General features: G+C 36.6%; 1 long non-coding RNA gene across 1 annotated transcript; it reads left to right on the forward strand.

The window, feature by feature from the left end:
- The first annotated feature begins 3,089 nt into the window (after positions 1-3,089).
- LOC138826789 (uncharacterized) lies at positions 3,090-27,855 on the forward strand. Its single transcript, XR_011371850.1, has 4 exons — positions 3,090-3,230; positions 4,174-4,278; positions 26,808-26,912; positions 27,681-27,855. It is a non-coding gene; the product is annotated as an uncharacterized lncRNA (long non-coding RNA).
- Positions 27,856-59,771: the final 31,916 nt, after the last annotated feature.

Here is a 59,771-nt window from a genome sequence, read left to right on the forward strand (position 1 = left end):
TGAGTTATGTGATCCTGCCAACCATACATCCATCCTGAATGACTTCTGAGTGGTATTTTAAAATATGTATTATTTCCAAAGTAAAAAAAGAACCTAATTGAAAGTCTTGTCTTTTCAATGGGACTCAACCTTCCCTAAGAGTTGAAAATACCCTGTTAACAGTAAATATAAACCAAAAAAGTGCATATTATGCTTCCTTTGCATGCACATGTAACAAATAAAGATATCAAATGAGCTGACATTTGTGCACTCCAGTTTAAAATAACATCCTGAAAGACTTCTATATGCTGTGCTGTTAGCTCCATTTCACATTTTCTAAACACTGGCTTTGCTTTCAAAGAATAATGTTCCAGTTCCTGTACCAATGTGGGGAGACTAGTTCTGAAGTTGGGGGGGGTGGGGGGAGTTAAGAATGTGTGGCTTTGGGCTTCAGAATTCGCCATGCTTTGGTGATCGGCTGCATTTAACTGTTTCTTATTAATAGATCATGTAACTACTCACCATGAACCCCTCTCTTCTCCCACACAGATCTGACACATTTTCATAATAAATAGCAAATGTTCATTCTGAACGTTTCCGTTATTTTGTTTTCTCCTGCCCACCCTGACTTTCACTGTGACAAAATGAAGGCATCGGAATTTAGTGTTTGGAGCAGGGCAGAGAAAATAAGCCATTGTGTCCTGAAAGTCAAGTTGATACTTTTGACATTGAGGACGTTTATGAGGTTACTCACCTCTCCAAAGAGAAGGAAGATTTATCCTGTATAAACAGAAAAAGGAATATGGAAGGTCGTGTAGATAGAGAAATTCTCATAACACGTCTGAACTTTTTCCTCTTAAAGGTTATTTTTCATTTTGGATAAAAAAAAACTCTTATAGAGTTTGCTTTAAAAATAAAAGCTATTTTTTAAAAAAAGTTTTCTAAAATTTATTTTTTCCGTTTTAGACATCCTAAATTGTAACAGATCTGCCCACTTCTATCAAACTCATTTAGTACTATAGCATTGATCATGGTCCAGTACAAACATGCAATGCATTAGCCTACAGCCAAGCATATACACTTTTTCCATTTCTCATCTTCTTAAGTGCTTTGTTTCACTTATAATATTGGCTCTTCTCTCAGTGGACGGAAGACGAACCCACTTGGTCCTTCTTTGGTTTCGCTGTCTCAATCCTGGCTCTCCTGTTTATATAGATTCTTACCAAAATCTCTCATGAATGGACGTTACCTCAGATTTTTAAACCGCAAATAAACTGTAATTAAAAGCTTTATATGATACTTCCTTCCTTTCTGAACTTCCATTGACTTATGTGCACATAAGTCAAATTGTACTTTTATCATCATTTTAATAAGTATCTTGTGTTCCTCCCCTAACTGTATTGTTCCTTTGGTCTCATGGTGTGTGATTGCCTTGAGTCCTATATCATTTATCATGTCCTGGTGTATTTTAGATCTAGCTTTTGCATATGAGAGAAAACATACACCATTTGTCTCTTTAGCTTGGCTTACATCACTTCTAAACCAACTTTTAAGCCCTGTAATGATGTTGGTCTTTTAAGTTCTCTCTCATGTTTTTTTCACCCCTTTTCTTAATACAGCTCAAGAGAAGGAGATAATATAAAGAAGAGAAAATAAACATAATGAGGGTAGAAGGCCTCACATATTTTTAAAGTGAAAAATCATTTCCCGCACATTGTTATTAACATTAATTAGTTGCACAAGGGGTATTCATTTTGACAAGTCCATGTATCTGTACAAGTTACCATGATCAGACCTCTCCTCCCTCCACTTCTCTCCCTCATCACCCCTCCCTAATTCTCATCACTCATTTTGTTAGTGTATACTAATTGTTCTAAGTATTTCACACCATGCATAAATGATACTTAACCAAATTAACTCCCTCACTTGCTTCCTCTTACTTTCTCTATTCCCCAATCCATTATTCAATAGCATTTAATGAGAAAGAATACTAGAGGGTTAGCAAGACCCTAACACTCTGCATCTGGGACTGTAGAAGATTTTGGAGATCATGATTCATTTTCTGAATGAAGAAGTACAGAGGCATTGCATGATTTAATAACTGTTCATTGCACACATATTGCACATCAGGTGCTGTGCTAAAGCTGATTACAATGTGATGTTTGCCTTCAAAACATTTAAGAAAGTAGAAGATATCAGTATATAAAAACCATTGCAATTCTATACAACCATACAATTCTGCATGTGAAATAAAAGTACAAGACACGTTATCTTATAAAGAAGAATGTATGAGGAGTGAAGAATAAAGCCCACATATATATGTGTGGGTGTTATTGATATTTAACTGTACTTCTTTGTGTCAGAAAAATATTACCATTACAATATTTTAAAATATTTTTCAGATACTTGTTTTATTGTTCAAGATGAGTATAGTTTTAAAAATACATATATGTAGATAAAATGAATATTCATTAGTTATTGAGTATAGGAATTATATAGGTAGCTAATCAAACTTTTTATATACTATTGAAATAATTTACATTTTCTCTTTTTTCTCTTTCCATTCTCAGTTACTCTGGAAGATTTCTTAACTTTTTCCCTACTATGAAAAGTGGTATTGTCAATAACTCCTGATAATTCTACTGAGCTTTTAACATATTCAATCTCTGTTATTGGGTATGGATAAATTTAAAGTTCTTAATAGCTTTCTAGTAAAGAATCATCTATCTTCTTTATCTCTAATTTTTGTTTAAATGTCTATTATTTATTGTTCAGCCCAAAAACCACAGCCCAAACATGAAATCTCTTTTCTCTCACACCTCATATTTGATCCATTAGCTAATCCTTCAAATTCCACTTCAAATTATATCCAGAATTTTTCTCCCCTCTAGCTCTACCACTACCAGTAAGCATGAAGTTGTTTCTTTCATGTGATCTATTTTTACCTTCTATCTTTTAGTTCTAAGCTTTTGACATTCTGAGGGGTCAAAATTCTGTTCTTTATGACATCTGCTATTTGGTAATAAATTGAATTCTTGTGTTCATTACAATTTTAGATTGTGACCTCATGTTGTACTAGCCTTTATCTATGAAGCCCCATCTGGGTCGAGGGTCTAGGCCTCTGGGGAAGTTTTGTTTTTACTTCACCCAGGTGCTCTAAATGTGCAAGTAGCATGGGACCATTTTTTTATGTTAATCCTGAAATCACACAGGAAATTGAAACACCTAGGACACTTGTTGATGAATTGTAGGTAAGTACTGTCAAAAGAAAAGCTTGGATTATTTTTTAGTTCCCAAGTATGGCCTATAAGGGTCAACTTTTCTTGTGATCTACCTCCACAAGTAAGATGCTTTGTCCTATGCCATCCTTATCCTGACTGGTGCTGGCTTTCCATCCCCAGCCATGTCGATCATCTTATCTGCTTCCCTGAATGATGGCTTCACAGTGCTTGGCAGGCAAAATCAGCAGCATATTTCCAGCTCCCCTTTCCTGAGAACCCAGCCCTCAACATCCCTTTTTACTGCCCCCTCTCTGCTTCAGTTCACACTTGGTTTTAGAAATTTATGTGTAAATAAGGATTTGTATATGTCATTGAATGAGTCCAAATGTGTGTGTGGTAGAGGATTCCTGAGAGTACTAGAGCAGGCAGCTGTAACTAGAGAAGCGTTGATATTTTAAAATAGTTCTAACTAAAATTATTTAAATATACATACATACATATGTATACATACATATCCTACACACTCAAACACACAGACATATATGCATATGTCCAAACAATTTCTTCTGACAAGTTCAGCTATTTAACAAAGCATCAAGTACCACAGACTTGCCGTATCTCGCCATCTCTTAGATGCATCAGTCACAATTGCTAAGGGCATATGGTACCTTCTGGAGTTTAATGCATGTTGTGGAGAACAAGAGAGAAAAGGGACAAAGGACCACCACAACTGAACTGATTTATGTTTTGTTGTGGTTTGGTGCCAGTTCAGAGGCTTTAACTCAGGGCCTGGGAACCATCTCTTAGCTTTTTCACTCAAGGCTGGTCCTTATCATTTGAGTTACAGTTTGACTTTTCAAAATATTTTAATGAAGGACATCAAGGACGACCACTGGGGACTGTGGTCATTCCAGGTGTGGGTGTAATTGTGATGCAGTCTCTGCCTAACACTACCTCTTCCATTCCCGTCCAGCAGCTCACCCGGGAATGACAGCACACTCAAGGATTCTGTGCATTGCTTTGAGGAAGATGCTCTGCCTTTCATTATAAAATGTGAGGTTTGAGCACATGAATGAAAGTAAGTATTCTGGTGATTCTTTTCTCTACCCTGACAGCAGTTAATTTCCTATAGGAGTGCATGTATTCTGAGCTAACTTTCACCAAACCCACATTTCTCACTCCTTCCACAGAAGAAAACAAATACAAGCACAAATGTGTGCTGAGGTTAAAGCACTTTTTTGTGTATAGGGGAAATAGAACAGAGGAAATTTCCATCAGACATTCAGCCTCTCATCCCTGATGCTTAGTGGACATGGGTAAGTGCAGGTTCTTAGCATACCTGAGTTACACATTCCAAAAGAAGCAGTAATGTTTCAGCACACAGACTGGGAGTATTTTCTTTCAGCTCTTATTTGTGAGTTCTACTGTGGTTGATATTTGATTTAAATCCTGAGACTTTTACTATTGGCTTTTGATCAGCCCCAAAATATTGCAAGCAGGTTTCTTTTAGGCATACTTTAAATTTAATATTCAGTGAGAAATATAGACTCATCAGCAAAAAGAAAAATGTTCGAAACATATATAAATTTTGGTTGTGTCCATGACTAAGAGAACACATTGAAAAGTTTCTTAAATGCTCCAAGTTTTATTATTTGATTAAAAAATTAATGTAACAGAAAGGTACTACGTTCATAGTTTAAGATAAGGTCAGTCCTTGTTCTAGATATTATCATGATTTCAGTTGATATTGTTTATATACTACAACTGCTTTTTTACCCAGGCACTCAGTGAACTCTCAATTACTGCTAATATGGTTAAACATTCCCAAGACGGTGGCTTCTGTGTAAACTATCCTCCTGTTTTTCACATAGACACACAGACACACACACATACACTTATATACAATCTTCTGGGACTCTTTATCTTTATGCCTCACGTGTGTGTGTGTGTGTGTGTGTGTGTGTGTGTGTGTGTGTGTGTGTGTGTGTGTGTGTAAAATAGAACTAGAAAATTTGAGGGAATGGGTTGGGTTGAAAGAGATGGAGGAGAATGATAACAGGGATGACAGTGATCGAGATACAATATACTCATACACTGACGAGTTGAATTGAAACCCCTTCAGACAACTACTCAAGGATAAATTTTTTTTAAACCTCCTGGTTTATAATTCACTACCATTTAAAATTATTTTGTTGTCCAAATTACCCCAGCCTTGGTCAGCTTGGGTGTTTGCTTTCAGCTCTTAACTTCGAATTCTGCTGCTGTAGATATCATCTTTCTAGCCTCTAGGCTTTCCTCCATGTGGTTTCCTCTGGAACACTGCTCACCTCTTTTCCTGTCTGCATCCTACTCATCTTTAAGGTCTCAATTCACATACCACTTCCTTCCGGATGCCTTTAAATAGCTCTCCCACGTGAGGTACTGCTTCTTTGTTTTCTCATCTCCCCCCTCCCCCAGCTTTTCACCTCTATTTGCACTTAGGACATCATTACAACTGCTTGCTCAATTATGTAACATTTATTCCCTATTGCCTTAGCTGTCCTTGCATTCCCAAATCAAATCTATAGGATAAAACTAAGGTCTGTTTTATGTGATGAAGGAAAGAGAACATTGTACTTTCCTAATAGAACAGTTGACCAAATAAAGTCTCTGTCCCCATAAGAATCATAAGCTAGAGAATTAGTTGGACAGTATGCATAAACTGTCATGAGACACAAGACAAAAATTAATCATATAACATGGAGTTGGAATTTGGGGTTGCTTGTTGTATCAGTTGCGTGGGTTCACCCTGTGTAGGAATGGAATAAAACAAAGACTTGAGCTTTGTCAGGTATATTCGCTGTCACTGCCCTTATGTCACTGGGAGTAGTAGGATTGGTGGTGAAGTTTTAAACAGTGATGGTCAGCCCAGCAGTGCTGAGGACACATCTAATGTGGAGAGGTGCTATTGGTATGGATGAAATTGTTAGGATGGCAATGATGGTGAAAATAACCAGGGTCACTATTGCAGAGGATGAGAGCAAGGAGGAGGAGATGGAGGAGTCAGAGGAGGAGGAGGAAGAGGTGGGGGTGGTGGGGGTGGTTGTCACCAAGGATGCTGCAGCCATTGACTGAAAGGATGATAATAAAAATATTGGCAGACCTTATGTATTAGATTTTATTTGTCCATAAATTGTCTGTCATCAAGGAAGTTATCTCAACTTTCTGACCAGAAAGTATGGATAATGCTCATTACTCTGAAGTGGAAGTGAAAAATTAAATGAGATGATTTTTACTACTTCACTAGGCATCTATTAAATGGCTTTAGGGAGATTTCCTTTTACTCTTGATTCTTATCAAACCTCTCCTATCTCTGACTGTTTAAATTCTTTACCTAGTTTAAATTTGTCTTGAGCCAACTATTATACATTTATCTTTAATATTCAATGCTATCTTTAAAAAAACCTTTCGCACATGTATTCTATATCAGGCAAGAAGCAGTATATACTCCTTTTTCTTTTTATTCATTATTCATAAGAATTATATTGCATGGAACACGTATGGAAAAAGGCATAGTTAACCAGCTAAAATGACATCCTACAGAATGAGAATGTTTGCCAGCTCTAAATCATACAATTGCCTAATATCCAGAGTACATAACAAACTCAAGAAATTAAACCCTGAAAGAAGTCACAACTAAATTCATGGGCTAAATAGAGACTGCTCAGAAGAAGTAAAAATGGACAACAGATACATGAAGAAATGCTCAACATATATGCCCCCAAAGGAAATGCAAGTCAAAACTGAGATTCTACATCACCTCAGTTAGAATGACCATCCTTAAGAATACAAACAACAGATGCTGGCACAGATGTGGTGGAAGATAAACCCTAATGCACTTTTGATGAGAATGTAAATGTGTACAACCACTCTGGAAAGCAGAATAGTGATTCTTCAAAAAAAACTAAACATACAACTACCCTATGATCCAGCAATACAACTCTTAGGCATTTATCCAAAAGATTATAAGTTAGGACAGTAAAGCCACTTATACAACTATGCTGTACTATTCATTATAGTCAAGGTATGGAAACAGCCTAAATGCCCTTTAATGGACCAGTGGATCAAGAAAATATGGTGTATATACACAATTACAAAGAAGGATATACATCATTTAAAGAAAAATGGATGGACCTGAATGAATCTATGTTAAGTGAAGTAAGTTCGGCCTACAGAGAGAAAGGTGGCTTGCTTTCATATATAGAAGTTAGATATAGCCAGGCGCTGGTGGCTCACGCCTGTAATCCTAGCTACACAGGAGGCTGAGATCTGAGGATCGCGGTTCAAAGCCAGCCCAGGCAGGAAAGTCCTTGAGACTCTTATCTCCAATGAACCACTCAAAAACCAGAAGTGGCACTGTGGCTCAAGTTAGATATAATTTAAACATATATATGTAAACATATATAGAATCATATAAATATATATATATATATATATATAGATATATATATATATAGAGAGAGAGAGAGAGAGAGAGAGAGAGAGAGAATGCAAACATTAAGAATGGCATATGCAGGGGAGAATTCCAATTCCTTTGAACAACTAACTTCCAGTCTAATAAATACCAGGAAGCTGGTAGTTGAGGTACTTGATGGGAGGTGGGGGGAAGGGATGAGGTAGACAAATGAATAGAAAAAGGGAAGAGAATGCAGTTACAATGTCCAATGTATATCCTAAGAAACTAGGAAACTTGAGGGCATGGATGGAATTTGGAGGGATGGGGAAAACAATAAAAGAGGTGATATTGATTAAGGAGTGTTGTACTCATAAACTGACAAATCTCTGCACAACTACTGAAAAGATAATAAAATATAATTTTAAAAACTTTACTTGAAGCTCTTTGGATCATAAGCATCAAGAGTTTGATTTATTCAGCAAAATGCACAAATGTTCCTACACACATACACACACACACACACACACACACACACACACACACACACACACACACACACATTATTTCTCTTCTTAACTAGACAGTCAAGAAGCAAGATAACTGCACTGAAGAGTTTAAATGTACTTAGCGATTCCATTGTCAAATTACAGGAAGATTTCATATAGTAGAAAAGATAGCCTCCCTGAAAAAATAGAGTCCAACAAAACACAGTATGTCTCTTTAAATGTCTGCTCTCTGTAACAATAGATTTTTTTACTTTGGCATTTGGTTATCTAAATAATGACTACTTTCTCAAACTTCTTTTGTAATTAAGTGTGTCCACTTGAGTAAGCTGTGTCCAGTAGAATTTGAGCAATAGAACCATCTACATCTATGTGTGTCTTTGAAGGGGTGAAGAATGTCCTAGCACACCCAGGGTGGAAGCTAGAAAAATTGACCATAGGGCATGAGACAGAAGCGCTATAGCATTACGGGATAGCTAGATAGAATGAACTGGAACCTTTAATCACATAGTTGGATGGTTATCACAGATTTAGAAATTTTACATGACAGGCTAGTAATATCCTATCATGGTTTCATGAAGGCTAACAAGGTCTTTATTATATCATTTGAATTACAGTCTAATGAATGATGATTAACCTCCAAAATGAAGACCTGCGGAGTATAACAGTGACTTTAGATCACTTACGTAACCCATGAGTCAATGAATATTAGCAAGATAATTTTCTTTAAAAAGACCTACATCCCAAGATAATTTAAAAGAAAGACTTTATGGATGCAGTGCTACAATGGATAGTCCACAGAGTCATACTGGATGAGAACTCAGCCATTACTGAGGAGATAGTGCTAAAGAGCCAAAAGTAAGAGATGTTTGTGTAGAAATCCAAAAGGAGTGGCATTCATCAAGGTATATCGTATCCTAAGGTGCTTTGTTAAATGGCAACTTCTTTGTACAACTACTTAAAGATAATAAAATTACAAGTGATAAACTTCACTAGCCCAGTTCATGTATTTGAAACCACTGATGAAGAAATTACTTTTTAAATAAGTTTTTTATTGTGAAAATACTTTACAGAGGGGTTACAATTACATGAACAAGGTAATGAGTACATTTCTTATCAAGCATTGTTGCCTCTTCCTTTGTTTTTCCCCTACCATCCCTTCCCTCCCATCACCACAACTACACTCCCGCCCCGCCCCCACTAAATTGTAAAGTTCATTTTCCGACATAGAGACTTGTATTTGGTAAACCTGTATCCCTATTTAAACAATTTGTTTTTTACTTTCCCCTCCCCAAATTATACCAACATCAAATAGAGTGAAAACAGGGGTTATACCATGGGGGAGGCACATACAAAGCAACAAAAAAATCATGTGACACCTTATAAATAATTTAGAAATGATAGCAAGAAAGAAAAAAAACCACTTGTGTCCTTATCTTGGCATTCATTTCACTTAACATCATCTAATCTGACCTTTTCTGCTTGTCTCACAGTTATATTAGTTATTGCAAATAAGGGAACCTATAGGACCTATGTTGCTTTGGGCCTGGCTTACTTCACTTAAGATAATTTTTTCCAAGTCTTTCCATTTCCTAACAAATGGAACAATGTCATTCTTTCTGATGGAGGCATAGAATTCCATTGGTATATATACCACATTTTCTTGATCCATTCATCTACTGAAGGGCATCTGGCTTGGTTCCATATCTTAGCTATGGTAAATAATGCTGCAATATACATAGTTATGCTGGTAGCTTTAGTATGGTCTTGTTTGTGATCATTCAGGTAAATTCCCCAAAGTGGGATTGCCGGGTCATAGGGGAGCTCTATGTGGCGTCTTTTTGAAGAACCTCCATACTCATTTCCAAAGTGGTTGAACAAGTTTACACTCCCACCAACAATGCAGTAGGTTTCCCTTTTGGCCACATCCCCTCCAGCATCTGTTGTTGTTAGAGTTCTTGATTATAGTCATTCTAACTGGGGTGAGGTGCAATCTCAATGTTGTCTTGATTTGAATTTCTTTTATGTCCAGAGAAGTTGAGCATTTCGTCATGTGTCTATTGGCCATTCTTATTTCCTCTTCAAAGAAGTCTCTCTTTAAGTCTTTAGCCCACTCATTAATCGGGCATTGTTTCTTTGAGGATTTGTTCTTGGGGGATTTAATCTTTTGAGTTCTAAGTATATTTTATATATGAGATCCTTGTCCATTGTATGGCTAGTGAAGATCTTCTCCCAATCCATGGGCTTTCTATTGACCTTGCTAGCTATGTCCTTTGCCATGCAGAAGCTCTGCAGTTTCATGCAGTCCCACTTGTCCAACCTTTCTTTGATTTGCTGTGTTTCTGGGTCTTTATTAAAAAAATTTTGACCTGAGCCAAGGAGACCTAGAGTTTCTCCTATTCCTTCCTGTAATGTTTTCAGGGTGTCTGCTTTGACTCTGAGGTCTTTCATCCATTTGGAGTTGATTCTGGTGCAGGGTGATATGTATGGATCTAGCTTTAGTTTTCTATAAGTGTTTAATCAATTTTGCCAGCACCATTTACTGAAGAGGCTGTCTTTCTTCCATTCTATTCTTTTAGCTCCCTTATCAAAGATTAGGTGGCTATAGATCTGTGGGTTCATTTCTAGGTTCTCAGTTCTATTCTATTGGCCCTTAGGTCTGTTCTTGTGCCAATGCCAAGCTGTATTGATTACTATGGCTTTGTAGTAGAGTTTGAAATTTGGAATTGCTATTCCTCCAGTGCTGTTCTTTCTGCTAAGGACTGTTTTTGCTATTCAGGGTCTTTTATTGTTCTATATGCATTTTTTGATTGCTTCTTCTATTTCATTGAAGAATGAGGGTAGTCCCACAAAAAAAATAAAATACTTAGGAGTTAACTAAAGAGGTGAAAGACCTATAACAAAAGCTTTAAAAACCTGAAAAAGGAAATTAAAGCAAAACTAAGCAAGTGGAAAAACCTCCCATGCTCCTGGATTGGAAGGACTAACATTGTGAAAATGGCAACATTGCCAAAAGCTATCTACAAATTCAATGTGATACCTATCAATATCCCAACCTCATTCTGCTCTTCCTTCTAAGAAGAAGACTGGTATTCTGATACCCAGGAGATGATAAATATATAAAGGTACCCAACAAAAACTTTCAGACCATTAACTACAAAGCGCAACACGAGAAAATATCATATTTTCTTGAAAAATCAAGGAAGAGCAATTAGCACATGCTCTAGAAGTTGCTCTTCTTCCTAAAGGCCTACTCCAGCCTAGCTGCTAGTTCTAGGCAGAAACAGGCAACATATTCGCCCATCGAAGAGATGAACTTCCTTGCAACAGAACACAAAATATCCAGCCCTGTACTACCACTCAATACACATAATAAAAGAGCAATTGAGCTCAGCCCTCTGCTTTCCTTTGCTGCCTATTGAGTCATTCAAGCAAACAAAATAAGTCAGTCTTCTCCCTTCAAGGAGTAATAGTTTAATACAACAGTTCTTGTAAACCACACACTGCCATTCAGGAACAATTTTTCCTCTGAGGCTTCACAGTCCCATTACTGTAACAGTAATTCTTTACAGGCATCTTCTGAGCACTGAGCAGACCCCAGCCTGTCTGGCCAGGTGGCCCATCCTATCACTGGGTGTTGCAATAACATGAAAAGAAGCCATGCTTTGTGTTAGCGGATTTGAGAATGGATGTCTGCTATGGCGATAAATATAGAAACGTTATCAGGTTACTAATCTGCCATTGAACGGAGACCTCAAAGTAAAGTCATAATCGTGCTTGTCATAGCTGTCTTCAAAGGCTGTCACAAATATAGCTAATGAATTATAAAAGCACCTGCCTCCACCTTTATCGGCTTCCCTTTATCTATCTCTTTGTCTTTTGAAAGTGATATCTGTGCATTTCATCATAATTCAATAATGATCATGAGTAAAGCAGTGCTTTCTGATCTGTCTTATCACCATTGACTTTGTATCAGTGTTTTTTTTAATAATGCTAAAACTTTATGACAAACATAATTTTGTGTGTATCTACTGTAAATTAAAATTTTTCTTAAAGGAGCAAATAGTTTCTGGATTCAATAAGCTATGCAAAGATGTATAAAACTATATTTTCATCTTCTATATATTTTTCAATAACTAATCTATTTCAGATTATTTTCAAAATCATTTTTCTTGTCTACTTAAAGACTGAAAATAGGAAATTATCATGTGCTGCCTAAGATTATTTAATGCTATTTAGAAATTATTATACTTTGACTTCAAACTTATTTCTTTTATCTTAACTTCTCTATATGCATTGGGTATGGTTTATTGCTTGTAATTATTAAATATGATTGCAATTTTATAGAATTTATTAACAGTCTTGAACTTTTTAAAAAGACAAACTCTTCCTCTGAGTTTGTAAATTATCCACACTTCAATGTATATGATATTTAAATTTTAAACCCATGTATAGATTAAAAGCATATGAAAAATTGTGAATAGAAAGTGTAAATGTGAATTTATATAAATATTGAGAATACATGAAGTAGGTATTTGACTTATAGCATTATATGCATTTAAGAAAATGATAGTTCCTATAATTATAAAGTGTATTCTCAGCTGGGCGCCGGTGGCTCACACCTGTAATCCTAGCTACTCAGGAGGCTGAGATCTGAGGATCACGGTTCAAAGCCAGCCCGGGCAGGAAATTCCATGGGACTCTTATCTCCAATAAACCATTAGAAAACCAAGTGGTGCTGTGGCTCAAGCAGTAGAGTGCTTGCCTTGAGCTGAAGAGCACAGGGACAGTGCCCAAGCCCAGAGTTCAAGCCAAAAAAAAAAAAAAAAAGTGCATTCTCACTAAAAGGCCCTGCTACCTTCATTCCCTTTTCAGTCATGTGATCCACTACTAGTTTTTTTCATAAAACAAAATTTATTATATGGAACAGTTTTAATATTTTTTTCCAAAATCATGGTAAGATAGCGAGGAAATTTCTGGTCCAGCTCTGGAGCCAGTTTGCCCTACTATTGACATCATATTTAGCATGATTTGGTGAATTTAATGAACCACTATATGTACATTCTTTTAAGTAAAGTCTATCTTTTATTGAAAGTTCCTTATGGTATTTGAGGGAGACAGAGGGAGTTGTACACGTACGCACATGCTTGTGCTGGGCTTGAATCCAGTGCTGTGCATTGTTCCTGAGTTTTTGTTTTTGCTGAAGGCTAGCACTCTACCAACTGAGCATCCATTTAATTTCCAGCTTTTGGATGGTTAATTGGAGATAAGACTCAGAATTTCCTTGCCCAAGATGGTTTTGAACCATGATCCTCAAATCTCAACCTCCTGAGTAAATAGGAATACAGGCATGAGCCTTGTATATCTAGCTTTTTACACTCTCTCTCTCTCTCTCTCTCTCTCTCTCTCTCTCTCTCTCTCTCTCTCTCTCTCTCTCTCTCTCTCTCTCTCTCTCTCTCTCTGTAGGGCTTGGAGTCATGGCCTCATGTTCTTGCTTAGCTTTTTTCACTCAAAACTCTTGAGAAGCTTAACTACAGGATTGATAAACTTCTTAGTCATCAAATATCTCTGACAAATAACATTTGTAATATATACCAGGGGGTAGTGGAGAGGTTGAATAGGAAATCAGAAGCCAAATGAATTTTATATGATGTACTTGACTCGATATTATTTATACCACCTCTTATACTCTATGTAAAGGTGGTGATACAATGAGCTATGGTCATTGAAGACAGCACAGTAGATGGGGAGGGGGTGTTCTTACAGGAGTAGTTTGCTAAGTTTTTGGAACTAATGTGAACTTCAAGAGGCTTAACTATTTGTAGACCATGACAGAACCCCCAAAAAACAAACTAAGGCCTTTCATATGAACATCTGGATGAAATGATTTCTTTGAGCCTAGATATCAAAAAAAGGGAGCAAATGCACATACATAAAGAAAATAGGCTTCTTGGGAAGAAACAGAGATGTAAGATGTCGAACCAAAGCTAAGTGCACAAATAAAGTATAAGAAAAATACTCATTTTATGCCAAATTTAGTGTGTGATATTCATTGAATGTAGTTTATAAAAGATCACATAAAAGTCATGATAACTCTTAGAATCTTTAGTGCATGCTGGGCACAAATCTTTTTTTTTTGGTGTGTAAGGTGCTTACACTCATAATCATCAAGAGGATAAAACTTAGTAGTGGAGAAAAAGGATTTAGAACCTTCATCTCCAATTCAAAGACCATGATCTTTAAATCCCCTGCTAAAGCTGGACTAGCTGTTTGGAAAAGAATCAAAGTCAAAGAACACATTGATAAACCACTGATTAGAAGTCTTGCCATATGGTTACCAAATTCCCTGGATGAAATGCACAATTTCAGAGGAGAAAGCATCAATGAGTGATATCTTGAGATGTTCTGTATTTTAAGACTTATTTTATTCTTAGATATGATGACATTATTTGGTTGATAGAAAGACATTTAAAAAAATCATTTTTTGCAGACCAAAGGAAGATGGCAAAGGAGAAACTGGAGGCTAAACAAGCTCTCACATAGAAACCAGTTTTAGTGCTCCAGTGAACAGTCCTAGGCTAGAGAATTACACCTTGTGCCATCACAGTACAGTTTGGCCAGAGAGGGAAAATCCAGGCAGCTTGGTCAAGGAGACAGATCTGAGCACTTGCCGGTAGCCACAGCTGTGGTAGCGGCCACAGCCGCCATACCAACAGAGAAAATCCGGGACAAAGGCACCAGACTTGGCTTGCCAAGTGGATTCTACTCACCACCAGCAAGAACTGACAAGGAGCAGAAATTTTCATCCTGCTGATCACAGACCAGGAACGGCCCAGGAACCAAGAGTCTGGTGTGAGGAGAACCCTAACCTCCTCACTCCTTCTCAGGGAACTGAGGTGGGAAGGCAGCTCCTTCCCCACCACCAGAGAAGATCTCCATCTTTGATACTGACAAAGGCCCGGCTGAGCAGCTAGCTCCAACCCAGGCCTTGGAAGAAAACAATTCGAGCCATTAGTAGGTCACAGGAACCTGACCTGACCTGCCAGGCTCAGCTCCACCCAGGGAAAGTCACCCCACCCAGGCAAAGGAAACTCCTCCCCCAGAGGAGTGACTTTATTCACTGGATAAATAGAGCCAGAGGCTGCCCCTCCCCACTGCAGCCTAGACAAAAAATTGAAACTCAGTAAACATAAACCCTGAGAATGGCTCCAGGCTGGGCTCTGTGAATGTCTCAGGAGCTAGCCTTTCAAGGAAAAGCTACTGATTGCTGATAGGCCTCTACCCTATCCAGAACCTAGCCTCATCACAGCAACTCCAAACTAGAGGAAACAGCCATCTCCCTCTTTTGTGATACTCAAAGCAGATCTCCCTCCCACTGAACTAGCCTGGGAGGAGGATCACAAAGTCTTGGGTAAGGCAGAGCTGTCTGTCTGCTCAAAACAAACTGACTTAAGAAACCAATCAAGCCACAGGAAAACCAAACACCACAAGCAGACCAGAGACTCCACCGAGAGACTGGTTATGGACACAGGGGAGATACAAGATATTCCCCCCTCCAAAAAATTTCAAAGAACTCTTTTTTCTACATATTTTTTATTATTTTTTAAAACATGTTCTCTATTTTTTTTCTTTTTTCCTTTCATAATTTTTATTTTAGGAGTATATGTCTGTGCGTGCTTTCTTTTTTTTAATCTCTTTTGACCTTTTGGTCCTTTTTCTTTTCTTTCTTTTTTGTGTGACTTAATTGCTGTTCTGCTCATCCCCTGATACATACCCATTGTTGATTACTAGACCTTATCCCTCATTGTGTACATACTTAATCCAGAACTTATTACTCAATTCACAACCTATTAAACTTCTTTAATAACAGTATTATTTCTTTATGCCTATATAATTTTCAAGTATACCAATTTTAAGAATTTTTATTTTTTTTTCATTTTCCCTTTTCATCTTCCCCTACTCTCATCCTATCCTTTTCTTCTCTCAATATCATTTCTTTATACTTACATAATTTTAAGTGTTTCATTTTTTTTAATTTAAATTTTTGTTTTTCCAATTTTTCTTGTTTTTTATCTCTCTTCTATCATTCTGTCCTATCCATTTCCCTCTCTGAGATTAGGACTTGGTTAAATTCACTCTCAATTTACCTCTGCACATCACTCTAATCCTATTTTTTCCCACAATTCTCCTTAAACCTAATAATTTCTGGTTTGCCGAATCCCTCTTTGATGTTCTTAGCCCTTAATCCCTAGGTGTTTGATGTTGAATAGATTGTATTTGTTGAACTAGATTTTATCTGCAACCTTTTTGACTGTGCAACTACAGGACTCTGGTTGATGCTTGCCTTAATATAGTGTTCTAGCACAAAATTGGTATTACTTTCATACCAAATGGGCAGAACAAGCCAGAAAACACAAGAAAAATGGCAAGCCCAGGTATCTCAGCTCCCACTCAGGATAATCAGGTAATAGAACAGTTAATGAATAATCCAGAGGAGAGTTCCCAAAAAACTCTACAAACACTACTGGTAAACATGGTGAATGAAAAGATTGAAAACCTGCAAAGGACTCAGTGTGAGCATGAGGAAGCTACTCAAAGATTAATACAGGAATTGTGGGAGCAGGCTGAGAACAGTTAAAGAGAAAGACAGGAATTGCATGAGCAGGCTGAGAACAGTCAAAGAGAAACAAGGAATTGTGTGAGCAGGCTGAGAACAGTCAAAGAGAAATACAGGAATTGTGTGAGTGTGAGGAAACTAATCAAAGAGTAATACAGGAATTGCATGAGCAGGATGAGTATAGACAAAGATCAATAGAAGCATTCATGGAATCCATAAACAGACATCTGAAGGAATCCAGGGAGACCATAAAGGGAATGCTGAATGGAGCCTGTCAGAAAGAAAGGGAGTCCAAAGGAAACCATAACCAATCAGCTAAGTGATTTGAGAATAAACACTGAACATCAAATTAAGGAAGTAAAGAAGTTCATACAAGATCTAAAACAAAGCTCCAACAAAGAAATTGAAGCTGTCAAAGCCGACAAATTAGAAGGAAAGGAAATAAAAAACAAAAGTAGAAAGTCTTGACAGTAGAATGAAGACAGGGAATGAAGACAGCCTAGATATTATAGAGAAAGAACATAGAACTATCCAAGATAAATCCAAGAAATGTGATAGATCTATTCAACATTTGGAAGACACCATCAGGAGGCCTAATCTGAGGATAATGGGTGTAGAGGAGCGCCTAGAGACAGAAGTTAGTGGTCTAGGAAAGTTATTTAACAGGATCCTAGCAGAGAACTTCCCAAACATGCCAAAAGATAGGCCTATTCAGATACAAGAAGCTTTTAGAACCCCACGTAGACCAGAACAGGACATCCCACCATCACATTATAATCCACACAGGAAAGATCCTTAAAGCTATCAAGGAGAAAAGATCAATCACTTATAAAGGAAAACCAATTAGAATAACCTCAAATCTCTCCACAGAGACAATTAAAGCAAGAAGAGCCTAGAATGATATATGCCACACCCTAAGGACAAACAACTATCAACCAAGAATAATGTACCCAGCTAAACTCTCCTTCATAACTGAATGTCAAATAAAAACTTTCCATAACAAAGAAAAACAAACAATATATCTCCACCAAACCAATCCTACAAAAGATACTTAAAGATGTCCTACACATAGAAAACGAACAAGACCACAATAAAGGTCAAGAAACCACACCCAAACTGAGAGTCCAAGAACCTTAGGAAGAACCCAGTTGTCACAGCCCCCAAGGAGGTGGATAACATGGCAGGAACTACCGAACACCTCTCAGTCCTAACTCTCAACATTACGGACTTAACTCTCCAAAAGCTACATCGACTATCTAGTTGGATCAAAAAGCAAGATCATTCTATCTGCTTCCTTCAAAAGTCACACCATGCCCATAAAAATAAACATATTTTGCCCGTTGCAACAATGAGAAGTACAAGTTGTCATGTCGAAAACGAACTTTACAACTTTGGTGTGGGGGGGGGCGAATTGAGTGGGGGGGTTGGAGGGGGGGGAGGCTGGGAAGGGATGTGAAGGGTAAACAAAGAAGGAGGCTGCAGTGCTTGATACGAAATGTACTCATTATCTTGCCCATGTAATTGTAACCCCTCTGTACAGTATGTTCACAATAAAAATAAAAATAAAAAATAAAAAATAAACATATTCTGAAAGTGAAAGCCTGGAATAAAATCAACCAAGGAAATGGCCCCCATAAACAGGTGGGAGTTGCAATCCTATTATCAGATAAAATAGATTTCAATTTAAAATTAGTGAAAAGAGATAAAGAAGGTTGCCACATACTTATTAGGGGATCTCTCCTTCAGGAGGATATTACAATTCTAAATATCTATTTGCCAAACAACGGAGCAAGCAAATTTATCCAAGAAACACTACTTTTCCTCAAATCTCACATAGATCCAAAGACAATAATTGTTGGGGATTTTAACACACCACTATCCCCACTAGGAAGATCAACTTGGCAAAAACTCCACAGAGAAACCACAGATCTAAACAACTGCATAGATCAACTAGATTTAACAGACATCTACTGAATATTTCACCCAACAGCATCAGAATACACGTTTTTATCAGCACCACATGGAACATTTTCCAAAATAGACCACATTTTAGGTCACAAAGCGAATTTGTCCAAATTCAGAAACATTGAAATTATACCTTGCATTCTCTCAGACCACAAGGGAATAAAATTAGAACTCAACACCAAAAGCCACCAAAGAAAGTCCTGTAACACATGGAGGCTGAAAAAACAAACTCAGAGATGAGAATGGAAACATCACCTCAGAAACAACCAAGATTCAGAACATTATAAGGGAATACTTCTCAAAACTTTATGCTAATAAGTTTGAGAACCTGTAAGAAATGGAAGATTTCCTAGCAAATATCGACATGTCAAAACTAAACCAAGATGAGTTAAACCAACTTAACAGACCCATACCAAGCAGAAATAGACACAGCAATAAGAAACCTCCCATTTAAGAAAAGCCCAGGACCAGATGGATTTACAGTAGAATTCTACAAGGCCTTCAAAGCAGAACTCATACCAATACTCCTCCAACTCCAATGAAATTGAATGTTCACTACCACACTCTTTCTATGAAGCCATCATAACCCTCCTCCCCAAACCAGGCAGGGACTCATCAAAGAAACAGAACTATAGACCCATTTCTTTGATGAATATCTATGCAAAACTTCTCAACAAAATTTTGGCCAATCGACTTCAACAATTCATCCAAAAAATTATACACCACAATCAAACAGGATTCATTTCAGGGTTGCAAAACTGGTTCAATATACCCAAATCAATTTATAGAATTTATCACATCAACAAGAGCAAGGATAAGAACCACATGGTTATCTCAATAGAGGCAAGAAAAGCATTTGACAAGATCCAACACCCCTTTATGATGAAGGTTTGGGAAGAATTAAGAATCCATGGAACATTCCTCAATACAATAAAGGCTGTATATGACAAACCTACAGCCAGCATTATATTTAATGGTGAAAAACTAAAGCCATTTCCTCTAAACTCAGGAACAACACAAAAATGCTCACTTTCTCCACTTCTCTTCAATTTAGTATTAGAATGCCTAGCTACAGCTATAAGACAAGATGCAAACATAAAAGGGACCCAAATAGGGAAAGAAGTAAAACTCACCCTCTTTGCAGATGACATGATCTTGTATTTAAAGAATCCCACAGACTCCACTCCCAAATTACTCAAGCTGATTCAAAACTTTGGCAAAGTAGCAAGGTATAAAATTAACCCTCAAAAATCAATGGCTTTTCTGTATGCAACAATGAGAAGAACGTGGTAGAAATCAGGAAGAAAAAAAAAACTTCAGTTGTAATAGCCCCACAAAAAATAAAATACCTAGGAATTAACCAAAGAAGTGAAGGGCCTCTATGATGAAAACCTGAAAAAGGAAATCAAAACAGAACTTAGAAAGTTGCAAAAACCCTCTCATGCTCCTGGACTGGAAGATCAACATTGTGAAAATAGCAATACTTCTCAAGGCTATCTACAAATTCAATGCAATACCTATCAATATTCCAACCTCATTCTTCAAGGAAATAGAAGAGGCAATCCAAAAATTCATATGGAACAATAAAATACCCCAAATAGCAAAAACGATGCTTAATAGAAAGAACAGTGCTGGAGGAATATCAGTACCAAATTTCAAATGCTACTACAAAGCCATAGTAATCAAAACAGCTTGGTACTGGCACAGGAAGAGACCTCAGGACCAATGGAATAGAATTGAATACCCAGAAATGAACCTACATACCTATAGCCACCTAATCTTCAATAAGGGAGTTAAAAAAATTGGATGGAAGAAAGACAGCCTCTTCAGTAAATGGTCCTGGCAAAACTGATTAAACACTTGTAGAAAAATAAAGCTAGATCCATACATATCACCCTGCACCAGAATCAACTCCAAATGGATGAAAGATCTCAGAGTCAAAGCAGACACCCTGAAAACATTACAGGAAGGAATAGGAGAAACCTTAGGTCTCCTTGGCACAGGTCAAAATTTTCTTAATAGAGACCCAGAAACACAGCAAATCAAAGAAAGGTTGGATAAATGGGACTGCATGAAACTGCAGAGCTTCTGCATGGCAAAGGACATAGCTAGCAAGGTCAATAGAAAGCCCATGAATTGGGAGAAGATCTTCACTAGCCATACAATGGACAAAGATCTCATATATAAAATATACTTAGAACTCAAAAATTAAATCCCCCAAGAACAAATCCTCAAAGAAACAATGCCCGATTAATGAGTGGGCTAAAGACTTAAAGAGAGACTTCTTTGAAGAGGAAATAAGAATGGCCAATAGACACATGACGAAATGCTCAACTTCGCTGGCCATAAAAGAAATTCAAATCAAGACAACATTGAGATTGCACCTCACCCTAGTTAGAATGGCTATAATCAAGAACTCTAATAACAGATGCTGGAGGGGATGTGGCCAAAAGGGAAACCTACTGCATTGTTGGTGGGAGTGTAAACTTGTTCAACCACTTTGGAAATCAGTATGGAGGTTCTTCAAAAAGACTCCACATAGAGCTCCCCTATGACCTAGCAAGCCCACTTTTGGGGATTTACCCAAATGATTACAAACAAGGTCATACCAAAGCTACCAGCACAAACAAGGTCATACCAAAGCTACCATGTTTATCTCAGCATTATTCACCATAGCTAAGATATGGAACCAAGCCAGATGCCCTTCAGTAGATGAATGGATCAAGAAAATGTGGTATATATACCAATGGAATTCTATGCCTCCATCAGAAAGAATGACATTGTTCCATTTTTTTAGGAAATGGAAAGACTTGGAAAAAATATATTAAGTGAAGTAAGCCAGACCCAAAGAAACACAGGTCCCGTGGTTTCCCTTGTTTGCAATGCCTAGTACATGTCTAGGACAAGCAGAGAATGTCAAAGGCTATATACATATGACCATATAAGATGATGCTAAGCAAAATGAATCCCATGACAGGAACACAAGTGGTTTCTTTTTTGCCATTGTTTTTAATGTACTTATAATGCACTATGTTATTCTTTTGTTTCTTTTTTATGTTCTTCCCCCATGGTATAACCCCTGTTTTCACTGTATTTGATTCCGGTGTTCTATCTTGTATATACATTTTTGTAATTTGAAGAGGGGAAAGGATATAGCAGAATGCTTAAATGGGAATGCAGATTGACCCATTGTGATGATGAGATGTACAGGACATTATGTTGAAAACAACTTTACAATGTTGAGGGGGGAGGAGTTGAGGAGGTGGGGCAGGAAGGAGTGGTAGGGGGAAAAAAAAGGAGGAAGTAACAATGCTCAATAGGAAATGTACTTATTACCCAACTCATGTACCTGTAACCCCTCTGTACAGTATTTTTACAATAAAAATATATATTAAAAAAAAGAAGGAAGAGCAGAGTTGGAAGAGTCAAAGGCAAGGACAGATTTCTCTGTCATGCCCAACTGATATCTCTTAAATTTTCAGGTATAAGGGTTTTTTTTTTTTTTTGGTTGGTTGTTTTTTTTTTTGTCTGAGTTACACATGGAAACAAAAATCTATCTTCCTTGGAGATGGGGTCAAGGTCTAGATATTTACACAGAACTGAATGCTCCATTTGCAAAGTCTTATGGGCAGGAAGATAATCTAAAATATTTGTGTGTCATGTTTCTCTTCTCTACAGTTTTTTTTTCCTTTCACTTTCCTGGAGTGGTTTTTGTTTGTTTGTTCGTTTGTTTTGCCTTAGAAATATTTGCAGACTATTAAATTCGAAGATGCTTGAAGTCAATGTTTTCCTAACTTTTGGATTATATTTCCCTATTGACGAGAACTTCATGGTATTCCAGAGGGAAGCAGAGTAACCCTTTGGAGCAGAAGGGCCAGAGAAGATTCTTAGAAGGTGGGAAGAGGATGCGGTTATTGAGGTCTTAATTGAAATCTGATCCATTTGCTGAGGCCTTGGAGAGACATGCCATCCTGTGCACCTGTGCATGGTCTCCACACAGGTTCATGGTGTCCAGGCTTGACAAAGGTTTGCCTGATTTTCAGATCCACTGGGAAGCTGCAATGCTGTCATGGGTTCTGAGACCACTCAGTCCATAATGGTAGGCTTGCCATTGGAGGTTAGGAGCACCCTCCAATTCTCTTTTTTATGGGAGATATTTGGCTTAAGCTCAATGGAGCAGCACTTGGCAAAGGGAGAAATAAACTCCACTGGGGACTCAAATTGAAGTCCCTCTGTTCTATGTGTTCCATGGAAAAAGCAAAGGGGTATCAAGCTTTCTCACAGCTAAATTTATCATTAGAATTTCCCATTTGCTATCATTAGCTTACCTTACTTAATTCTCAAAACAACTCATGCCATTAAGTATTGCTTTCCCCTCTCACCTCTTGAATGACTACAGAAATTCTCTATGACTTTTGTTTTATGTCTCAGGTTCATAGAAGTTACTCAGTTCATACTCTTTGGTACATATTTTCTCATTATTGACCCAAACCTTTGCACATAGTTATCAATTTTTCTGTTTTTTTTTAGTTATATAAATAGAATGTATAAGCTCACCACTCAAAATAAAAACTCACACCTAATTGCTTCCCCTTACCTGCCTTGATTCTCTCATCCAAGATAACCAGGACCTTAAGTTCTAGTTCATTTCCCCTTGTTTATATTTTGTGTGATCTTTTGTTGCATCTATATTTTGTAAATATTTATTTTTATGACTTTTAATGCTACAAAAGAAGATAACAATGTATGTGGGATTTTCCAGCTGATTTTTAATACCCTGTAAGATTACAATTTTTATCCATATGACTGGGTGGAACCATAATCTATTCATCTGACAGCTATACAATATTCTATTGTATGACATACCATAATTATTTAACCCCCTCCAAAGGGCATTTGGTTTGTTTCCAGGGTTTTCTCTTATAAATAGTGCTGTAAAGAATTGTTTTGTATATGTTCCCTATTGAACACTGAAGTCTATGGCCTTGTTTCCCACCCCTCCACACTCCATCCCATGCTCTGCAGTGCTTTGGGGAGAGCATGTCTGACACATATACCTTGGCTGGGATTCAGGGGAGTTCCACAGAGCCTACAGAAAATCACCTCCACAGATTGGCCATATGGAAAAGCGATATGAGTCTATGACAGGAAAAGGAAAAAAAGTCTCCAAACAGAGAGAAAACAATGGTTACCATAAGCAAAAATAAATAAGTCAGTCCTCACCCTAAAGAAATCTGTAAATAGACAATGATGTGAGTCATGGGTCTGAGAAAAATAAAAAGTAAGTGAGCAATTTAGTGTTCGAACAGCCATACAAGTTAAGGTGCTCAAAGAATGAGATCTGGGGCCACTTCAGAGATGAGAAAATAAGATCAGACCTGGTGAAGCCAAGACCCACAATCAGCCTCAGCAAGTTTGAACCAATGTACTCCAAACTTTGTTTGTATTGGCATGGAGAACAAAGTAATGTGCTCCTTTTCTCCCCAACTCAGAATACACTTGAAAATGTCTGTTAATTATATTAGGATGGTAAGACTATCCAGCTGGTATTTCAGACATTCCCAGGAAAGTAGAGGTTGGAGAAAGAGAAATATTAACCTACTTGGCCACACTGTATGCATGTAACTACAAGTTGCCGATAAGTAATTACTATCAGAGAGGTGGTGAACCTAGACATAAGACAATCAATGCCTTCTCAACACTTCAAGATCCCCATTTCCAGTGTAAAGTTCCTCTTACCCATAACTCACATTCTCTGCTGATGGTGCCCAGCCTCATCTCATGAGCTCAGACTAGGCTAGGTACAAAGACTTAAGGATGCCTCCCATTGAGCGAGTAACCACTCCAGCCTCTTCTGTGTCACTCTTGTACTCTCTCAGATACATCTCCTCACCTTATCCACTGACTGCTAAGTGCTCCAATGGTACCTTGAAGGCTCACTTCTGGTTTCATTTGAATTGACCTAACCCTTGATCCTCCCTGAGATTTCTCTCCTTTCTTCCCCTCTTCAATCTTCCTGTCTCCAGTCCCAGAAATATAAACCAAGACCTACACCTCACATATACTTCCAATTTAACCCCATTTAGACTCTTTCTCTCATTATGCTTTGAATTGATTAAGATGAGGGAGTCTGGTAGGGGCACTTCATACACATTCAACAGATGCTCGTGTAGTTGGTGCAGTACATGGCCAGCTCTTCCCAGCCCTACCTGCTGGGACACATCCACATGTCAGTCGTGTCTACCTGCAATCTCAGGACTGCTGTCCTTCATTGACAAGAGGTGCCTGGCCAGAAATTGCCTGAGAGAAAATTTTGCCAAAGTCTTACTGTGTTCAGCCAGTGACAAAAACTCTGGCTCTTTCAACAGTGGAAAAAATTCTAAAATCAAATAATATTATTATATATATGTATATATACATATACATATATACATATATAATAAAAATATCAATCAAATGTTATAATAATTTAGTATCTGGTGGCTTAAGCCACCATTTGACTTTGCCTGTGACTAATCTACTTTCTTCCTTCTTCCCACTACCCTATCCTGCTTTCTGCATTCCTTTCTATGATTTCCTAAGACAGAACTCTATAAAGCCTATGCCCCCAAATGCTGGTTTTAGGCTCTGCTCCTCTGGTTTTGTTTAATTGAGTTTCACAGCATTTGTGTAACTTATCCAAGGAAAGCTAGTATTTGAGCTTGTCTCAAATACATATATATATATATATATATATATATATATATATAATACAAGTATTCAATACTATTATGGAAAAGTTCCTGTTTTATGACTGTATCAAATGCTTCCAGTAGTTGGGAAGTGGAAGCAATAATTAAAGCATACATATAATATATGAATATATTATAAGTCATGTATCACATATATAATATATATAACAACATTCATTGTACTATAAATCTGTAATCTCAACTGCATACTAACAGTAAGACATAGGATAATTCATTCCTTGAATCTCCATTTCTTGTTTGGTAAATGGGAATAAATATCCCAAGAAATGGTTTGATGATAAATTATGTATCATAGATTAAATGCTCAGTAAATAATGGCCAGCACTCCATAGCATCAAATAGAGTGTTTTGACAATCAAATTTATAGACAATATTGTCAAGTAAGAAAAAAAATCAAGGTAGTTCTCTTGTAATTAGCAGGACATCTACCCAAAGTACAGAAAAGTTAAATGAGACCAAACTTTGACCAATTAGAGCCCTTGAGAGTAATCTGTGTCAGGTTAGAGGAAAAATGTGAGTTTTGAATTCACGTACTCATAAATTAAGAAGAATAGACTTCCATGATTAATGACCTGCTTACTGCTGAGCACATATATTCATGATGAAATGTTACTCTGACTCAACTGAAGTCTGGAGGGAAGAGGACACCAGAAAATCTCCCACTGAAGAAGGGCATTGCATGTAGAGGCTTTCTAAGCAATGGAAGCTTGACCAGACTTTCTAGGAAAGGTTGCTCTTAAGTGGGAAGTCTCCGTACCTTCTAAGCAGCCTGCTACTCCAAAGAGCTGTAGACTGAAGGAAAACTGGGTTTTATTTTATTTTGAATCCACCACAAAGTTCTTTCTCCCTGCTTAAACGCAGAATTGGGGAAGAGGAATAATGCTACTTATAAAAGGAAAAAGCAGAGGTCTGCTGAAATTACTTCCTTATCTGTAAAACTGAAAATCTCCAAACATTAGTTCTAGTTCCCAGATTCTGTCGTTCTAAAGGCATTCCACGCCACCCCCAGCATATAAAAAGTAAAAATGAAGTTCACCATTGATTAAAATCGTCTAAAAAACAAATTCTCTTCAGGCTCCCAAACTTTCCCTCCTTTCCCCAGAAGAGCATGTGCTGACAGCCCTGATGGGGGAGGGGAAGAGGCTGGCCAAAGAGGAAATGGCTCCAAGAGAGAGCTACTTTTACCTCCCAGGTCTGGGTTGCCTTAAATCAGCAGCAATAAAGCTCAAGAAAGCAAGGAAGACTGCTTTGCCTTGACGAAAATGTAGGCTATTTCCAATGACTTGGAATTAATGCTTATTAAGCTACTGTAGTCTGACTCTGTTGTCATTACAGAGAATGGAGCAACCACAGGAAGTGGACCACACACATGGCTTGCTCCTCCAATAGAAAGATATGGATTCTGTTCCTGCCAAGATGGAGAAGAGATGCCTAGAAAAGGTCAATTTGATTTAAAGGGGATTTATTCCGATGTTTTATTTGCTTTTTTTTTTTTTGGTAAAGTTATGTTTAACATTGCATGGCTGAGCAATGAACAAAGAAAAACAACATATTTGGTTTTATTTTCCCAGGATGTGAAATGCTTTAGCAAATAAAACTTCCAGCAAATTTAATCAGGCATCTGGATGATTGCCCACATTAAAACCATGTGTCTCAATATAAAATAGTAAAAAAAATAGTTTGATACACCCTTGATAGTCATCTTCTAATTATGTGAGGTACCACCTCAGGCTTTTGGCAAAATCCTAACAATACTACAAAGTTTAAAACAAAACAAAACAAAACTTTGAATTTCTCTATTTGAGAAGTGTTTTCTTTTTCATTTGGTTTGGTATGTGAAGCACCTTGCTAATTTCTAAGACTAGGAGCTATGTTCCTCAAATGAACATAATTAGCATAATCCTCATGGCTTTTATGGGAAAAGATTGATTTGTACACTTTTGATCCTAGACAACACTCAAATCAAAGTAAACCATTTGTAAAGATAGCCCAGTAGAAATCTTGAATGTCAAGATTATTAGGCCCTTCTCCTAAAGCTGGGTGAAATGAAGTCTTAGAATATGTGAGTGTATGTATGTGTGTAGTGTGTATACATATACATGTATATAAGTACATGTACTAATATCTAAGGCAATCTTTAATTCTCATAAATTACTTGTTCATAGTAGGAAAGTATAATTGTTATTTTAAAAATATTTTCTTTTGCAGAGTTCCACAGACGGAAAACCACCTTTCTACCCTTACATTTCCATATAGTCCTCTAGGTGATCAATCATGGAGCTGATCAGAAATAACTACAATTAACTCGTAAGAGAATGAAAAGGATATTCCTGTGTCCTAAATGTAGCTGATGATGAGCTGAAGTACTATCTTCCCACAACGCATCTAGACCATATGTCATATAGTCTCTTTCTCATCTATATATTTTTTTCCTAATAAACTTTCATATCACTGTTACTGTATTGAGTAAATTCTCATTCCTGACACAAGGACTAAGGTTGACTTGGTTGCTCTAAATCTTCAGTAACATGTCTGAAGCGTTGTCCCAGAATTTAAGAATATTTCTTTCTGGCTTGGATTCACTGAAAAGTAACACTAACTTCCTTACAATCCTAGTTTTGTTAGATTCTGAAGGATCTTCATGGACTTTACCTCTTCTTTGGATAGATAGCTAGAAGATAAAAGCTAAAGCCTGTAATCCTAGCTACTCAGGAGGCTGAGATCTGAGGAACACGGTTTAAAGCCAGCCAGGGCAAGAAAGTCTGTGAGACTCTTATCTCCAATAAACCACTAGAAAATCAGAAGTGGCCCTGTGGCTCAAGCGGTAGAGCACTCGCCTTGAGTTGAAGAGCACAGGGACAGCACACCCAAGCCCACAGTTCAAGCCCCACAACCAAAAAAAAAAAAAAAAGCTAAACATTTAAGTTTTTTCACCTGGCATTAATAGAATATGAATTTAGATATGAAAAACCAGTCCACTAAAAATCTAAAGAAAATTTGGTTCTGGGCTGAGAGTTGCAGTAACATCACTAACAACCCAACTGTCTCTTTTAGGAGTCTATGATTCACTACTCTCTGACCAAAATTCTGAGCCAAAAATATAGAGAGGAAAATTGGTTCAAAATTGCTTACATAAAAATGTAAATTATCTGCCTGGATTTGTGGGTAGTACAGTTCAAAGAAAAGTTTGTAGGGATATAAGTACAATGAGTTCAAAGAAGTCTTTAGATGTGTGAAGAAATGTATATGCTTTCCCCCCACCCCCAAAGGAAATTGTATATAGCTAAATCTGTTTTTTTGTGTGTGTGGACAGACTGGGGGGGGGGTGTAGTTTAGAGTCATACATTTTAGGTTTGCTTGGATTTCAGTGAGCCATTCCATTCCTGGTGTGTCTCATAAAGATAATTACATCTTGCTCTTCTCATTGGGGCTGGAAGAAGACAGTTTTCCTTTTGACCTTCTTCTCCCTAAGAAATTCTGATATTGGATTTGGGATAGAAATGCTAGGAAGCTCATTCTACCTTCCATGATGTGCTTTCCAAATAGCTCCTATCAAGATACATCAAAAGTTAATATGGAAGCCTAAGATTATAGACCAGGGCAATCACCAGGACACTGTAGAAACATAGGGCTGTAGGCTGTTCTGTCCCATCTGTTGACATTTGTAGAGTTTCTCTATATTATAGGTAGGGTAATGCCACCATTTAGATCATGACGCTCATCTACCTTATTTGGAAATCTCTGTAAGCCCCACTGCTGATCTGACCATTTAAGGCTTTTCACAGTGTTCTCATCTACCTGTTCTGTGCTGTCCCTTGCTGCTTTCTCAGTTCATTAGACCAAACAATTTGTATCACTTTGAATGATGTACGAGTTCCAAGACTGTTTTTCCCTTTCTTTTGCTCTTCCTCCTACATTTCCCAACATTATTTTTTGATCTGTTAAAGCCCTAAAGGTCTTTCAAGTTTCAACTCAACCTAATTTCCTTTGTAAGACACCTCTCAACTAATTACTCTTTATCTCCAGATATTTTACAAACTCTTTTAATAAATAATCATGAGAAATACAATGCTGTTTTCCTTAATCTGCTGCCATTTGAGTCTAACTTATATGAGTGTGGGCCACATCTGACTAATATACTGGTGCCAATGTTCAAATGTCAACTCTTACATTTTGAAGCAAATCTACCATAACACTATTCCTCCCCCCCCATTATTTTCATAGTATAAAATTACACTATAAAATTACTAATAATTACATTATTCCTAAGTAACAATGAGCTCGTATTTTCATTACCCCAAGTTGAGAATGCAGCCCGGTCTCACCATATCACTCTGCATCATCCGTACAACTTGATTTTATCTCCTACATTCAGTTGTTCAACCAGTCTTACCAGGTAAGCAATAGGTTGAAGTCACAAAGATGAATGGATAATATTCAGTGTTCCAGGAGTCCATCCATGGTTCAAGGAAGAGACATTCTTCTACTCCAACTGGGTGAGTATGGTCGAAGAGGTTTATGGAAATTATTATTTCCTGGTTTTCACTATCAGGTTGCAGTATGCAACAAGAATCAGAGAATGTTATAGAATAGATGATATCTGAACTTGGAAATTTTCTGAGTGATAGTGAGTTAAACAAAAGTAGAACATTGCACAAAATTGAGGGATTTAACAGTAGCAGTGTATATGGTGCTTATGAGGCAAAAGATTCATAACAAGACATGTGACTAATGATGTAGGCTGGGGACATGTCACAAAGAGCCTGATTCATCATGTCAAGCAAATCTGAAATTTATGTATTTTTTTTGTGCCGGTCCTGGGACTTGAACTCAGGGTCTGGGCAATGTCTATAAGGTTCTTTTGTTCGAGGCTGGCTATTTTAGTGGGTTATTGGAGCTAAAATTTTCACTGGCTTTTCTGCCTAAGCTAGCTTTGAACCACATTCTTCACATTCCATCCTCCTGAGTAGCCAGGATTACAGGCATGAGCCACCATTGCCTGGTCAAATTTTAACTTTTAATGTACAGATAGATATGGACTGATTATAAGCTGAGATTATTAGACTATTAATATTGTATTGGAGTGTATTGCATATTAAAGGAAAAGACACCAATTTAAAAGTCTTGAGAGTAATCTTCCAAAAAACCAAATTTAAGAGTACTTACAGTTAGAGTCAAATGGGAAAGAGAGAGAAAAAAAAACATATTACTTTAAAGGTAGCAATAAAAGTTCCAGAAAGGGGTGACGTTGATCAAGATGCATTATTCTCATTATACTCATGATTTAGGAAATTACAAATTCTTGGTGCAACTACATACTAATAATTTTTAAAGAAGTTCTTGGAGATATATTATATACATAAAGTATCAAAAAAGCTAGGGTACATCATAGCTTTATCGGTTTGAATGCCTGATGGTGCTAGAAAAAGATGCTAAATTCAGCTTTGGGGGCAATGAGTTTGAGAAATCTGGATGCACCTTTGATGTGCTCCTGTGGATCTTGCAAATGGCTTATGGTTAAATCCAGGGTGGGGGTGGAGGCTACAAATAATAAAAAGGAAGAGAGTGAAATCAATCCACATAATCCCATCACTCATTGTTCTGACTTCAACACTGAAGCTTTTGGAATGAATGACAAGTTTCCAAACTACAAAAATAAACATCTAATATTAAGAGAAAGGAGGCTTTACCTTTTTGTGGTCTTGGCCCTGTTCCTTTATGGCTTCCAAATGAAAGGCCCCCTTCCAATCAGTTTTTTGGTTGAGGGTAGAAGGGAGAAATTAGTATTTGTTAAAAATTAAAGCCTTATATAAATTGCATTCTAATTCCTACAATGAGTCTCCGTAAATTGGTATCATTATCCCAATTTAACAGATGAGAAACCCCAAAGCACAGAGAAGTTAATAGGCTTTCTCAAGGTCCCACAGCTGGCAAAGAGTAGAAGTGAGGTATAAATCTACAGCTGTCTGGTCCTAAAATTCATGCTGCTTCTATTACATGAGGCTAGATGTTGACTACTCAGGGAATATCTTGGCTCTAGAATTCAGACTCAGAGAAGAAGTTAATTATGGGAAAAGAAAAGGGTCTCCCTGTCCCTTAAGCTATAACATGTTCTAAGAATTATTCCTGTACAGAAGCATTTTTTGCCAAGGGCTCCAATTCAATTTCAGAAATGATCATACTTATCTTATTCCATCCAAGAAATCCTTCTGATTATTTGTGGAAGCTAAATGAAAAACTACCCAATAAAATAATAAATGGATCAGTAAGAAAAGTGTAATAGCCATGAGAAATTCCTTTCAAATCTATATGGAGTAATCCACATGTCCTCCTCTAATCATACAGCCAGCCTGCCAATGCTAGCTTCCAGTGTTCTTCTACTTGAAGTAGTTCTCAGCCCTAACAGAGTTGGGATGACTACAGGGTCTCACAGATTTTTTTTCTTAGAATCCCTGTGTTAAGAAATCAAATCTTCCTTTAAATAAAAAAACATAATTATGTAATTGATAGACTGTGCCATTATGTGCTTAAATCGACATTTCTCTATTGATAGTTTTCCTACCAGGCAAAGCCTGGGGGTAACCTAGTCCTGGTTCCTGGGAAACTTCAAAGCAGCCTTCAAGTGACCCTGGGAAGAACGGAGTGGTATGAGAACTGCTTGGAAAGAAGTTTGCATTCCCTTAATAGCGCTAACCACACTATACAACATATGTCAAAATTTTAAAGAGAACAGAAACGTCTAAAGCTTTGTGCAATGTATACAGTTCCTGAGCTTTGATGTTTCATTTAGGCCCTTTATTTGTACAAAATTGTCTGGTTTTAACCAAAAAAAAAATCTTTTATGTCTCATGACTGACCTGTCAAACATTATTTGAACTTAAAGAATAGTGGACTCCATGCAGTAAACCTTGAAAAGCCTCCTGTTTAAAAACAATCTGCCTTCCTACTCTACATAGTTGGTACAGTTTCTTTTTATTTAGGTAACATGTCACTGAGAGAAATTTTATACATAGACGTGTATGGTGGAATGAATGTAGCCATGTAGAGTCCCCGGTCTTGCCATTTCTCACACTTATTCGCAGTACCTTGTATGTCCAAGTGGAATTCCGCAGCCTCTGAAAACCCTAGGGAGTTTTAGGTCATCATCACATTCTTTCAAGTTTCACACCCCCAAACTCTTCTCTTGACACCATTTTTCTAATTATGCATTTTTCACAAATTTAAAGCAATCGAATAACTTGTGTATCAAGTCACTCTCTTGAAAAGGAATTAGATGTTTCTTTCATATACCATTTCATTGGGCTCAGTAAAAAATGACTGCCTCTTAAACCCCCAGCACCCGCTTCCCCCCCCACCACACACACACACACACACACACACACACACACACACACACACACACACACACACACACACACACACACATACACACATATTTTCTCCCATTGTTTTGTAAGCATTGACTTGAGTTCCCTTCCTTCCCTCAGCCCGCCCTGGCCAGTTTTAGGCCCCTTCAGAACAGATTGTTTGAAGTGTTTCCCAACAGCGGTGCTGAGGAGGAGGTAACAATGCACAGAAATGCTGTGTGACTTGGTGAGCTTGAAAGGTCTGGACATCAGAGGGAAGGAAGTAAGGATCTGCATGAAAGAGGTTTTCTTGGTGATTGCACCGAATGGAATTGTTTTGGAGGAAGTGACCCGTGTTTCCATTCACCAGTAGCAGGGGTGTGCTGAAAGGAAAGGACAGCAGGATGCTATAAATGGATGCTTACAAGGGTTTTAAAGCTCCTGTATTATCATCCCTGGCCCTCGTTCCATTTATATCCTGCAATTGTTAGCCATTGTTCCTGAGAATACTTGAGTATTAGTCTTGTATTCTTTGCCATTGTGTGAATTACTTTAATTGATGAATAAACTGTAGTCATCATCACTTTCAAAGCCAGTCTTGTTGAATACCTCAGAGGTACCCAACAGCCTTCTGCAAGATGATGATAAATGACACTTTTTCAACAACACTAAGTGAAGACTTTTTTAAAAAGGTGCACTGACTTTTATTAGAAACTATAAATTGACCTGGTGTCCCTTTGAATGTTCCGTATCTTATTTTGGGAAGTTGTGAGTGGAAGATTCAGAGAGAATTCAGAACAACAATTCATTTGAATCATTTTTCTCACGAGGACTCAGTGACTACATTTCCCACTTCCTATCTGCAGCAGTTCTTAACCCTTCAGAGTGAACGTGTTTCAACTTTGACAATCCACAATTACTCAAAAAAGAAACCCTGTCAATGCAGCCAGAATTATTATCTATGTTGGAAACACATATGACCACATCACCTTTAAGTTCCAGCCCATTGTAGAAAAAAATTGCTGTCATTCTGAATACTAGTAACGACTTAAGTTTCAAAGTGTTCTGTGGAATCTGTATCTTTAAGGTTCATATATGTGTCAAATGGATGCTACAGTGTAAAGATCTTGCACAGTTTAAGAAGATCTTGCACCCCTGAACTTGGTGTATTCATATTAAAAGGGTTAGAGCAAAACTGAAAGTTCAGGAGTGTCATCTGACTAAACACCCAGCCTGCCAATCTCAGCATGCCATCAAAGAGACACTCGGTGGGGAAGGGTGGAGAAAGAAACTTGAATCAAGTTGATTACACAGGGAAGGATAGACAAAGGAGTTCAGTGACTCCAGATCTATCTTTGAGGACCTGATAGGAACACTGAGACTTTAAGAAAGGGAAATTCAGATGTGGAGTGGATGCACAGCAGAGGGAGGCGGTCAGGCCAGTGGTCTGGTTGATTCTGTCTGAGCTCTGGTTCTGTGAGGTAGCTTTCCAGAAGTTATTATCACTATCACCAATGGAAGGGAGTAATCTGGTCTGAATGAGATGGGGTGTAGCCTCTGTTTCCATCAAGGGGTAACTGTTCCACTTTGGGGGTGATTTTGTCATAGAGTGACAAGGTCTGTGGGGGCTCCTTGTTGCTGTTTAGACCTTAATTATAAAGATGTTTACTAATCAGGCCTGATGTTCCAGGAACCCAAGGTACCTGAAAAAGAGAGTGTCTCCAAAAGGAAGGGGAAAAAAGACAAAATGGGGCTTGTGACTGCACTTTCCATCATTATCTGGAATTGTCCTACCCCACATCTGTCTTCTGTGAAACAAAGGACCTCACAAGCTTCTGGAGGTTGCCTTCATCTAGGCTTAACATGCCAGAAACAAATAAATGCATTCACAAAGAACTAATCTGAAAAAGGAAAGGTGAGTCAGATTCAGTCCCTTGTCTATTTATTCTTCAAGTGAGCCATAGCACCCATTTCTAGCTTTTTGGTAGTTTATTGGAGCTCCCTGCCCAGGCTGGCTTTGAACCATGATCATCACATCTCTGCCCTCTGAGTAGTTATGATTACAGGAGTGAGCCACCAGAATTTAGCCTCAAAAGTCATTTTAAAAGTAATGTTATATATATATATATATATATATATATATATAAGTTTTTTATTGTGAAAATACTGTACAGAGGGGTTACAATTACATGGGCAAGGTAATGAGTACATTTCTTATCAAGCATTGTTGCCTCCTCCTTTGTTTTTCCCCTACCATCCCTTCCCTCCCACCTCCACAACTACACTCTCCCCCCATCCCTCCCCGCCTAAATTGTAAAGTTCGTTTTCAACATAACGTCTTGTACATCTCATTGTTACAATGGGTCAACCTGTATCCTTATTTAAACATTTTGTTTTTTCCCTTCCAAAAGTAATGTTTTCTGTACCTCTTACTTACTAGAAGTTTTGATAAGTAAGACCTGGCTACCTGAGTAATATGAATTTCTAGAAGCTAATGAAAATTTTTGTGATCGACTTGAGAAGGGATAAATGTATTTTTAATTTTAGGTAAATTTTTACGTTTATTTGCTCACTATTCACAAACTTACAAGTTAAGCCCTTTTCCTCTCGTCTCCTTTTAAACATCTATCTTCTTAAGTTTGGAATTACACACAAATAGCAAGTTTTCTCTCATATGCAGAGATTTTTTTATTCTCTCATATCTAGAATAATAACTAGATTTTTCAATTCTTTTTATTCTAGCTTTCTCTCATATGCAGAATCTTGATTATCTCGATGATAATGATAATAGTAATAAGCAAATGACATGAATATAAAAGGGGGTGTTGTCTGGGAGAGGAACTAGCAAGAAGTTAGGGGGAAGGCGAAGGTGACGTCAAGATGAGTATGATTCAAGCACATTATAGACATCTATGTATGGAAAGAGCATAGCGAAGCCCATTAGAAACTGTCACTCATAAGTGACAAGAAAAAAAGCACACAGCCTGGAATGTACACCATAGAGAAGTCACCAGAGGAACACACTGTATTTATTCTTCCATTTTACCACAGTGGCAAAATGCTATGTATTCTGGTGCAAAGAGAAAGGACAGAAAAGTCCTGATACAAAGCCAGGCTAGATTTGGAATTTCAAAGACTTTTTCCAATTTTCACTTCTGTCTAAGGCCAGGGCTGGAATGACATGAGCTAAAACCCCAGAAGTATGGCATAAAATACACAAAACAGAAAACAAATTCATTTACCAATTTTGGCCCAAACTGAGGGGAGATCCATTTGTATTTTGTCTATTCCTTCTCCATAGTAGTATTGAAATTTATTAATAGGATAAAAACCAAAGATTTGACATATGCAATTACTGAATCAGGAATGTAAATCTTTCCTTCCAAGGGCCAGAGCTTGTAGGGAGAGCCATTTTCATTCCCAACATGAACCTCTCTATAGGAAGTTAGAGCTAGAAAGGACAAGTTTCTTTTTTTAAAAAGAAACAAAATTCCTAATTTTGGAGGAGTTCTTGTTAAACTATATCCTGAAGGGGGCTGGAGATGAAAAGGACAATTTTAAAAAATAATTGTAATTTTGAAAGAGCTATCTTAAAATCAAGCCCTAAAAATTCCCCTGAATAGCTACTGTTAATTCAACATTCTGAAACAAATGTTTATATAGCTATCCATTTTCTATGGAATACAATTTGATATACTCCAGAATAACTTGGGTTTTTATGTAATTTTGTATAATATTAAATGTGTTGAGTGAAGAATTATAGCCAAGAGCCAGTGCTAACACTTGTAATCCTAGTTTATTGGGAGTCTGAGATATAAAGATCATGGTTCAAAGCCATCCTGGGCAGGAAAGTCCATAAAACTCTTACCTCTCACTAGTTACCAAAAGAGCTAGAAGTGGAGCTGTGGCTTAAATGGTAGAACTCTAGTCTTGAACAAAAAAGCTCAGGGACTGGGCCAAGGTCCTAGGTTCAAGCCCCAGGGCTGGCACAAAAATAACCATTTTATGAATATATGAGATAATGCATATGGAAACTAGATTAACTTACCCATTACTTAATATATACATGATTCAAAATACCCTATGTGATAAATGTATGTAATTTTCAACAATTAAAAAATTAACTCATAAATGATTTAACGAAATTTTGAAGGGTTTTCTCTACTGTCTAAATAACTTTCCATTGATTAAGTATCCTATGGTGCACAGCAGAAAATGAAAGTTAAATATGCTTGTTAAATTAATAAATCAAATACACAGTAGCTAGTATTTATTATTATTATTTAACTAATATTTATTTAGCTAGTATTTATTTAACTAATATTTATTAGAGTATTTATGCCATACAGCGAACGTTTATAATGGGAAATTATCTATAAGTAATTGGCAACCTTTGAAAGTGACCATAAGTATTATTTGCATATAGCTACATATATAAATAGAGACATGTGAACAGATGATTTCTTGTTCTGCAATGCTAGGAATCAAACCTAAGGCTTTGTCGATGCTAGGCAAACCCTGTACAAATTACTTAAGTCCTTAATCCTAAAGATCTCTTTCCCATCTTATTTCTAAAGAGTTAGACATTTGTTGAGATATATAGTTGAATGACAACATAAAGTCAAATTGCTTAAAGCTTGAAATCTTAATTTAAAACAGCATGTGTTCATTTATAGCCTCCAACTTGTAATGTTTAAGAAAGCCCTGCACTTCTGAATAACCTATAAACTAAAATGCATACCTCATTTGTGGAGTTTTTAAGTGACTTAAAATCGAGTTGAACTATCAAGTAGTTGCTAAAGAGCAAAAGAGCCTGGCTAAAGCATTTCATGTTACAGTTTCTTCAAACTTTGCATATTAAAGGGAAAGATATTTTTATGAGAGTCAGAAAATGGAAAGGAAGAAACTCTAGCCAAAGTGTTGTCACATTAAAAACAGACCCATGCCCTCTTGATTTTCTCCAGTTTTTCCTTCGAGCAAATCAAAGATGCCTCACTTACTTTAAGAGGCCAGAACTGCCTGTGATCTGCTTCATTTAAATGCCAGAACATTCGGATGGACCCAGAAACACATCTTCATTAGTAGCAGCTTTAGAAAATAAGATGCCCATGGTAGCATGTGAGTAGAAAACTATGAATAATGGAGGTCTTCAAAGCAAAAATATGGTCTGAAAGCATTTTACAAGGGAAGAGAAATATCTACTGAAGCTAAATGCTGTCCAGAAAGATGGCCTTTTCCATTTTAGGAGATTAGCTTAAATATTCATAGTAAATGCAACATTAAGAGCCAAGAATTTCCTAATGCATTTGTCACTACAGGGTTGAGGCTCTTATTGGCAGCCAAGAAATATGGTCAATAGGCAACATTTTTCTGCTTGACTTGGTCCTGGGAATTATGCATCAGATTCACTTCTGGAGAAAAATGTCTACAAAATATGAGCCAACAGCTGGTATCTTGTACAGGTCCACATTCAAAAGCAGGTTAAATAAGACAAATATGGCAAGCCTCTGATCAAAAAGGATGAAAACACTTTGTAAACTTTATAGCATTCCCTTCTCAAAGATTTTAAAGCCTCTGACAAATAATGTCATGAGCCATTCCATGGACAGGAGACAGAGAAAGGGAAAATGCTATTCTTTCTTATTGCATGGGCATGAAATCTGAAGAGATGAAACAAGAGGAACTGGTTCCAACCCAGTTTTCTCTTCAGTCACCATATAAATCTAAGCAAATGCATCCACCTACAATCTTGTGTTTGACTTGAGCAAAAGGACTTATTTTGTTACTTATTTGATCATTTTGGCAAAAACAATTCATTTCACTGTATTTCCATTTCCCCAATAGCTTTTTAAATCTGACATCCACGTTGCCTGACAGGGTCTCTAAAACACAGTCTGGTCATTTCATTATCTTAATGAAATTCTTTAGTGGATCCACAAAGTCTATACCAGATTAGCTAAGCTATGGAACCAACCCAGATGCCCCTCAGTAGATGAATGGATCAAGAATATATATAATATGTGTGTGTGTGTGTGTGTGTGTGTGTATTCTTGATCCACACAAGAATATATATATATATATATATATATATACATATATATATGTATATACATATATAGGTATATATATATATATATATATATATATATCCTTGATCCATATAGGAATTCTATGCTTCCATCAGAAAGAATGACATCACCCCATTTGTTAGGAAATGGAAAGACTAGGAAAAATTTATATCAAGTGAAGTAAGCCAGGCCCAAAGAAATATAGGTCCCAGGTTTCCCTTATTTGCAATAACTAGTATATGTCTAGGACAAACAGAAAAGGTAAAAAGCTATGTACATATGACCATATAAGATGATGCTAAGTGAAATGAACCCCAAGATCAGGATACAAGTGGTTTTATCTTTCTTGCTGTTGTTTTTAATATATCTATAATGTACCATGTGATTTTTTTGTTTTTTGTGTATGTTCCTCCCCCTTGGTATAACCCCTGTTTTCAGTGTATTTGATTCCAGTGCCCTACATCTTGTATATACATTTTTCTAATTTGGGGAGGGGAAGGGAAATAATAAAATGCTGAAATAGGTATACAGGTTGACCCATTGTAACAATGAGATGTACAAGATACTATATTGAAAACGAATTTTACAACTTTTGCAGGGGTGGGGGGATGGGGGGGGTGGGAGAGAAGCTGGGGAGGTAGGGAGAGAAGCCATGGTAGGGGAAAAACAAAGGAGGAGGTAACAATGCTCCATAGGAAATGAATTCATTACCTTATTCAGGTCACTGTAACCCCTCTATACAGAATCTGTACAATAAAAATATCTATTTAAAAAACTCTTTAAGTGGTGTTTCTCAGGGTGTGACATTCCTCATTTACTTACTACAAGCTACACCTACCAAGATGCTTAATATTGCCTGCAAAAGGTGAGTGGTTTAATGTTTTCAAAGTTTTCTCATTTGTTTTATGGCTTAGAAAGGCATATACTTGTTATTCTGACAAAAATACGCCATTGAAAACAAGTAAAAGTCGCATATTGTGTTCTTTGAGAATTAAAACCTGAATATTCTATCTAAGGAAATGAACCAGTTCTTCCTCTGTTTTCCTACAGAAATGTTTTCATGCCATCAATAGAGTATGTATGGTATTATAATTAGTCATTAGTTTTTAATACATTTGGGGTTTTTCTTTTTCTCATATGTCAGGTATTGTTAGTATCTATAATTTAGACACTAATAATGTTACCTGGAGCATTGAAGGAATTCAGTGATCATCTACTGAGTTGAAAGAAATATATTATATATAATTTATATAAGTATGTAAGCTCTCTCTATATATGTATTATATAATATATAAGAGATATAGTTATTTGTGTATGAGAGATCAAAGCCAAGACTTAACACAATAGGCAAATGCTCTACCACAAAACATCAAACTATAGTTCCATAGTCACATTCAAAACTCATTATTTATTGTCAGGAGTCAGGAGTATGTATATAATTCTATTCAAGAAGATGGAAATCTTCACAGGCTACAAAGATCTCAGCTTATCTATAATCTGAATGTTGAAAGAAACAGATATCCATATTCTATTTTTAAGTCAAATAGTGTAGCTACATTGAAACCTGATTTGAATAGAGTCATTTCTTTTTACTAGTAATCCATATTGTCTTTTAAGAAATACTATGTTCTGAACTTTACATAGTTCTTTCTAATTCAATTACCTGCTAAATAAAACAAATAAGACGTGTACTCAGCTTTAGCCTTTCCTTATATTGAGGTCTAAATAATGCTTGAACATGGTTATCAACATTGAAGCTATGACTTACTTACATTACCTTTACTAATGAATTTAGGAGGTAAGACAGGATTATCCTTCATCACAATTGCTCTGAGGCACAGGGTTATTTTTTTACACGGACAAAATTTACTAAAATTTTCTGACTTCAATGGTGAGCTTTACTTGTCAACATATCAATAAGTCCACCATGTATTCTTTGATGATATGAAAGTAATCCACCCATTTACTTTTAAATAAAAACAATACTTTTCCCTTCCATAAGAAGGATGCAATGTCGGGTGTATATTCTTGTACATAATGAATAGTTAATCAAGTTCTGAGAGATATGTCATTCAGAACACTAAATACAAACGATGTCAAATAAAATTTTCAATCTGCTCAGTCACACTTGAGTCAGTTCAAGGAAGCAGGAATAAAATGGTATACTGGATTGTGCTCTAAAATATAAATCTTAGGGACATGATAGCAAGAGAAATACATCTCAAGATACAAGCTCAAAGAAACAGGTATTTCCTAAGTCCGTGTTTCCAGAGATCACCAAATGTCTTCTAAGTATAGAACATTCATAGAAATGAGGAAGGGGAAAAAGGGGGACTTGGCAAATCTGCCAACCTGGCAGGTCCACTGAGATCTAAATAACAGAAAGGTTTAACTATGTCATTTGTTTGTCTACCTGGTTTAGCATTGTTTTGGAGGAAAATAATGAAGTAAACCTTTGTTGTTCCATCCACATACATATATTTTTAGGAAGACAAAAGTTTATTCCTGCTAAGTACACAGTACTTAAGATAAATTAACTACTCACATTATCACATGAAGAGCAGGAGATACTTATAACTGCTCCAAAGAAAAAGTGTCTCATGGAGTACTAGTAGCTCACACCTATAATGCTAGCTATTCTTAGCTTTTACACCTTTATGCTTATTTTGGAAATAGATTCACCTCTCTCAGTGTTGGACACAGTTATTTTCATTTGCTTGCCATGTTGCTTCCCTAAAGATGCTAAGATTTCTTTCCTCCTATGAAAAATTATTACAGAGCAATTCACATACTAAAATGAAAACTAAGAGAAAAGAAGCATTTCAGGTCTTAAGCAATCACTTAGAATTATTTTAACTCCATTGCAACCAAGAATTTTTTGTCCCATTAACAGAATAGCTTTCTCATACTAAAATTAACATTTTACAAAAACAGATCTGCAGCAAAAAGCTACATTATTTGGTAAATTAGTTATTATTAAAATATCCATTCTGTCTCAAACTTCATGCCAGTTTTCACCTTGGTCACTGAAAATATCTTTTCTTGGATCAATATTTTATATTAGAACTAATGTATTTGAAATTATCTTCTAAGGACTAATGTTAACAAACTTTTCTATTATTCATTCCTAAGTCCATTTGTCACTAATTTAGTCCAGAGAGCATTTCTGTTCAATTTTCCTCCAAATAAAATTAATGGTCAGTTTTGGTTTAATGATGTTCTGGAACTGGTATCTTCTACAAAGTCCTGCTAGGAAGACAGGGCTCTACTCAGAAAAGAGTTGAAAAAGTAAATTAATCATATCACAACTTTAAGAAACACAGAGATGTCTATATACTTATTCTACCCACTTCTATATCACTCCCTTGTTTAGTATAAATACAATATTGAAAAAAAATCTTTCCATATAATTATGACATGACTATATGTGAGAAACTATCGGGGCTCTCAATAGGAATGCTGTTATCAGAAAAGATTGTTTAAAATCATTTACTTTAAAACAAAAAGTATTTTTGTGATCTGATCTCTCAAAATGGAATTGATTATGTCACCACCATGTAACAAGCTAATTAATTTATTTGGTTAGTGAAATGTACATTTGTAACTAATTCATCTTGGCAGATTCACCAAGAAAATTAGTTTCTTAAAACCAGATGTTCTATCAGTGCATTTGTTGAAAAAAAATTTTCTATAGACATAGTGGGTGGTTGGTAACTTATGCTTTGAAAATTTTCCAGTCTTAATCATCTTGATCACATGGTACAGTGAAGAACTTGGGAAACATAATAATTCATTTATTCATAAGCTTCCAAAAGGCTTACAAAGTCTTTTTCATAAACTCTTGGACTTGCCTCTTCTTGGCCCACCTCGATGGGGGAGATTGGGTGGGCCATGTATTCAAGAAGTAGTGTTGATTTCTGGTCTAGTTTTCACAAGAAGTTTTCAACCCTCTTATTCAGCTGGTTGATTTTTTTTTTTTTAAATAGTCTGTCCTTAATCAGCATCGGGGAGCTGTGCCTTGCCAGAAAACATAATTTCAAACTATTTGATAGCTAACATCTATCAAAAGAAGCCATTCAAAGTAAAAACAATCCTGGAGATTGTTTTAAAAAATACAATGCATGTATTTCTGTGAGCATTCATATTTTTAACCCTTATATTATGCTTTACTATTGAAATGTCTAAACCATATTTTCCTGGATTCTGATTAGACATGCACTTTGTTATACTTGGGCCTTAGTTACCTTAATGGAAGCCCTAAAAAGGCCTTAAAAGGTTCCTAAAAATGAACTACTGGAGTTACTTAACAATGCTATTAAAATGTCATCCTCTCGTGTCTGGAGAGTCCACTCAACAAAGAGACATTCAAACCACTGGGCTTTTGTGTTTGGCTCTACAGACAACTAGGGTGTCTTCCCCTTAATGAAAGCGTGGTTTCTGGGGGAGAAATAAAACAACCGAAAAAACAACACAGCTTCAAGGATGAAGATGCTCAAAGTGATTAATTAAAACTATGTGACAATGTAACTTGTTACAGTAAGAATTTCCTTTCCTCTAAAAATTTCCACTTTTCTGTTCCCAAGCGTTGGCTTTTAACTTATGCATTTATCTCTGGGTGTTTCTTGTTTTGACAGCATTGGGGTTTGAACTCTGGACCTTGTGTTTCCTAAGCAGGTGCTTTGAGCCATCCCTCTAGCCCTGACTTTTTGCTCATTGTTTTCCAAACACTCTGGGAGCAACCCACCGATATAAACCTTCTTAGTAGCTAAGATAATAGATGCACCCTGGCATCCAGCTTTTTATTGACAACAGGTTTCCCAGACCTTTTTCTGCTTGGGCTGGCCTCAAACGATGATCCAAGCTCAGCCTCCCAAGTAACTGAGATCACAAGCCTGAGCTGCCAGCACCCTGCTTGGGTTTCATATATACATACTATTGAAAGATGTTCCCCCAAATATTGTTGATCAAGATAAGCCATAACTGAAGGGAAAGAAACAGAGTAGAGATGCAATTCTAGATGGCTTGTGGGGCACAGCACAGCCCTAGTTTCAACCTGTAATAGTGACAGAAAATTTTTTAAAAAGAATGAAATGAAAAATAAATATATAAAGACCTGAAAATTAAAACGGGGCATTAAAAATGTGGTTAAAAATTCTGAAAACTAAGTGCCATAGGAAAGGGGAAAGGAAAGAAAAGAAAGTGGAGTCTTGCAATTGGTGCTTCAATAGAAAAGCCCTCCTGGTATTGTGTAATACACAATAAAATTTGAGAGCCACTGTACTGGGGGGACATGGAAATATGAGCAACAGTCGTCTTGTTCATAAATATGTAGAATGTGAACAAGAATCATATATGGGGACAGAGGCAGAGTTAAATAAAGAAGGCCAAAAGTAACTTATCTCCAATTAATACCAAAAAGTTGGAAGTGGAGCTGTGGTTCCAGTGGTAAGAGATCAGCCTTAAACAAAAGAGCTCAGGGAAAATGCCCAGACCCTGAGTTGAAAACACAGGACATGCACAAATAGAAGGCAAAAGAGAATGCAAGGAAAGAAGAATGGAAAACTGCAGGGGGAAAAAAAAGCAGTGAATAGCATCTTCTGATATCCTCAAAGTAGAAGCACCAATGTGAGTTGAGATGTTTATGTCTAAATTTTTCCTTTTGGAAATCTGCTGTACCCTTGTCTATGCTAGCTTCATTTTTTTTGAAGAATATTTTTATTGTCCTCAACTAGTTGTACAAAAGAGTGGCTATTCAACAAAGAAGTTTATGAATACAGTGTGTCTTGATCAATGTCACCCATTTCAACCTTCACACCCATCTCTCCCAACCTACCCTTTCCACAGATCAAGATACATTTTATACATAAACTTCTTTGTTAAATAACAAAAAATCAATGAATAACTACAAAATCAGTTTTCATTCTTAGTCTGTACCGAAGACAAGTAAGGCTGACGTTTAGCTTACTGAATAAAACTTATACCAGGCCCTCACATTCTCTAGACTGTCTTAACTTCTCAAAACAGACATCAGAACCCAGCCCTAGTTTCTAAGTCATTCTGCAAACGATCAAATTTCCTCTTAGTTTTAGCTCCATACAGGGATCGACCTCACCAGAGCAATTTAGTCACCCCAAAGGTAAAACCCTGCAGCTGTTTAAACAGTGCACAGCCCAGAACAACATGACAGTGCGGGGCAGGAAGCAAAGAAGGATTCTATTTCTAATTGAACCTCTTATGGGAATTGAAATCAGTGGTGTTTGATTTCTTAGAGTTCATTTGCATATCATGAACTTTTCTAAGTACCACGTTTCCTATCCTCCAAGCACTGCCACTCTGAAGAACACCTCCAGGATTTAATTATGAATTTCAATATGCCATCAGCTAATGCCATCTTTTTTTTTTAATTTTAATTTTATTTTATTTGAGAACATACTGTACAGAGGGGCTACAATTACATGGGCAGGATAATGCATACATTTCTTACCAAGCATTGCAGCCTCCTCCTTTGTTTACCCTTCACCTCCCTTCCCAGCCTCCCCCCTCCCCCCACCCAATTATACCCCCCTCCCCCCCCCCACCGACATTGTAAAGCTGGTTTTGACATGACATTTTGTACTTCTCATTAAGGATTCAGGTGGACCTAATGCCATCTTTTGAAAGCAAATGCTTTCAACTGCGAAAAGTCACTACACTATGGTGAGTAAAATAGTACAGTTAATTTGAGAAAAACAATAGAGTTGTCATAAATAGGTATATTAAAATATTGGATATAGTGGACTAAATGAGAGAAGATGGATAGGCACACTAACTACATAATTCTTAGATTTTCAAATCTGTGAACTTTTTCAAAGACACAATAGGGGATGGTTATAACAGACTTAACAGGCCACATTAAAATTATTTTGGACAAGCAGAGAATGTGTTCAGGTTAAAAACTTCAGTTTTGTCATTAACCTCTAGATGAAATAAACAGATAAGTTTTGGAATAAATTCTTTAAGTTGTTCTGTGAATTGGAAACACAATAGCTGACATCAAGTGTATAAAGGAATTTATCATGCAATCTTCATCATTTACTCTCTTTACTCAAGGAAGACCAATCAGAAGGAAAACAGAGATACCATTTGGTTGTTGTTCATTTGTTTACTGAAGACCTTGCTCTCATTGGTTCATTATTTGATATGTTTGCATAAATGAATAATTTCATTACAGAGTTGTTCAACACAATCAAATCATCTTGACTTTTAAAATACAAATGATAAAAATAAATGCAAGAGAGATATAGAGTTGCCATCCATGGAGATTACTTTGCCTAGTCATAATTAACTACTTTCAAACACTTTAGGAGCTCAAGCAGTTTTGGTGAGTTACATTAAAATTATTCAAAATACTAGGATGTTGTCTTCAGGGTCCTTCCTAAACTACAGCCATCACATACTTTCTTTTCTGTTCTTTGGAGACATTCTAACCTTCAACCCCTTCTCTGTGCTCTGTTGAAGGTCGGATTAGAGAAATGAACACATTTATGAAAAAAACAGCAAAAGCAATTCCATACTTCTGTTAAAATTATTTTTATAATATATCCTCACACACTATTCTCTGTGCACCCTTTTCCCTTGAAGGATTCAAGGTCTCTACATGTTGTAAAACCTGACATTCATTGTATGGGTCTAATTTAATTATGAAATTTGATATCAGATTTAATGTTAAAATATGACTTTGGGGAACAAGAATTAGACAAGGCATTTGAAGGAGGAAAAGAGGGAAGGAAGGAAGGAAGGAAGGAAGGAAGGAAGGAAGGAAGGAAGGAAGGAAGGAAGGAAGGAAGGAAGGAAGGAAGGAAGGAAGGAAGGAAAGGAAGGAGGGAGGGAGGAAAGGAGGGAGGGAGGGAGGGAGGGAAGAAGGGAGGGAAGGAAGATATTCTGGCAAATGCCAAGAGACCTGTAGAGAGGAATAAGCTAGGCAGAGGCCCCAAAGTGTGTTCCCTACTATGTGAGAGTACATTATACTCCAGTCTTAAAAGAATCACATTTTGGGTAAAGCTGGAGATGGAAAGTGAATCTATAGACTACAGCCAACCACCTGCTGCGCTGGACCTGTGTGTCTACCAGCAACTGTGAAAGCAGGAAGTCCTCCTTTGATTTTCACCTTTCCATTTCTCTCTTCAGTGCCCCCTACTGGCATAACCTAACAGGAAGCCCGCTGTTTATGGGAATTTGAGGAATGATAGTTGAGCTTCAGGCTCAGTCAACTGAGTAGAAAAGGGGTTCGTGGAGTTGAGAAGCAATAGCTACAGAATTAGCATTAGGAGGATGTGTGATTAAACCCAAAGAAAGACTGAGACTTACAAAAGATAGAAAAGAAAAGCTCCAACAAATGCAGAAAGAGCTTCAGAATATAATCAGCTTGGCAAAAACCTTTGAGTGTGATCATTAAACGTATAGATGATGTGTTTGTAATAGAAAGCATTTGGAAAAAACTCATTAAAAACTTTAAAACCCACTTCCAGTGTCTGATCAACTAGGTTTTGTGATTTTTTTTTTAAATCGGGCTTCCTATGACTAATTCAAGCTTCACATAACTTTAAGGATTTTAAAACATTAAATATTAGATTATATCTATAAGGGACAATAGTTAATATTCCAAAATATTTATGACAAAACAGGAAATGATGTGTATTTTAAGTAGAAGTCTTATCAAGTCTAACATATTCTGCCAAAATAATGATAGTTTTCCTAAGAAGTAACTTTAAAAATTATATTTATTTTCTACCTCATTTATCATCATTACATTTTAAAGATTCTTGTCAAATTCCTTTGTGGCATTGAACTGTGTGAGTAGCCCAGAGGAACAAACAAGATAATACTGTGCAAGAATATTAACACTGTGGCACAGAGGCTCAGCAACACAGACTGGCAGGAAGAAAATTCTCCTCATCCCTCCTGCAGAGACTAGAATTCCAATGCACCATCCTCTTTGCTCTTTCCCTTTCCCCCTACAGAGCTTAAAAAAATCTGCCTAGAATGTGCATTCCACAGTCCTCTGAAGTATTATAGTAATATTAATAAATTCTTCACATGACATTTGGACAAAAGCCAGTGATATAAAACCTGTCTCCCAAATCTGAAGTGAGTTAAAAAAAAAACCAAAAGCCTCTGTGATTAAGAAAAGCAAACTACAATTTTGTTAGTGGTAAGTGTAGTGATTTCCTAATAGAATCCAAACAGCTTATTGTAAACAGTGTGGATGCTAATATATTCGTTTTCATGACAGAGCATAAAACTGGCATCGGATTTTGTTTGTGGGCAACAGGCAAGAAGTTAAAAAGTACGAAGTAGCCTTACTTCATTCAGAGGGAAAGGAATGGTTGAATGGAAGTCAAGCAAATGAGAGAGCCATATCAAAAAAAATCCTCTTTTCCCCTCCTGGCAAAAATTACATATACAAAGGGCTTTCAAATTTCCAAAGCACTTCTTCAAGAAGTCAAGAAGCTGTGTGGCAGAATACCTTGTATTCATTCATTTCTTCATTTCTGTTTAGAAATCCATACACAAGTGTGTTTCATACACAGAGAGAATTTAAAAGGAGATGGTCAGACAAATTGTCATCTGATAGAGAAATGAGAACATAGCCATGGCCAATGGAGGTTTAACCTAGTTAACTCATATTGACTCCATATTTATCTTATAATATACAACATACACTTTTCTGTAAAATAAAGCAATACCCAACAATCAATGAGATAGGATCCTATTTAGCACATAAAGAAACTAAGGGTCAAACAGGATACTAAGATCATACTGTTAGTAAACTAGAAACTGTCAGAATTAGAAATAATTCTAATGTACAAGCTATTACCACTAAGTTGTGCTGCAAAAATGCCTATGACAGGTTCCCTGGGCCAGGTGCCGGCGACCTGTGGCATGAGCGCACAGCGGAAGCCCCGAACTACCTGCCATTTGCTTTGTCCTTTATAGTGATGGTACAGGAAAAAGAGGAATGGATAAAAACATTGGTAAGCAACTCAATAAAGCATATGAGGCCTTCTGACAGACATGCATGGATAGAGATTCTGCAGTAAAGGAACTACAGCAAAAGACTGAGAACTATGGGCAGAGAATACGTGAGCAACAGGAACAGGTGTCACTTCAACAAATGATTATTGACAAGCTAAAATCACAGTTACTTCTTGTGAATTCAAGACGAGATAACAATTACAGTCACGTTCCCTTGCTTGAAGACGGTGAAACAAACAAGAATAATTTGACTCCTGATCATCCACATGATAAAATGAAACCAGGAATGCCAAAAGATGAAGAACTAAAGGTAGACTTACTTTAAAATTTATTTTCTAAATAAATATAAGAAATGAAAAAAATGCCTATGATACTTGACCCTAAATAGAGCAACTGACACTTTTCTACTCAATACTGGCTGTGCTAAGGAACAATATTGACCTGTTTGTTTTGAAAACAAATATCCTTATTTATGTAACTGTAACCCCGTGTACATTACCTTTACAATAAAATTTAAATTAGAAAAAGAAAACAAATGTCCTTTGGAGTTATTCTGCATAAACATATTGATATATTCTCTCCAGAAAACCCATCAGAAAGATGTGTTCTGAGGGATAAACTGGAAGAGACCTCTGTTTTGTGTGTGTGTGTGATGTGACCCAAAACATGAGAAAAAGGGATAAGAATACTGTCAAAGGAGAAAGACAGGATCCTAAGTCTGAGAGGGGGAGGATCAAGTTGGAAGCCAGTCTGTGCAGAAAAGTTGTGAGAGCCTTCTCAACTTGGAGTTGGGTACTTGCTATTTTTCGCTACCACTATTCCTACTGTATATAGGTACAAAGGTTGTTTGTTTGTTTGATAATGGTTTCAAAGTCCCATTCAAGATTTTCTAGATTTTTCATTGAGACTAGAAAAGAGTTTTATAGTTCTCGGCCAATATTTTTAAAATATGTAATATAAAAAAATGTAAAAAATGCAGAAAGAATTTAGATAGTTCTGGAATGTTTTCAAGGATTTTCTGTAGTGAATATATTTTCCACTCATTTTTGTGATATCATAGTAGTGAACTGTTTTGCCTGATAACATATTTATTGACTAGCACCAAGGAGAATAATTTTCCATAGGAAAAAATGAATCTATAAAAACAAAATACTCTACTGGAAGATAATAAACAGTCTTTAGAACCAGGTGTCTGTGGCTCACACCTAAAATCCTAGCTACTCAGAAGTCTAGATCTGAGGATCAAGGTTTAAAGCCAGCCTGGGCAGAAAAATCCTTGAGACTTTTATCTCCAATAAACTACCAAAAAAACCTGGAAATGGAGTTGTGACTCAAAGTATTAGATAGTTAGCCTTGAACAGAAAAGCTCAGGGATATTATCTAGGCCTTGAGTTCAAGCCCAGGACTGATACACACACAAAATTTACTCAGCATGTTTATTAAATGTAGTGATGACTGTTTTCATGAATGACATGACTATAACTGGAGATCCTCACACCAAGCCTTACACCACGTTAAACCTAAACAGACTGAAAATCAATTATTTTTAATAGATCCATAAGAGAACTAAAATTACCAGCCCATAAAAATGAAATGCCTTTTGCAGAAAAATAGATGGAATTAGAGATCAATATATTGAGCAAGATAAGCAGAGCTAGAAAGACAAATCCCACATGCATATGATTGTATGCAGAATCTAAACCTAAAATAACAAAAACACATATCATATGTTTTCTCTTATAAGTGAGATCTAGACCAAAAAAATGAATATAAGAAAGATCTGTTTGTTGAAGAGGCACAAGAAGACCTGTAAAAGTGATCAGTATGAATATTATTGATGTATTTACATGTGTATAAAAATAGAATGTCACTCACCAAAATTATAAAAATATGGAGTCATGAAGGGTAAGAAACAGTAGTGTAAGAGACGAATTGATCAAAATACATTACATGAATGCATTACGTAAATATTGCAATGAATGCCTTTTATACAATTAGTTTACATTAATTTTTTTAAAGAAAAGGGAAAATCACTATGTGTGTGTGTGTGTGTGTGTGTGTGTGTGTGTTTGTGTGTAGGTGTGTGTGTATGTATATAGGAAAATCAGCAAAACTGACAGGCAATAATAATGCTTGACAAGAAATATATTCATTACCTTACTCCTGTAACTATAACCTCCCTGGGCAGCATCTTTACAATAAAATAAAATTTAAAAATAAACAAAAACAAAATAATGCAAACAAAAAGAGGATGGCAGAGAAATATTTAAAGCACTGAAAACAAAAACATAATAAAACAGACCAACCTGTAATTCTATATTCAGGAAAACTATCCTACCCACATCTAGAGTAGAAATATAAAGACTTTCCCAAGGTAAAACTGAAGAATGTATTGCTAAAAGACCTGCTCTGTAAGAAATATTAAAAGATGTTCTTCGGGGAGAAAGAAAATGGCATAAGTATAAACTCAGATCTATACAACAGTGGAAAGAGAATATGAGAAAGAATATAATTATAAAATAAAATCTTTTATTTTACCTATTTTTAACTTAAATTGTTCATTAGAATAGTAAGAGTTGTAGGGTATGAATAGAGCATATGAATAAGTAAAATGGATGACAGTTATTCTTTAAGAATAGGAGGGAAGCCAGGCGCCAGTGGCTCACACCCTGTAAGCCTAGCTACTCACGAGGCTGAGATCTGAGGATCACAGTTTGAAGCCAGCCCAGACAGAAAACTCTGTAAGACTCTTATCTCCAATAAACAACTTAGAAAAAGCCAGAAGTGGTGCTGTGGCTTAACTGGTAGAGCGCTAACCTTGAGCACAAAGAGGCTCAGGGACAGTGCCCATGCTGTGAGTCAAGCCCCAGGACTGCCAAAGAAAAGAAAGAAAGAAGGAAAGAAGGAAGGAAGGAAGGAAGGAAGGAAGGAAGGAAGGAAGGAAGGAAGGAAGGAAGGAAGGAAGGAAGGAAGGGAAAAAGAAAGAATAGGAGGAAAATGTGGAAATAATATTAACTAATTAAAAGAAACAGTAAAAGTGGATGAAAACAGACTTCATTCTATGTGGTCTCAAAAACTGTTTAAATATAATGATACAGATATGTTAAGAGATGGAGGAGGGGATAAGAGAAGGAAATACACCATAATAACACCAATAAAATTGCTAAAGAAACAAGTCAAAGTGTTTTGTGTGTTTACAATATAGGAATAAGCAAATGGCAGTTACTATTTAAGAATAAAAAGGCTCTAACACTACCCATGATATACAGTATTTTTTAAAAATAGATTTAGATTATGGAAAACTTATACTGAAAACCCTAGAGCAACCACTGAAAGAATTTTAAAAGGATATCTAATTGAAGTGTTAAGAGAAAAGAGAAAATGAAATCATATAAATACATAATTAAAAACAAGAGAGGGCAGAAGACGGGAAGTAAAAAAAAATGAAAAGCAAGTGCAGCAAATAGAAAACAGCTACAAATATGTTAGATATTAATCCAACTATATCAGCAATCACTTTCAATGTGAATGCTCTAAACAGACCAATTAAAGGACAGAGACAGTAAGAACGGATGAAAAACAGACTCCATTATATATAGTGCCTAAAAACCCTTAAATATAAATATATAGCTAGGCAAAAATATATAAACTATATTAATAAATATAAAAGGTTATAATAAATAATTCCAGGTAAAGCAGATTTAGTATAAGGGACTAGGAGGGGCATTTCACAGTGACAAACTCACAGCCAGTTGAAGCATTCAGCACTGTGACTTGTGTGAACCTAGTATATCAGCAGCTGAGTCTGAGAACCCTTTATAAAGAGATCCTCAGAGACTTCACAAGTAAGTGTAACATGCTAGCCAGGGCGGAGAGCCCCCAAATAGCAAAATGCATCAAGTAAAAACCAAAGAAATCCAGATAAACTATAAAATGTAATCCATAAAAAAGTATCAGTCTTGGCTCATCAACATATATTGTATATTATAAAATCTTAATAACAAAGGAACAACTTGAGGGTCATATGGGAATTCTGTATCTAAATGGTTTCAATTTCTCTGTAAAGGTCTCTCTTTCTCTGAAATAAGACCTCCGTGAGTGAGGTAGGATGTTGTGGATTTCCCAATTTCTGCAAGCTCAAAACTCTGTCTTTCTGAAGTGCACGTCACTCCCATGCATCACGTGCTCTGTCTTTCTCTGGTGATGCTGTGTCATCGCGGCTCAGGCCATGATTCCCTTTGATTGAAGATAAAAGCATGTCCTGATAGATGTTCCTTTAACACAAATGAAGCCTAAGGCTACAGGGTACTAATGCTCTTTGTTCACAAGGGAAACATTTCCAGAAGACTCCTAGCTGATTAGGTTTTACTGACCATAATGAAATCTGAATGTAAAATACAGGGCATCTACCTATGTAAATGGTTTTCTAGTACAGAGTAACATATCAAAAGTCTCAACATGGCCATCCTTTTAAGTTGGTAGTTTAATATTCTCGCTATTTTTAAAAATAATAATTTATTATTTCAAAAGAAATGCTTAATTACAGGATGTTTGTACACAGCACAATAATAAATGCTAATTGTTTGCAGTCTTATTTTCCAGCATAATAATTTTTCTCCAGTCAACTTAACTGCACAACAAAAGATCAAATAGCAGTTAGAATGAGATGTTCTACCAAATAAAGTTTGTTGGTTATTTACCTCATTTGGACAATGTGATACCCCTTTTCTGTTATAAATTTTCAGTCTGAGAAGGTTCTATATGAAAGAAATTGATATAAAATTTAATGGGCAAACTGATTAAGAACATTTGATCACATATTAAACAGTTTTGGTAAAATCATAATTTCATTTGAGGTTATAAAACATTCACAATTACACACAGAATTTGGATATTAAAACCACATGCATACAACAACACAATTAAGATAAATTTAAAGTAATAGAGCCAATATTTAAAGCAAAAAGGCATATATCTGTAGATCTTTATATATCAAGAAACAAGGTGCATGGTTTAAAAGGCATAGAGGTTTATTATATATATATATCAATTTGTAGATCACCTAAATTCATTGTAGAGAACAAAGACTCCATCTTCTGCCTGTGTTACCCTATTCTCCTTTCCACACCAATAATCATACTCAGTATACACAGAAAGACGCAGGAAAGAAGGTAGCAGGGAAAGAGAAAGAAGCAAAAATTAAACTGAGCTTTGTTATACTAGGGCCCACCCAGTAAAATGAACTAGCTAAAAATGTAGAGGAGGACTCTCATTCTGACTTGCCTGGAGCTATATTAGCGCAACGTAAGGTACTCAACCACCATTCTTTTTCTACTTGATTCAACAACACATACCAGCTCCAGTGAATCAACAGAATGTACATTTCAGTCCTAGTTAATTTCTTTTTTTTTAATTGTGAAAATACTGTACAGAGGGGTTACAATTACATGGGCAAGATAATGAGTACATGTCTTATCAAGCATTGTAGCCTTCTCCTTTGTTTTCCCTTCCCATATCTCTTCCCATTTCCCCACCCAACCCACCCCCACCAAAGTTGTAAAGTTCCTTTTTTGACATAACGACTTGTACATCTCATTGTTGCAATGGGTTCACCTATATCCCTATTTAAACGATTTGTTTTTCCCCTTCCCCTCCACAAATTATACCAACATCAAATACAGTGAAATCAGGGGTTATACTGTGGGGGGAGGGACATACAAAGCAACAAAGAAATAATCTTATAAATGTGTTAGAAACAATCACATGAAAGAAAAAAATTTTGAATACATATCTTAGGGTTCATTTCTCTAACATCAACTTATCTGACCTTTTCTGCTTGACTCAGACATATACTAGACATTGCAAATAAGGGAAACCATGGGACCTATGTTTCTTTGGGCTTGGCTTACTTCACTTAATATAATTTTTTCCAAGCCTTTCCATTTCCTAACAAATGGGGCAATGCCATTCTTTCTGATGGAGGCATAGAATTCCATTGTGTATATATACCACATTTTCTTGATCCACTCATCTACTGAGGGGCATCTGGGTTGGTTCCATATCTTAGCTATGGTAAATAATGCTGCAATAAACATAGTTGTGCTGGCAGCTTTAGTCTGGTCTTGTTTGTGAACATTTGGGTAAATGCCCAAAAGTGGGATTGCTGGGTCATAGGGGAGTTCTATGTGGAGTCTTTTGAGGAACCTCCATACTGCTTTCCAAAGTGGTTGAACAAGTTTACACTCCCACCAACAATGCAGTAAGGTTCCCTTCTGTCCACAAGTTCTAGTTAATTTTAACACAGTCACCATAATTAACAAGCAATGGGTGAACTTATTAAGAACAGAAGAAAATAAAATAGTACTCAAGAATATTACCACTACATTTACTAATTTTTGAAATCCATTGCCTCTCTATATGGTCTGCTTTCAAAAATATAATTGCTCTGTTTTTATCATTCTAAACCTCTGTGACTCCGGTTGACTATCAGAAAGAATTTTATCACAGTCGTTTCTTTATTTGTGTGACTATAAAGATCATTAAACTAGTATTCCATAAATCCAACTTGAAATTGGTGAGGCTGAACAGTATAATGGGGGAATGTCATTGTGTGGAGCAGCCCATTTTATGGCAGACAAGGAAGTAGAGAAGGAAACAGGAAGAGGAAATAGATACATCTTACCAGAGAACATACCCAGCGACTCCTTGCCCCAACCTAGGCTGCACATGATGGTTCATACTAAGAAGTGAGGTACAGAGAGAGTTGCTGAATGGAAAACCTGCTCTACTTGTTCATTTTTCCACATTTGCTAATGCAGAATTTAGGAAAAGTGTTAAACCTCTTTCAGCTCAGCAATTCCTCACTATGAAATGGAAATGGTACTTATTACCTGGAATAACTATGAATATAAAATGACATGCTATGTGTTAAAGTGTTAGATCCCCCGTGTTATAACAAAAATTCATTGTTATGGAAATCGCAGCTTATTTATTTATTTATTTATTTATGTTCATACTGGGAGTCAGGGCCTGGGCCACTATCCCTTAGCTTTTCCACTCAAGGCTGGTGCTCTACCACTGGAGTCACAGGCTTTTTGGTGGTTAATTGGAGATAAGAATCTCATGGACTTTCTTGTCTGGACTGGCTTCAGAGATCATCAGATTTCAGCCTCCTGAGTAGCTAGAATTACAGGTGTGAGCCAGGATACCAGGCCTTAGTGCTTTTTAGTATCAATGAATTCACAAAGTAAAAAAAAAGTGACTTTAGCTATTGCTTATCTGGTCTAACACTTATGTGGTCTAACAAATTCCAATATATTCAGAAACATACATGTCAAAACTACTTGTAGGAAATTGTTATGGCTCGATTATAAAGTTGCCTGGAGAGATTCATGTACTAATGGCTTGGTCCCTGATCCAAACAGCAGTTTCAGGAGGGGCTCTGGACGAGAGACTGGATCATGAGATAGTCTCTTCCATCCATTGATGGGTTCAAAGTTTGAATAGACTATAGGGAGGTGTTGGCACAGGGAAAGAGTAGTAAGTCACTGGGTATGTTCTGTGGTAAGATGTATCTATTACCTCTGCCTGCTCTACACAACCCCATCCCCCACATCGTGCTCTTCAGCCCCATTTCAGCCAAGGAACCAGACAACCACCCAGCCAACCACCAAGTGAAACTTCTGAAGTGGTGACTCAAAATAAATCATTTCTCCTTTAAGCTGTTATATTAGGTATTCTGTTGCTTCAATAAGTCTAATTGAAATGCATCAACAGCCATGCGTACATCCTAAATGACTCCAGTGAAATGCAATGTATTATTAAGAAGCATTTACAATATCTTGTCATAACAGAAAGAACCATATACACTCACAATCTTCACTGACCACACAACAAAAATTTTTTTCTCATTCATGGGGCATGCTCGTTTAGAGCTATCTGTGACCTTGGCCTATGTTTTTTCTTTATTCCCAACTCCAGGCAAGAAAAATGACTCCATCCAGGAAACATTTACCTCCAGGAAGAGGAACAGAACAATGTCAACACCATGTAAAGGCTCAGAAGCTTGCTGCCCCAATATGGAATGTATCCATTCTGCTCACATTCCAATTATTACATATGCCACACAGCCAGCCCTGGTGTCATGGAGGGAGGAAGATTTCTCCCAGAGGGAAAGACAGCAGGAAATGGAAGGGGCTGTCTGTAAGCATGACATATTTAAAACCAACAATATTGTCTACTTCACAATAAATAGACTATTAATAGACACAATCCTACACAAGATGAAGTTTAACCATTTTCCTACACATTCATTTTTATAAATGGTCTGCCAAAAATGTATACAAATGTTCAAGTGACACCAATAAAACTATTTGCATGGGTTTCTTTAGTTTTGCAGATTTAAATATTAGTAGTCACCAGAATGGACATTCCAAACCAAAGGAAGTGTAGATAGACTTTCAGCAATTTCAGCAAATATACCTTTCAACCCCAGTTCTAAATCCAGCTTTACCTCTCTCTACTCGTGCTAACAGAGGAAAAATGCCCCTGCCAGTCTGTTTTCTTGTATGCCAAGGTGCTGTGGAAGTGCTCATATAAATCTGAAGGGAAGGAGGAAAACTTAGCCTGAGATCACAAGGAAAGAATAGAAATATGCAAATATGCAAATACATTTCCTTGCATAAAGTAGGATTTAACACAGTTCTGTGACAGAGACCTATGTCTCCTGGGATCTAGTCTTCTCTAAATGTTTCATCTAATGAAGTTCTCAAGATATGGCAATACCTGGAGGAAAGAGAATAAAGGACTCTAAAAAAAAAAAGTACCACCTTCAAGTTGCCTAAATTGTAATACCCTCAAAACTATGCCATCTGCTAAGTTAAGAGCATGACAGTGCTAAATTATTAAATTCAGGCCAAATGCAATTACGCAGGATATTTGGATATATCATGACATAGAAACCAATATTACAAGAAACTGGCAACCTAGAGTTTCACAATTAAAATAGCATCAAATAAATCCATAAAATATTTTGGTAAAATACCATTGTTGGCTCTTCCGCATAAGACTCAAGTGAGAAACTTTTATCCAAAACAAAATAACAAAAATTCTAAAGGATAATTCTTACTTTGACAATGTCAAAACTGTATTTGATAAAACTTTTTGATGGCTTTCTTTTAGGAGAAAGTTCTTTCCAGCTGAATCATTTTAACCAAGGTTAGATAAAAGAATCACTGTTCTATATCTCTTAATGCTGTGTTTTCTTGTTTTCAAGCAGAATTCATTAATATAATTATTATAGTGCTGACACACTTCACATATTTTAAATATCCTCTGTGACAGGACTTAGGTGTATCATCCAGGTAACAGACTCTGGTATTAAAAAGCATACGATAGCATACGATAGCCTATAATCCTAGCTATTCAGGAGACTGATATCTGAAGATCACCATTCAAAGATAGCCCAGGTAGGAAAATCCAAGAGACTCTCATCTCCAATTAACTATCAAAACAGCCAGAGGGGAGCTGGTTCAAGTGAGAGAGTGATAACCTTCAGCAAAAAGCTCAGAGACAGTGCCCAGGCCCAGAGTTGAAGCCCTGGACCAGCAGAAGAAAAAGAAAAGCATATGGTAAGCATGCGAAGGTCTTTTGATTTGTGTATGTGTGTAGATACATGAGTATGCACATATACTTTCACATAATTAATAATATACATGGGAGCCAAGCATATAAAGTGATAAGTGGTATGTACTATCCAGTCTTGTCAGGGTGTTTGCCCTTGATTTTTTGTAAGTTGTCAAAATGTGCATATAAGTCTCTATTAAATTTATGAAAATATTAATATTTAGATAGTTTATACACATTAGATTGTTCTATCTATAAGATGTAAATAAGAATTTACAGTTTAGCTTTTTGCATGTGTTTTCTTTAAATATAACATGATCAATATTGAATTCATCCTTTCCCCAAAATAAATAAAATAAATCCTCACAAATTTAAATTTACTTCAAAGAAGCAATGGTTATAAAATATATAATTTTAATAACATTATAACTATCATACAAATTATAGTATAATGTTGTAATATATAATAATCTTACTGAATTATACCTTCTGAGAACTACAAATACTTTCACTTTCCAAGAGGTGCCCTTTTAACTTAAAAGTGAAGCTTTGTGCAATTTAAGTGAAAATAATAAGATATATAGCTAAGAATAATCAAAACATTAAAATAAGCCGGGCGCCGGTGGCTCACGCCTGTAATCCTAGCTACTCAGGAGGCTGAGATCTGAGGATCGCGGTTCAAAGCCAGCCCGGGCAGGAGAGACCGTGAGACTCCTATCTCCAATAAACCACTAGAAAACCGGAAGTGGCGCTGTAGCTCAAGTGGTAGAGCGCTCGCCTTGAGCTGAAGAGCTGAGGGACAAGCACCCAGGCCCAGAGTTCAAGCCCCACAACCACCAAAAAAAAAAAAAAAAAAAAAAAAAAAAAAACATTAAAATATCAATTCAATAATTATTTCACAAACAAAATTCACTTTAACACCAACTTGAAAGAACTATATATAAATACATGGATATCATTTATGTATACCTTATAATATTTAAACTGCCATTATCAGGAAAAATAATATTGCTCTGACAAAAAATGTACAGAGAATGAACTATTCCACTATTGGAGAAAATTTTGTTTTCATTTTATTGGGGAATATTGTTGATTTATAATTCCATGGTAACTTGGCACTGTCTAACCAGTCCTCACATTTCTACATAGGCTGTCCAGGACAATTGTGTCACATTGTGTACGCAGTTCTCCATTGCTTTCAGGATAAATTTTTTTTTTTTAATTTTCGATACCTTCCCTACCTATAG

This window comes from Dipodomys merriami, unplaced genomic scaffold, assembly GCF_024711535.1.
Source record: "Dipodomys merriami isolate MVZ:Mamm:240054 unplaced genomic scaffold, mDipMer1.0.p SCAF_15, whole genome shotgun sequence".
Taxonomy (NCBI): domain Eukaryota; kingdom Metazoa; phylum Chordata; class Mammalia; order Rodentia; family Heteromyidae; genus Dipodomys; species Dipodomys merriami.